We start from the raw sequence: 72,089 nt of genomic DNA, 5'->3' as shown, positions 1-72,089 counted from the left end.
TACCTCTGACTGTACCCTGTCTCATATCTACAATACCCAGGAGTAGTCATGACCTCATCTGTATTCATCTGGTGCTGAAACCCAGGGGTGATATTTATGAATCACGCTTTCAAGGGACCCTGCCTCTCCAAACCATGCCACTGATTTGACTCGCCTACGGTGGAGGTTCCTATGTAACATTAACCAACACTCTATATGGGCAGCTTCTCTTACTTGCACTCTTGGTTTTGTTTTTATGGTATTTATTATTATATTATTTATCATTATTGTTTCATGAGACAGGATACCACTATGTAGGTCAAGCTAGACCTTCTGCCTGAGCCTCTCAAGAGCTTGGAATAAATAAATATTTTGAGTCACAACAGCTGGTTCATTCTCATACCAGGCAAAATCTTCTTCTTGTTACCTGACAGAAACATCATCATCATCATCATCAACAACAACAATAATATTAGTAACAAAAGTATATGGAATTCTAGAAGCTGGTACCCAGACAATCACAGTAATGATGACAGTAGTGCTGAATAGTTGCTGTATAAGACATTATATTGAGTCCTTTATATGTATTTTCTCTCTTTCTCTGTGTGTTTGTGTGTGTGTGTGTGTGTGCATACCAGAGGTCTTGCTCTATTGTTATTCCCCTTATTCGTTTGAGACAGGCTCTCTAACTGATCCCTTAGCTCACCATTCTGATTGGGAGATCTGGTGAGTCAGTGACCAGGATCTACCCATGTCTGTCTCTCAGTGTAACGGTTATAGGCACATGCAGCTATGCCCAAGTTTTAATTATCTTTAACCTGAAGATGTAGGCCCTTATGTTATTACAACAAGTGCTATTGCCCTCTTGGTTATTTTCCCAGACCCTGTATTATCTAATTTAATTGTCTTACAAATCTTATATGGTAGGTACTTTTAATAGCTTATGTTCACAGATGAGGAAATCAGATTTTCCCAATGTTGAAGCTGATATTCCAAGTAAGTCGGGCAATTCTAGATTGCAGAAGACTCCAGCACCTTTTAGTGCATTCCAGGATGGGGCTGTGTGTTGTTGGACAAGATTTTTCTTGGTAAGATGCAAAGCACATTCATCCCAGTTATGAAGCCAATAACAGATCAAAGTATGGATACCACCAGGATCCAACTTGGTGAACCAATGGGTTTTGTTGGGTTACTTACAGGGATATGGGTGAGGAGTTACTTACAGGAGAAGAAACGACCAAAGCTGTACCACCAAAGCCTGCACTTTCTGCTTTTTCTGCTTGCTTTGGTCACTTCTTATTACTACAGCTACATTTCTACCGGCCGTATATATTTAAAACCCTCAACTAATGCCCAAGATTCCATTCTTTTCAGACTTGCACCAGGAAGTAATTAAGTTTTCCATCTCTCTCATCCCAGACCCTCTTCCTTCCCAGTGTTACTTGAGGGGCACAGTCTTCCCGAGGTCAGCACCTCTGACCCTTCACAAAAGTTGGGGATCTGGAAGGAGCTCACTGCGTAGCCTATAGACAACTCAAAAGGCTAGAGTGTCCTCTCCATGTGACTCAGTTGACCTAAACATCTCCTAGGTAGCTTTGCTGGTTTCTACTATTTCCAAACAGCTTGTCTGTTCTCAGAGTCTTCTTTGCAAGTTGGCTTGTCTGGGAGTGACTTTCAGCAGGTTGGTTAATTTCTTGGGAACCCCATAACAGGACCTTTAGATAAGATGGTTCTAGGCACCACTGCTACCTTGACCCCTTGTGTGTCTCTTTGAAATTCAGTCTCCTCATTTCTAGAATAAGAATGACAGTAGAATGTGGGGTAGTTGTACTAGAGGTTGGGGAGATGGTACAGCAGGGAAAGCACTTGCTACATGTGATTGAGGACCTGAGTTCTAATTCCCACAGCATTTGTAAAGCAAGATATGGGGGCATGCACACTTCCGGTCACAGTGCTCCTGAGTGGGTTGGGGAGGTAGAAACGGGACAGTACCCTAAAGTTTATGGACCAGGTAGTCTGGTATATCCAGCAGGAAACAAACAAATAAACAAAACAAAAAACCTAAGAGAGATTCTGTGTATAGGTAACTGGAAGATGAAGCCCGAGATTGTCCTCTTCATGTACATCATGGTACACATGGGTCCAGATTCATGAACACAAATGCACATCCACACACATGGATGCATACATGTGCACATATATAAGCAGATAAAAACAAAAAAATAAGAGTTATGCTCAGCACAAAGGCTGGATAAATGCTTTGTAAAAACATTAATATACAGTTTGACTCTGTAGAAAGCTTTGTGGGAAGTGTCAGGCTGTGAGAAAGCCCCGGAAGTCTTCATGTGTCCCCTATCACACTCATCCTTGCTTCTCCCTTTCTGCTCGTGTTCTTTTTATAGTTTGTATTCACCAAGGTCCTACTTCTTGCCACATGCACTTGAGTTCAGGATCCTTGGCCTTGTTTTCCGACTCCCACTTGCCCTGAGCTCATTCTCTAAGGCCCTTCCTTTTGCTGAGTTGGAAAAATCTCTTTCTCCTCTTGCACAACTTCTCTGATTCCACAGCGGTGACAACCCACCTGGCAGGGAGCTCCACTGTGGGACACTGACTGAGCTCAGCCAGGAACACGGAGACCTTACTGCCTTGGCCCAGTGAAGAGCTCAGTCTTCTGATTATAGGCAATGCACAGGAGAGTGCAGGCCTCTGATTATAGGCAATACAAAGAACTGAACTCTCTCAAAGCCAACATTTTTCAGGCATTGGACAATTTGATGGTGGAGTTCATTTTCTCCTCCCATCTGGCCTTCCTTATTGTGATCTGTCAAGTAGCCTTGGGGCCAAAAGGACTGCCAGATTGGGTAATTTTCTCAGAGAAGAGCTATAAAGATGAGCGAGTCAAATGTGCTTTCAGCATGAATCATAAATCACAGGCACCAAGGCCAATGGGAAGCACATGTCCAGCAATGGGGGTGGGACACAACAAGCCAGAAGTAATGTGTGGTGTCCTGGGGCCGTCACATCTCAAGGGAGAATTCTATACCTGTGAAATTTTAGCATTTGTTTTAGGCATTTCAACTTGCCTTCCAGAATGAATTCACATCACTGATTAGTTTGACATGGCTTTATTTCTATGATGGTCCTGGCAGATTGGCTGGAAACACAGACATATTAAGTGACAATTGCTGTATCCTATGATAAGGGATCTGGTGAGGGAAGCACATGCTGTCTAAGAGGTCCTGATCCAGGCGGAGTGGGATTTGAGAAGGTGGAGGTAATTCACATCAGAGGGATGCAGTGTCACATGTATGAAAGAACGAGAAGAAACTTGCTAGTAAAATTAAGGAGAAAAATGGACTCCAGAGGAGGAAATGATACCTGCAGAAACCTGGGGCATACAAGGAATTGCCACCTCTTAGTGGGACTGAGATAGAGGCTAAGATTTTGAAGACAAATGGGAGATGAGCAATCTTAAGCTTTGCTTCCCATTGCCCATTACTCCAGTTCACTGCATGAACAGAATGTACCAGTCAACTGGGAATTAATTCCTTATAGAATTAATATTAATTCTATTATTAATTAATATTAGTTCCTTCTAGAGGAGAAAATTCCTCAAGTTCTGAGGAGACTAAGAAGTTCTCCCAGTGAAGATCATATTGCCCTGCTTTGTGCCTCATTCTCTGTGTGCCTGCTTAACCAGGTGGAACCGCTGTTCATCCATCCACCCTTCCATCTAGCCACACATCCACAGAATAGTTCTTGAGGACCATTGCAACATGACTTTGAATTTTAACCTCAAGCCAATAAACGGCATCGGAAGTAAGGAAGCACATAGTCAGCTGAGAAGAATAAGTTAATAACATTTAAGAATATAGATGGGCAGACATAGGCTCAGATGTAGAGAAACCACATGGAAAGCAATCTCACGGGGCCAAGGAAGAGACCATGGCCTTTGAGTTGGTTTATGGACAGATGAACAGGGAGAAAAAAAATTCTGGAGACGTTACTGAAGCTAAGCCTATACTCAGTGTCTGTGACTGACCTATTTTCTTGCTGCCTCCTTAATTAGGGCAACAGTCCAAATCAATCCCTGACCCTGACCCTGCAGAAGATACTCTTGGAGGAGACAGAGATTTGTTGAATTAAGATTGTTGCTAAAAAACTGGTGGTGCTGATATATGCTTTTAATTCCAACGCTCAGGAGGCAAAGGTAGATGGATCTCTGAGTTTGAGGATAGTCTGGTCTACATGGTGAGTTACACGACAGGCAGAGATACACAGAAAAACTCTCTTGAACTGCCCTCCCGCCAAAGATTGTTGGGGAACAAGGTTTGTGCTTTTAGGGGATTCTTCTGCACAGCCTGGTTGAGAATGATCATCCTAGTGTGAGCTCTCCAGGCTTTGGCTCTGGACTGGAAGAGATTTAACCATTTCCTACATTACAGCTTCTGTAGAGATTAGAACATTTCATCCTTAAACAGAGAGATAGCCCCTTAAACAGAGAGATAAAAAAATGAAATAGCTTCGAGGAAGTCCCTAAAACTGACCAGATTCGCTAGGACCCTCCCGGCTAGAGTAAACAATAAAAACCTACAAAACAAATAGGCAAACAAAACCATCCTACCAACTAATTGAAAAACAAAACCCACCACCCAAACGAAACGGAAACAACAAACAAGTAAACAAAACAAACAAATAAACAAAAACAAAAACTGGAGTTTGATTCTAAAGAAGATTCCCAGACAAACTAAGTTACAAAACAGGCCCTGAGACCAGACCAACTGGCTGAAAGAAACAAAAACCAGCCAAGCTGCCCAAAAGAGGTTTTAGGTCAAGTAAGTTTCTTTAAAAAGACACTTCCCCACCCATTGAGCTGCCCGTAGGCTGCAAAATGTGCTCCGGATGCTGGGACGCACTTTGGTGATACAGCTGTCTTTGAGCCTTTCTGCCCCTTTAAGTAACCCAACATCCACATTACTATTGAGTAGCCTCAATAAAACTCATCGGCTCACCAAGTTGGACTTTTGTGATATCTGTACTTTGCTCGATTGTGGGCTCCCTATCTGGGGATGTGTCTGCTTCTTCTCCCCAGGAAAGTTCTGTTGTGCACCAACATCTCTGACATGAAAAACGCTGCACAGGAGATGTGCACAGATCTGCGGATGAATGAGTGGGTGTAGTGAGCTAATAGATGCTTGGAACGGGTTGTCTGTGCTTAGAACTTTTAGGTAAGTTATTTGCCAAACTGGTGCCTTATAACTCTAGATTCTGAGTACAAATGGGGCTTGCCATGGGTGAACCAACAGCCCTATGTATACTTGGCCATCCATTCCACCCCTTTGGTTTTGTAAAAAATTCCTCCAGTCAGGCTCTCACTCCATTCTTTGAAAAGCTTTTTACCCCCACAGCCTGTGGATTTCTACATTGTTAAACTCAAGGTTAATGGTCTGTCTGCATTTCTTTGGCCCATGGGTTGACACAGTGGATCCTTTCTTTTGGCTATTCACCACCCTCCCTTGGCTTTCTTCCCAGTTCACTGGCTACTTTTCCTTTGTGTTAGTTGCTCACAAACTCTGATTTCTTAAAATTGAACCCGCCTGGGTCCAGCCCCAGTTCCCCATTGTCTTGGTTTCTCCCCTCTTTGATGTTGTCATCTAGTCTTATGGGTTGAAATGCTGTAGGTATGCGGACAAGTTCTCAATTTCTGTTCCTGCCTCTCCTGGATCTCTTTGGTGAACTTTGGTGTCTTCTTTCTAATTGCCAATGTCACGTCTCTCAGATACTCAAACAGCCTCCAACCTTACTTTTCCACAACACAATTCCCCTGATGCCAGACAAGATCTGTTTCTCTTAGTCTTCCCCACTTAAATCAACAATTCCTTTCATCAAATTACTCAGCCCCCCAAATGAGCTGCCCATCCTGCATCTTCTCTTTTTATTGCACTCAACATTTAGCCCATCGATTGATTTCAAATTCATCCCACAAGCACTGTGGCCCAGCCTAAGCTGTCCTGTGCTGTTGTCTGTATTGACGATTGATTTCTTGTTCCTCTCCACTTTCTCAGCACAGAACACTTTGAGATGTGTGTCACTGGATCTCACCTGATCAACTTTTCTAGTAGATTCTCATGTCATAAATCGAGGAGACCAGTCATCACAGTGACCTTCGACCTCATCTCCTGTTTCATCTGCTAACACTGCATCTTCACTTGTACTCCGACACTCGTCACAGACTTGATCCTAAAATGGACCGCTCTGAGCATCTTAGTCACTCAAGGCTGCTGCATCAAAGCATCACAAACTAGCTGGCTTCTGAAGAGTATACATTCACTGGTCAAAGTTTTGAACCTGGGTGACATACAGGTCTGGCAGCATGGCCTGATTCTTGTGGGAACCTTCTTCCAAGTTGTGGGGCAGCCAATTGCTCCTTGTAGTCCTATATGCGCTAAGAAAGCTCTCTGATGTGCCTTGTAGATGTTCACTGATTTGATCTGTGAGGACTCTACCCTCATGTCTTAACAGCCCTCCAAAGACTACACATCTTAATAATGGGGATGGGGGTAAGCTTTTTAACATGAGTTTGTAGTGAAAACATTCACGTCATTGTACTGGGTAGACAAGCATTATCTGTAAGTTGAATCACCACCATTGCTACCACAGCTGAGTCTTTTGCTTAGAAATGTATGTTCCTTAGGAATGCGTTTTATCCAGCCCGGTATGCATCTACTCATTTTCTTATTTCTCTTGAATGTTTGATCCTTTGATGATTTGTAATGCAGACCTCAGAAAAAGATATTTTAGGGTACCATCTAATTCCTCAGCATCTAATCACTTCTAGTTTTCTCCCACTGTATCTGTTTTGTGTTAAATTAACTTCCTTATTATTCATTTGCACCATCATGGATAGTTTTATTTTCTTCTGCATTCCTAGCCTTTAAGCCTTAACTGTGTCTAAAATATGATAGAGCTCAGAAAGAAGCAGGCAAATAAGTAGAAGGAGTTGTCAGAGTTGGGCATGGCATGGTTATTGTACAGTGATTTTCAGGAGGAATGCATCCTATGCTCTCCCAGTGGTCACCACAGGAAGCAGGGAAACAGAGGGAATATCATGAGCAATATATCACCGGGGACATTCTATTTGGCAAAAGTTTATCATGGCCTTTGTCTACATCATGTTGCTTCTGGCCTGGAAGAGTTAATGAGCTACAGAAAAACACAGAGAATAAGCCATGATGATTAGTAGAGTAACTTTTGGGTGTAAACACCATGTAAAAACATGTGGAGTGGGCCTAGAAAGGAAGGAGAGAAGCAAGGGCAGGTTACCAGGGAAATAGCCACAAAGCAGAAGCGCTTATACCCTGAGCTAGTAAGCAAAGCAAGGAAGACAGAAAGACCTGTTCTCACAATCCCTGTGGAGGGCATACCTCCAAAGGCCTAAAGACCTTCCCCACATCATCATTGCTTAAAGCTTCTCTCACACTCCAAGAGTACCATCCTGAGACCAGAGCTTTAAGGAGGGTTGGAAATACAATTCAAATTATAGCATCACCTTATTCTTGGCTTTGACTTGGTATCAAAGGGAAGATATATGGTGTGTGTGTGTGTGTGTGTGTGTGTGTGTGTGTGTGTGTGTGTGTGTTTGGTTGGGGATAATCCCACTGTCACTCATTTTTCATACTGGAATCAGAAATTTAGACGGTATCAGCGTAGGAAAGGTGTGAGGGAATTGGGTCTTTCTTCCAACCTTAAACTGGAACCTAAAATGATTCAGTATCTAGTCCATGTTTGGAAAACTGTTCATGCAAAAATGCTGGGAGAAGGACTAGTGGGCAAGGCCATTTTCAAAGCCTGGATAATAATTCCTCAATTCTCAAAAGGCAGAGAAATAACTCTGTAAGGTGGTGGCTGGGTGTGTGCGCCGGTGGTAAATGTTAAAACAACAACAAATTCTGGATTTGGGCCTGAAAGAAAAGGAAATAAAAAGTAACTGTTTATTCAGATAGGGCCTTTCCGGCTCCATGGAATAACAGAAAGCCCACATGAGCTTAGTTGACTTCAGAGAGCTGTAAAGACTTTTCATAGGAATTTTCATTAGTCTTGACTTTTTCTCCAAGGCCCAAGTGACTGCCTGCAATGACTTCACCAGCGAGTGGCTCCTGCAGTGAGCTGTTCACTGTGTCCACAACCCTTTCTGTGCTGCGGGACCCCAGAAGTCCCAGTTTGGTTCAAGTTTGCAAAGGTCTTTCCATCCATTCTCCTCTAGACAGTTTGAGTTTACATATAGGTTGATGGGCTATCTTGAGCTAACTCCAGTTCAGCATATGGACTGGAGTATTTTATACCTTTTTCCAGGTACATATCCAATCATGGAAAACCTCTTATGATTGTATAATTTTGCATCTTTATTTAAAAGAAAATATATGATTCATTGATTTATCTTACTGTCAATGTTACCCAATGGATCTGTATAGATTTATAAGAATCTTGGGTTTGGATAGCAGAAGTTATTCTCCAACTTCCCTTTCTTTTAAGTTTCCGTGTGTGTGTGTGTGTGTGTGTGTGTGTGTGTGTGTGTGTGTGTGTGTGTGTGTGTTCATGTGTGCTGGGGTCTGGGCATGCGTATGTGCTCCGATGGAGACCAGAGGAGGATGTCAGATGCCTCTCCAATCACTCTCCAATCCATCAGAGTAATGTGGAGACATTACTCTCTTGAGACAGAGTTTCTCTCTGAACCTGAAGCTCAGCTGGTGACCAGCAAGCCCCAGCCATCTCCTTTCACTAGAATTAAGTGGTACCCACCTGACCATGGCTGTTTTTTTAACACAGCTGCTGGGGATTTGAACTTGGATACTTATGCTTGAATAACAAGGTCTCTTATCCATGGGGCTATCTCTTCCATCTCTTATTTTTCTTAAAAACCTTATTTTGTTTTATCTGTCTAACCTAGATTGTCTTAGTTAGGGTTTTATTCATGAGAACCGATGTCATGACCAAGGCAACTCTTATAAGGACAGCATTTAATTGGGGCTGGCTTACAGGTTCAGAGATTCGGTCCAGTATCATCAAGGCAGGGGCATGGCAGCATCCAGGCAGGCATGGTGCAGGAGGAGCTGAAAGGTTTACATCTTCATCTGAAGGCTGCTAGGATAAGACCAGCTTTCAGGCAGCTAGGATGAGGGTCTTAAAGCCCACGCCCACAGTGACGCACTTACTTTAACAGGGCCATACCTTTTAACAGGGCTGAGCATATCTAGATCACACGAGATCTTTTAGGTTTCTATATATTATATAATCCCTTGCCAATTATGTAAAGTTTTCTGCTATAATCCCATTGAGATTGAATGTTGGAGGATTAACCTTGAACAATGTTGAGCCATCTATCTAAGGGTCATTGCGGCATCAGCAACATTCCTCAGCGAAGATTTGATGAGGCTGGTGTCTAAAAATCCTATACATTTAAATTTTATCCACAGTATTCTACATTTTGATGTTATGAGAGATGGTTTTTTAACTAACTTCTGATTTTTTTCCTTCGGTAGTGTATGGACAAGCAAATTGGTTTCCATGTTTCGATCATATTTCTTAAGCCTTGCCAAGCTCAGTCTAGTACCTTCCCCACTTTAGCATCTATAATTTTCTACCTGCATCCTATCATCCATGAAAAAAGTCAACTGAACACCCTCCTTCCCATTTTCATGTCTTTTATTTCCTTTTCTCATTTGGAAACTGTTTCAAGGCTGGCCCCTGTGAGGCATAGTCCCTGCTTTGATCCTCTTGGAAAGCCACTGCCATGTGCTGAGACCCACACTGGTTCCCGGAATATGAAAAAAGCCCTGTGCAGAGTGGCAAAGCTGGGAGTCCCATCCCTGCCCCTTAGCACGGCTCTCAGTGACCTGCTAGGTGAATGCTGCTCCGTGGAGGGGCTTGCCAGGTCCGAACGAAGCTTACATTGCAAAGGTCTGAGGAAATGATTTAAGGTATGTGAAAAATGAAAAAAATTCAGAGTGCTTTCCCTCCTGCTACGCTATGGCTGTATTAAGATGCCAGGAGTTCAGAGCTTTAACATATCCATCAGTGCAGTTCTGATAAGACATTACGCCGGCCCTGGTAAAGGCCTGGCTCTGCCCTTATCACAGTCACAGACACATTTTTAAATTTCCTCTGGACCTGCCATGACCCAGGCAGAAGAGCAGAGCCACTCAGCCAACCCCTAGAACTGTGACGTGAAAGCCTCTGGGATTTGAGGTGATTTGTTTACAGAAAAGTGTGAGGAGGGTGTACCCATTTCCCACAGGTTAAAAGCAGGAGACATCAGCTGAGAAACCTGCAGAACTAGCGGGACATTTAGGGCTTCGTTTATTTATTTATTTTAATTCGGCTCATCCTTTTGTTTTCAAAGATTTACTAGCCATCTTACTCTGACCCCCTTGTTATCCTAAAACAACCTCAGAGGGTTCCTGAAACCCCAAGACGCCCCAAGAACTGAGCTCTATCTAAGACTTCGGCAATTAGCCATGCCTGTAAAACTCCTTAACGAAACAGAAACCAAAAGCAGGACGGTTTCAGCTCGAGCTCTTTCACATCCCCATTGTCACTCAGGTTTTGAAACAAGAAACTTGAAAACTCTCAGTTGGGGAGAATATGGGGAAAAAAAAAAAAAGACTTGCAACATGTGTAGGGTTAAAGACTTAGAAAAAAAAATACCCCTAACAAGCGCTTTCTCTGTAAGTCAAGGAAGTGTTGACTGATTCTATCAATTTGTAAGTCCAAACAACTTCCAGATGGTTCTAATAACAGTAAAAGCATCTCATATTTGATTGGTGCCTTTCGTTTTCCAAAGCGCTGAGCATCTGTGTCCTCGTTTCAACTCCACAGTGCAGGCAGGCCAGAGGTTACCAGCTCCATTTCCTAGATGAGGAAACTGAAGCCCAGGAAAGAGAAGGGATTCACATAAAACCAATGAATGAGTAACTAGAAAAAGATAAAGGCAGACCTTCAGATCTCATGGTCAATAACCCAGTAACAAGTAACCAGAGACAGCAAGCTTACATCACATCTTCAGGTCATGGTCAATAATTTCTCTAAATTAATTCTCTTATTATTGTCTGTAGATTGAGGTTGCCTTCTATCCATTTCTGTTTTAATAACAATGAAAGGAGCAACAACTCTGACAAGCACAGATGAGAGGACAGGGGCGTGAAGGCCACTGAATGGCGGATGCAGAGGTGCGCCCTCACAGCAAGAGTGAAAGCAGGCTTTACTTGGGTCCTATGTGTTGAGCCTTATCCTGAACTCTTACATATCTTTCTAATACCCAACCCAATCCCATCAGGTCTGTGCAGCCGACACCTCAATATTAGAGGGTTGTCTGAAGCATAAAGGCATATAACTTCTTAAAGAAGCAGAATTTGTAAGTAGTGGAGTAGGGGTAGGAAGTCCCATAGTCCGTGAAGGGACACAGAGAAAAAAAACAAAAACCAGCAGCCACATGGCCACAGGGCAGGTGCAACCCAATTGCTTGCCAACAGTAACAGTGTGGGTGTTTCCCTGTCCTCTCCTCCTTAGCCCAGCAGGACGCTCATCAAGGGAGCAAGGCAAGCTGGTCTTGTTCAAGTGTGGTTGTCTTTATTAGCTTGGCCGTGTTTTCAGCCCACATCATTTGCGATGTTTACACTTACAGTTTCATGCCAGTCCACACCTGATGGGCCACAGCTCAGTATCAGTGCTAATTATCATTATTACCGAGAATCTTAATTGGTATAATTACCACTGGCATACATTTTGATTAATAGTCATTAACAGCAATTTCTGTTTCATTATTATGGCTGAGATTTAATTATTTAATGGGTAAAACAATTAATAATAACTTATATTTATATGAGACTTGATAATTTTGCAAAGTGGTTTCAATTATAAACTGTCATGCACTACGCCCCGAAACTCCAGGTAACAGCAGCGTGTGGGTTCTTGGCCCATTTTATAGGCCAGGAGGTTCAGATATAGAGGTGCTGGGATTCTTTTCATGTCCTGCCTCCCACTTTAGCTCATCTCTCCACCTGTAGTTACAGCCCATTATCATGCTAGTTAGAAGAAGTTCTAGTGGGACCAAAAGAAAAAGTACAGACCAGGTTCCTGCTTGAGTTTCACTTCTGCTGGGTAGGAACCCAGTGACCTTGAGCAAATCCCTTGACGTCTCTGAATCACTTCTGAAAAAGTGATGAATGCCATCTGCTTTGCACCAAGCAAGGAAACAGATACAATAGTAAAAACGATGCTAGATAAGTGACAACACGCATCGCTAGTCCCCCTTTCAGTCATGGCTGCTATCACTCACAAGGGGTGCCGCTCAAAATGCTCCCAGATCCAGTGGGAAAGCCTTCAGCAAAAAGCAGAGGCTGCCTTTCTAGGCTAAGAGCAACGTAGAACGAATCAGATATTTACATTACAATTCACAACAGGATCAAAATTGCAGTTTTGGAGTAGCAGCATAAATGGTTGAGGTCAATACAATATGAGGAATTTTTTTTTTTTTTTTTTTTTTTTTTTTTTAAGAAATGCAGCATTAGGAAGGGTGAGAACCTCTGGCCTGGAGCCTAGCCCTGATGTTCTGAAACCTGTGTGTCTACCATGTGACTGTTTTGTGTTTGACAGGCTACAGGTCTCAGTCACAGGCATCGCTGTGCTGAGAAGAAATGCTAAGGCCATAGTAATAGTCATGAACGAGTAAACTTCAGTGGGTAACTGGGCAGAAGGGATAATGGCACCATGCATTGATGACTTGGTATGTGGTCCAGGTATTTCACATATATTATTTAAATGACACAAATAATAGATTGCTTAACAGAAATCATGTGGAAAAGATACTGTTCTCCGAATTTGCAGACGGAGAGGCTAGTTAAGACTAAGTCATTGTCTCAACATTGCCTAAAAACTTTCAGTAACCCAGCTGTTGAGATCAATCTCTTCTGAACACAGCAGTTTCTCACACTTCATGCCTTTTCTCTAGGCATGGGTCCTCCTGCCATGCCTCTGTTATATGAGGTGGAGCCCTGAGGGACTTGAAGTAGAGTGTTGACCAGTGACCTCTTATCTCCTGGCTCCAGCCTGCCCTGTCTAACTTGGTCCAACCACCTCTCCTGGGTACTTTTCCCCCAGTTGAGTTTTTCCAGATGCCTATGAAAGCAGCTTAGTGTTGATACTGGTTTAAAACGGCTTAGTCTTGTCCTGTACGTGATAGACACTTCTGAGCTTTTGAAGTCACATTGAAGACGCTGATGACAGACATCTGACCCTTTGTTTTTCTTTTATCTTTGCTGAAATAGATGTGGCTGGTAACCCCATGCAATTAAACCCAGTGTTTCCAGCAGATAGCTTGGGACTGGTCATCAGAGGCCTGTCACCCTGGGCCTCCTTCAGTGACAAAAATATCAATGCTAATCATTATGGTGGCTACTGGCTAGGGATTCACCAATGCTAAGCAAAGATACAACATATCCCTAACCCTCACATCATGCAAGGCACTATTAGCGTCAGAATTTAATATGTGAAATATGAAGGTTTAGAGGAGGAAAAGAACTTCTTAGCATCATCCAGCATAAAGCAATATTAATTTAATCAATTAATGCTTCCTTTCTATATCCTTTCTTTTCTCTCTTTCTCTGGATCTTTTCTCCAAGTATAACTCAAAGAATCCAACCTTACCCCTGTCTGCCTTGGCCCTAAGAATTTCCCTCATCTTATCCTTCTGGCTTCTTATCTCACTCCCATGAAGACAGATCTTAAAGGATAGGCCCCAAAGTGGTATCTCTTTCTTGAGCCTTGAACATGTCAAAAATCTTAACCTTTGTCTCTGTCACTGAACCTTCTCAGTCGCCTTCGGGTAATAGCAACTCTACTCTCTGGAAAGCAGCCGTCTTTATTACATCACCACCACACGCCCTGCCACTCTCTGGATACTGCGTGATCGAGGTCTTGGTGCTCTCTTGGGCAGAGTCTTTATACTCAGTGACCCAGGAACTCAGCCACCAGATATGGCCTCTCACCTCCTGACAAGTCTGCTCAGTGTCCATCAATGCCTGCCACCAGGCTAATTGTAACAGCTTTCTTCAGATCTCTCTGCTGACATTATCCTATTTCTTCTCCTTCTGGTATTCTTCCCTGAGGGAGACATAAGCAAGGTCTCCCTCTCCCACAAAGATCTCAATGACAAAATTCAGGCACAATTCTGCCAAAGTTCTCTCTGGGGAACCAATGAGTTTATTGTGCTCTGGAAGGTAAGGGGTTAGTTGCAGGTGTGTGTGTGTGTGTGTGTGTGTGTGTGTGTGTGTGTGTGTGTGTGTGTGTGTGTGTAATAGATACCATTATCTAGATAGGATGAGGGTATCACCACAGCCTCACAGAGCACTCTATCCTTGTGTTCCCAGGTCTATACACTTAGTTTCTCCCTGAGGCCTTAACATGCAACTAAGGAAAAGCCGGATGTATAAACAGTCAACTAACCCAGATGGGATGACTTTTTTTGCAATGGGACCACATCTGAACTCTACAAGATGTCAGTATCTTACTCTGGAGGATTATCACACAGAACACTGGGGTAACATCATCTTTCTAAAGCATCTCTCACAATCTGGACCAAGTCACTTTTCTGGATTGATTTCCCACAACCACCTTGCAGTGTTGCACTTTTGTCAAACTCATTGGTTCACTATTCTGGAGTTTGAGCTCAAACCTATTCTGTGAAGATATATAGATAGGATGAGGCATGGCTTGGCTTACAGTGGATGCCACGGAAAGTTTGCAAAGTAAGCAGCATTTGGGCCAATCTTTGGGAATAGCAGTAAGTTATTTGTCAAAGGCAGGAAAAGGTCTTAAAAGTAGCAAGAAGGGCAATGACAAGACAGTGGCAGTGTTCCAGGAGGGTGGCCTATCTGGGAAACAGAATTTCACGGTGCCCATGTACCAAATTAGGAGAAGTTTGGGAGCCAGGATGACTTGAATTTGAGTCTTAGCTCTGTCACCTGTATGGCCCCTCCAGTTCCTTTAACAATTTGAATCTCACAACACTAATTGTATAGGACACTTCATAGGAGTTTTTATGAGAACGAGTTCTCCACACAAGGTGGCTCTTGCTAGCAGGTACCATTGGTAGGATAATGGGAGAGGATAGATGCTGTGATGCAGTAGACAGAGCTGGCCACGTGAGGATACCAGGAGGATTCATAGAAGCCAAATGATGGAGAGCAGCATCGAGGGAGTGAGACTTTATTTTTTTAGGGAAGAAAGAGACAGAGAGTTAATAAATGCTTTAGTCAGATCTATATATGCTTTAAAATGACGATCCTGGCACCAGTGTGGAAGTGAGGTCCTGATTGGAAGGTATTGAACAGGCCTGGACTGGAAATGTACAAGCTGATGCTCAGGTTAAGAAGCAGTCCCAGAGAAAAGAAGCAGGATGGAGAGTACGGGGAAATGGCACATGTGCTTTGGATGGTTCACGCTACAGTGGCTAATCTGGGCAAGTTTTGTAGCTGTTTGACCATAGACATGATCCGGACTGACAGAGGTTCCTCATAGCATCTTGTTTTTATTTCCTAAGAATGGGGATTATCCCACGGGCTTCATTCCTATGGAGTGGCACTTGAGACACTACGGCATAGCAGAACGCTATGGCCAAAACGAAAAGAAAGCTCTCTTTTCCCTATTCATTAGTACTTCGCAGCATAAGAATATCCAGCAGGAAGCATCATACCAAACAGTGGGTGAGAAAAATAGGCAGAAACAGGTGGTCCTCATACAGTGTATCCGGAGGATCGGTGTTTATATCTGTTTCAGGAAAACAAGACGTTTGGAGTCAGAAAAAGCAACTGTTCCTGTTTCCCCAGTTAAATCCTGCCAATTTAGAGTTCTAAACAAAATAGAGAGTCCCTAAATTTGGCTCTGTCTGCTAATTGGCTCTTCCCGAACATATTCTTATTTCCAAGGTCAGATCATGTTGTAGATGGACGTTTCAAAATTCTGGTGTTTCAGGTTCATGACGGCACACCTTTGCTTCGTCTTTTTTCCTAGGCAAATTTACCTGTCTCAGTCTCATTATCATAAAAGTTGACAAGGTAGGATTTATTTTTTTTTCCATTTGACACAGAATAAGGCAGAGGCACAGAGAGATTCGAGGCTGCAGGGAGAATCCCTTGTACTGTATGGAAGCATCAGCTGCCAATAAAATGCGGCTGGCCTGTTAGCTCAAGCAGGAAGTGGGGAGGTGACATGTGACATGGCTTTGGTGTTCATAGAAGCCAGTCCTTAGTTGGGGAGAGTAGGTAGTGTAGGGATGACGTTCCTAGCTGGGAAATCTGGGTTGAGGATTGTACTACTCACAAGCTGTATAACACCTTGGACAAACAAGTTAGCTTTTCTGGTTCTCAGTTTCCCATTTTTATTCTGAGAGTAACCCCTACCTCCCATTCATGGGACAGTGACATGAGGTAATGAAGAACCCTCCCCACACAGAGCCTGCTGCAGCCTCCTACCATGGCAACCACTGCTATGAGCAGATACCCTTAGAGTCTGATGTCTGATTCCCACGGTTTTGGAAGGTAATCCCTTGACATCAGAGATGGAGACGAACCCACGTAGAAACACCTGTGCGCCTGCTTATGACCAATGGCATGTGGATGCTTTGGCAGAGCAGAGCCTGTGAAATGTGAGGCTCCAGAAGCGCAGGTAACTAAGTCCCAGCGGAAGTTCCCTCCTGGAGGAAGAGGAACAGAGGGCACTGGCTGAGAGTCAGATACCATTCCTAGACTGAAGGTCTTAGTCCCATCCGAAGCCCAAGTGGACTTCCCATTGCTTCTGCTCCACTGCAATGTAACCTTTCCCTGGTTACATGGCCAATTCTGACTACCACATTTGAAGCCCACCTCTCGTCATTTATACCCGAGGGTACAAATGCAACTGGTGTATTAGTGTATTACTGTCTGTCGACATTGTTTATTATTATTATTATTATTATTATTATTATTATTATTATTATTATTTTAAATTTTGAGGCAGGGTCTCTCTATACTGTAGCCTTGTTTGGCCTGGAACTCATAAACCAGTCTAGTCTTGACCTCAGAGACGCACCTGCCTTTGCCTTGTAAGTCCTGGAATTGCAGGCACGGTGCCACCTGCCTTGCTATTGTCTGTTAGTCTTGATAACCACCTGGGTAAGTAGTCTCCTTGGACAAGAAACTCCTTGGATATTGAGGCCCACAATTATTCCAGAAGCCAGGAAGAACAAAATGAATGCTGACTCTTTGCCTATCACCGATGACTTTTCCACCTTGCCTCCTTTTCAAGGACTCCGGTTTCCTCCTCTGTAGAGTGGAGTTTGATCTGAGGTGCCTTGTTTCCACATTAGACCATAGCTACAGCTCTAACACCCCCAGGACAGTACTATTGCTATTTATCATGGGTTTTACCCGCTTCCACATCCATACCCCATTTCCAACCTTGCCTTCCTCTTTAGTCTCTAACACATGAATGCTTGCCGATCTGCTAAGGAGTGATGCCAGGCTCTCCCTTCTCTCTGGATATTTTGCTGTTCCTTTGTCCTGCACACTCTTTCAAGGTACTGTTGACCGGCAACACTCTTGTGAGTCCTTCAGTACTCAGCTTAAACAGCGCCCCTTCCAGGAGCTGTTTCCACCATGCTCCTCCTGTCAGTCTAACCTTGTCCTTGGTATCTTAGGCAGCAGCTTACTGGAACACATGGTGGAACTACACTCTGGTGTTAGCTTCCACTTTGATTCACTTGGCCTGTTATGTCATTACTATTTCCCCAGCTTACTCGCCCCCAATCTCCTGCACATCTGTTACCCACTCTTTCCTTTTTGACTAGTTCTCATTTCCAATTCTGGGACCCTTTCTCTGTCTTCAATGATGATATCATCTCCCTGCTCCCTGTCCACTAGTGTCTACTAATGGATCCCTTAGAGCATTTTCCTTTTCTTCCTTTTTAGCCTCAGTACCTGGCAGAGACTTGCCACTTGAACATAACCATTGACTGAATTGTAGAGCAAAGGAATCTTTGGAATACATACAACCTATAGCATGGAAGAAACTTTTCCCTACCAACCTTCCTCTTTTCCGAGTGAGCACTTGATACTGCTCACTCAATGTCTAGAGAATTCCTACTCACATGTAGGGCATTTGGCCTTGACCTCTGAATGATATTCACTTTTCTTTCATTTTGGCGTCTTCTACTGTAGCCTCCTTATGGGCAGGTTATTACGCCATCAGCTTCAACCACAGGTTTTCCATGGAGGACTGTTTATTAAACTGGAACGACTTTGGCTCTACACATGGAACGTCAGAGCGACCTCGTGGAAAAAGCTGAGGCAGAAATTCTTCATGTTTTGCATATTCAAAATAAGGGACACTCTGAATGAATAGAGAACCTAGAAGCCCATGGTCTGTTAAGAGACTAGCTCATTTACAACTTAACTGCTCTAGGATTTGAGAGGTTGAGGATATGAGGGATTTGATCACAGGGAAAATCTCATATTAACCCAACCAAGTCAGAGCCAAGTCCTTAGCACTCAGAAGCAGTGACAAAGTTTCTTTGGTCATAGATAAAGCTTGGGAAGACTGGTAGGTTCTCTATGAGTTGACGAACATCAGATGGAGACAGCACACAGTATGCCATCTGCCCTCTAGAGTACTAACCCAGAACATTGTCCACAAGCTCTTCATATGCCACTCTTATTTATTTGTGGAAGGCAGCATACCAGTTATTAATAAAGGCATTGCCTAGGGAGTCAACTGACCTGGGTTTGAATCCTGACCTGATCATCTAGTAACTGAGTGGAAAAGTCACTTCTCTGAGCCTGTTTCTCCATCTACCCTTCAGTGACTAGTACTGGCAGCCACCTAAGAGGCTGAATGTGAGGATGTAATGGACAATGCAGGAAGATATCCACCACAGCACAGTTTTAAAGAAATAGTGACACTTACTCACTCCCTAGTCTTGGCTAAGGCTCCATCTAGTCTTTCAGACTCGGGCTCTTTTATACCTCTGATTCCTCTTAGCTACACATCCTTGTTTTGCAAGCACCACAGTCACACAATTCAAACCTTTCCACCAGGAATATAGGTTACAGTTTGGTACCAAACACCTTCCTCTATGACTTTGTCCCCCACATCCCACTTTTCAGGTGGTAAAAGGAAGTCACTGGGTTTCTTTCCTACCACATCAGGCCTCATAAAAATTTGAAGCAAATCACACATGGGTTGTCAACCACTCCTCTCTTCCCAAATCTCTCTCTCTCTCTCTCTCTCTCTCTCTCTCTCTCTCTCACACACACACACACACACACACCACACACCCATGCACAAAACACACACACACACACACACACACACACACACAGACTCACATGCACATACACATTTCTTTCTGGAACACTTATTATTTACACACCACTGAGTCTCCATCAGCCATTTTTCAAGAGTGGCACAAAGTGAATTCTCCATGGAGAAGAACAGACGAGCAATTGAAAGGGATTTCACGCCTGAATGCACTCTTTCTACTCAAGGCTGGCCATCGAGACTGCTACCTCTCTGTTCATTATCAAGGGAGCTGGAGTTTGTCACTTGCACCAGATCCTGGCCTCTCCCAGAGACCCTCTGGAGAAGGCCTCCTTGGTTACCGTAGAAACGTCTTCCTTCCTGGATGCAGACCCACAAAGGCTCAGGCTTCGCGACCCAAGAGGGGCCTTGTTTAAACAGGAAAGAGCAGACAGTTTAATGAGTAGCTTTGCAGCTCAGATTCCTACACAGTTTACAGTAGTTGAAGTAATAAAATTCATAATGAATGTTTCTTTATTTTAGCTTTATGTTTGTTTTCTTCTCTTTTTTGCCCTTTTGTTTTGTTTTTCCTGAACACTCTCCAACTGATGGTAGGCATTTTTAATTACTAGGGAAATAACATTTGAAAAAAAACAACACAGTACGTATGTCCATGTGTCCCATTTATTCTTCATGATATTTTCACGACATACATAATTATTACATTGGGGAAATGGAGAGTCAAAGAGCTTAAATTACCAGCCTTGGACGCATAGCTATTTGTGAGAATGGACCTTTCAAATGAGCAGCCCCCCCTACAAAATCTGAATTCATTAATGAAGTGGGAGTTAAATGTGTGATTTTTCCACAGGTAAACCATTGTCAGTTTGATTCACAAAGAAGTGTGACATCAACTTGCAGGAATATTAATGATTGACTAGGAGGAGGACACAGTCAAAGAAGCCCATCAGTAAGCATTCTTTTAAGGGGAGATTTGTCCTTGGTTGCCGTTGATGACTTGGGACCACACAACTAGTCAGAGAGCTTACGCTACAGGGCTGAAGTCAAGAGGCCACCTAGGATGGTTATTTGGGCACGTGATAGCTATCAGGTGCATTCCTCATACTATCTACCCTGAGTGGTAGATTCTCCTCTCTCCATTTCATTGACATAATCAATAGAGCATTAGAAAGGGTAAAGAGCTACCCAAGACTCTCTAATTTCCAAACTTAGTGTTTTGCTAGTGTTTCATCTTCTGCTCCCCCAGAGCAGACTCCTGTGAGAAAACTGAAGGCCCTCTGTCTCAAGGTAGCTGGCATTACTTTCTATATCGGAGGCAGGCTGTCCAGGGAGAAATTGTACCTGAGCTAGGTAGGGAGAGAGTTTCTGTCTTTCTGGGAAGGAGCTGGGATACTGTGGTACCCAGTGGGTGCTCTAGATGGAGTTGGGATGCTTCCACAGTCATGAACAAGAAAAGAGAAACCAATTGAAAGGCAATTACTACTCTGTAAAGGCCTGGGAAGGAGCTGGCAGCTGTGGGGGAGTTCTGAACTCTGAGAACTGCCTGGAGCCAGAGGCAGGTGATTTTAAAGGCTAGTGGACAGTTTTATCAGGCCACAGAGGCTCTAACTTGTAAGGACTTTCTTACATGCAGGACAGTTACTGTTGTCTACTGTTCTCATTAAGCCAACAGCAAAACATGACCGGCGCTCTCTCTCTCTCTCTCTCTCTCTCTCTCTCTCTCTCTCTCTCTCTGTCTCTCCCTCTCTCTCTCTCTCTCCCCCCCCCCCCCCCCCCCCCCCTCTCTCTCTCTCCCCCTCTCTCTCTCTCTCTCTCTCTCTCTCTCTCTCTCTCTCTCTCTGAAAAAAGAGGAGTAGAGGTTTTGGGACAAGCTTCTTAGAAAGGACCCAATGCTTTATTCCACAATACAGAACCCACAGTAAATGCTAACTGACACTCATGAAATGAATGACAATGACAGACTTCAAGCCATAGGAGCCACCATAGATACCCTTCTGTACCCATTCACCACCAAGTGTGCCCCACTGGAAATTTCTCTCAATTTCACATTCTGTCCCATCTCTATGGCTGTGCGTAGCCCTGGCCAGTGCCCAGGTGTCCACTTCATTCCTTCTCAGATCTCACCCATGGTAGATACCTCCTTTTTTCAAGACCTCTCTTCTGAGGGATCCTTCTCAGCTCTACATTTTCTTACTTTGTTAAACCTACCTTTCTGAGAACAGAGCCAGGAAGTTCTATTGGACATTTTTCAGTCTTTCTTCACAGTAGAATATGAACTCCCGAGAGAACAGACCTCTCAGGCTTTTGTTCCTTAGTTTATTTGGCCACAAAAAGAACATGTATGGTATGGTGGGCATCTGTAAGTCAACAAATGTCTCAGTGAGTTCCAGGTCAATTCACAGAGTCTCTCCTGTAGCCTCTGCTGGAAATAGAAACTTCCCATGGTTGTACAGATGTGACTCAGAGGTCCGGGTCTCACACTCACTACCTACCACCTTACCTGTTGACCTCAGCATACCTTTACCGTCTGTAAGTCTCATATGACATAAGATCATATGACAGAGTTTTGTAGATTGTGATTTACAAAAGAATTTGGGTGGATTAAAAGCTTTTTCCACATGTGGGTTCTTCCTATTGAGGGAAAATGGTGTTTTGTAGCATAAGTATCCCATATCATGTTAGTAGGTCCTCCACAAAAAGGGAATTACACTCATACTTGGATGTAATGGAGAAAGCAGACAGGATGCAGCTGGATAGACCTTTAGTCTGCCTCATATTAACAGAGACTGGTTTTCTCAGAACTGACCGTGATGCTGGCTCGGCACTTGCTGCTTTTGTATCTACTATTTCATGGTCAAGGTGTAGAGGACTAAAAAATGCCCAAGGTCACTCAGGTCAGGGTGACAGTCCTACAATTCGAAATGGGTATTTAGGTTGCCAGCATGAATTCTTTACATTGAATACAGTGACCATACCAGGGTACTTTTCATTCATTTAGCCACCATTTACTGAATATTGCTTCTCTGTCATATTCTGTAGTCTATGACCCCCATTATTTCTCCCATGCAAAGTGGGGATCATAATTTTCACACTTTTTGAAAGTTGTCATGTGATAAAATGAACACATTTAAAAAGAATTTCATATTTGAATTTGTATCCAGTAAACGCTGCACTTTTTTTCCTGCAAATTTTAGCTAGTGTAGTACTTCAAAATGTTTGAAGTGAATTAGCTTATTTATGTTTTAATATTTTAATAATTAAAAGCAAATTCAATTAGGACATTATACATTTTCTCCTCGAATTAATTCTGTTCCTAAATTTAACAGAGTGAATGAAAAAAAATCAATATGTACAAAATACATTTTATGCTTCTAAGTAATTAAAATAATTTCCCTCTCTCATGAATGTCATATGACAGAACAAACACATTTTCTCCCTTCCTCCTTTTCTGTTCCCCATTCAAGTTTTTAAACCAAAATAACCCTCCAAAGTTGAATATGTCATTTGTTTTTATGCAATAGTTTCAATCCTAAGGAAGTTAATGTTTAGTGTAATTTACAGTTCCCACGATATCTTATGAACATTAGGAGAATATGCACACGTTGCCTGTTTTTATTAAAATACATAAGTCAAGTGGGTGGCAGTCAGGAGTAACAGTCACTCCACTGTCTTTCAGTGGATTAAAAGCACAAGTATCAGGCTTTGTCTCTTATATTATAAATGAAATGTATGTGGAAAGTCTCTCAGGACTAATACTGTCATATTCAGCCTTTTACCTGTCCCAGTTGGCAAAAAGGTGTGAATGGGAAAAACTCCTGTGATTTTTTTTTCAAGATGCAGAGAAGCCCTAGTAATTGGTTCCGGAAAATTGATTGTTGAGCTTCCTGTGTGAAAATCAGAAATAGCACAGCCCTATTTGACTTGGTGTGAGGAAAGCTTGGTAGAGCTTTACTAGGCTGTAGAGTGGATTCAACTCTTTGGCTGTTAGAGAACTGCTTTCAGTGAACATAGAAGCTAGCGAAAGGCTCCTCGATGCCCTTCCCGGGTGACTGTGAATTACCATTGCTGTTAATCATTGGTCAGGGTAGAAGATGAAGTAGGTTGTATGTATGCAAATATGATTTATTAGGTGGACTTCCAGGCTGCAGTCCAGCTAGTCCAACAAGGACTGTCTATCAAAGGAAAGGCCGAGAATCCAGTTGTTCAATGCATGAGGTTGGACGTCTCAGCTGGTCTTCAGTCCGTACTGAAGTCTTTAAGAAGTGGGTTCTAATGCCAGCATAGGAATGTCTCAACAACAGGAGAGATGACCTTGCCAGGGAAAGGGAGGGCAAGCAGGCAAAAAGCAAACCATTTCTTATTTCATATCCTTCTATGTGGGCTGCCACCAGAAGATATAGTCCAGATGTAGTGTGGGTCTTCCCACCTCAAGGAAATCCCTCACGGACGTGCCCAGATGCTTCGGGTTTTAGTTGGTTTTAAATGTAGTCAAGTTGACAACCAAGATTAGCTATCACATGACCTGACTGAAATCTCATGCTGTTAGCATTTGCACAAGCACCACCTACATTATGAAACAGTACCCGAGTGGCTCTCCCACTACTATCTCAGTGTCAGGTGGATTTTGCGGCTGCATCATAGATTCTTAGCTAGCAACTTTCTCCACAAATGTGTCTCTTTCTCATTGACTCACATCTGTCCCAGTGTTTATCGGAAGGTGAGAGATACACATGCTCTTCTCTGTATTCCCCATGGAGCACAGGTAACACTAACCATTGCCACCTCCCAAATGTTTGCTCTCTTCTAAGGGCTGGGCATGAATTACCTTTTTTCTTTTAAACCTTCACAGCAGTTCTAAGAGACAAAGACTGGTAACTGTTTCATTTCATAGAAAAAAGCAACCATAGGCCCATACAAAATGAACCCAGCAAGTAGAGGGAATAATTCAGACTTGGTTGCAAAACTATCACAGGCTGGGTTCTCTGGAGGCAGCTGTGGAAATAGAGTTTGAGGTGTGACGTGCTTATGTGCAATCAATATCTGTAAGGCACCAGGAGCAGAGGCTGTGCTGGTGTAGACATTGTCTGTTGGTGTTTAGTTAACTTGCTTAGTCTACAGATCAGAGCTGCCTTCTAGAAAGACTTGGCCAACAGTGTCTTTCCAGCTGATGCTGGTCCTAATGGTGTTAGCATTCGGAGCTGCTATTTATCATCCCTTTTTGCTGGCTGGACTGTCATGGATTTGGAACCAGGAGGGCCCCTATCCATGTTTGTCATATATTATAGAAAACCTCTGGAGAAAACACAATGACCATTTGCTAAATTAACATCATGATTAATAATGATAATAGCTATAACTTATTGAGCCATTAATCATCGCTAAAACACGCAGACAGTAACACCGTATCATATGACCTTATTTTACCAATAATGAGATAAAAACGAAGCTAAAAAACTTGTCCAGAGTTGATAATTAATAAGTGGGGGAGGTGTAATTCTCTCCCAGGACCTCCTGACACTGAGTCCACATGTCTAACCTCTGGGTTATTTATATCTTCTCTCAAATAGATTTCTGGGAACTTCTGTAGAACAGAGGCCGTGTCTTCATCAACTTTATGATACCTTACCCCATCCCCAATGCCTTAGAGTCCCTAATGCAGGGCATATGTTGAATGTGAACTAGTCAAATGGTTCGTTCATCTTCCTTGGAAACAGGCATTTAAAAATTAGAAACTATCAAAATAATTGAATACTTTAACAACTGGTTGGGAACACTGATGATTTAATGAGGCATTTCAAAGCTCTTAATCTTTCTTTGTCTAAAATCTTGGCAAAGCAGGAATTGTTGGTTAAAACAACAGGCAGAACAGAGATACACACAAGGAGAGATGTACAGAAGTGGCTAGCCGTGGAGTAGACATGTCAATCAGGACCGATGAGAAGCCGGATGCTATTCTAGAAAGAGTGCTGGCCTAGCACCTGGGAGGCTCTCATGGCAGGCGTTTTTCGAAGCTTTGCGTTTGTCACTGACAAATCACTAAATTTTTTCCCAAATAGTGGATTTGTAAGAAATGATCCTTGAGCTTCCTCCATTATAAACTTTAAGGGGAAGTGGGAGGTGACACTCTGAGGAAGAGCAGAGGGTAGAAGCAGAGAGCTGGGAAGCAGACATAGAGGAAGAACTCTGCTCAATAGTATGATGTAGAGATTGGCAGCTTGGCCAGTTGGTAAAGTGCTCACTGTGCAAGTAGGAAGACCTGAGTTCCAATCTCGGGCACCCACTTACAAAGTTATAAACCCAGTGCGGGGGAGGTGGAGATAGCAGGATTCTGAGGGTTTGCTGACTGAGCCCATCTTGCCAAAGCAGTGATCTCTAGGTTCATTTGGAGACCCTGCCTCATAAAGTGAGGTTGAGAGTGATAGAGGAAGACCTTTGATGTCAACTTCCGGCTGCTACACACAAGCACACATCTACGCACACACATGATAAAGTATATTCTTAAGAACATCCTTGAGAGACGTGATCTCCCCTTTACAGAAGTGTGCAAGCAGAGGCTGGCCCTGGTCGAGAGGCTTCCCCTGGGCTTACTTGCAGAAAAGTCTCGATGGGATTACTGGAAGGGTCAAAGAAGTCTAAAAGCCTGTGAGTAGGAAAGGCAAAGACCAAATCTCAGAGTTTACCCAAAGGCCAGAGAGTAGCCAGATAGCCTGGAACCTGGGATATAGTTACTGTTCAATCCATAGCCATCGAATTAATTGATAAAATGATTGAATAGTGAATTACTATTGAAAAAGAGGTTTGGGTATGACTGGTACAGTCAATCCCAGACAGTCTTAAGCAAAATGAGATTATCAATGTGAAGGCATCTTTCAAATTGTGTCACAGATTGAGTTCTCTAGAAAACTGAGTCTGAGACAAGGAGCTGTGAGAGAGTACTCTTGGTAATGAGAAGACAGTTGGCAAAGGTGGCTGAATATTTGTAGGTCTGAAATAGACGGTAGCTACAACCAGTATTTATATGCTGAAGAGAAGCAGTTTTCCTGAGGATAAGGGAGCTCTGGGCAGAGGAAAGCATATATTAAAACCAGAACAGGAATATTCTCTGGTAAGGGAAGCTATTTCCACTAGCAGGCTAGGAATAGGCAGCAAGGGTTGGGAGAAAGGTAGGCAAGTGCAGGCCCTAAAGCTTTATTAGCCACACCTGAGGAGGTTGGGCAATTGGAAATCCATTCAACAAAAACAAGCAGTTCTGGAAAAAATGCATAGAAAAGATGAAATCATCATCCAAAAAACATCAAAATCATTGACAAAAGAAAACATTGAACTGGAGAGATAGCTCAGTGGTTAACAGCACTGACTGCTCTTTTAGAGAACCTGGGTTCAATTTCCTACAACTCACAACTGTAACTCCTGTTCCAGGGGATCTGATACCCCCACACAACTATGCATGCAGTCAAAACACCAATGAAAATAAAATAAAAATAAATTATTTTAAAAAATCAACAAAGAACCCAGAGACTAAAATGAGTTAAATCCAATGGATAAACTGCTATAAAGAATAGTATCTTATACAAGCTCAACAGCCCCAATAATATGTTATACACTATGAAGGAAAAGGTAAACTTAAAGGCTTTCATTTTCTCTTTTCACCTCTTTTTTGAAAGGGATTATGTGGGATTGAGTATGCCTTTGTCTATTTGGAATTTCTTGCCAGGAAGCACATCAGAAACTCCTATGAAGATGGAATTGATGCTTAGGTACAAGACCTACTGATGCTTCTGTAGGGACTCACAAGAACAGGTCTTTGGACAGGCTTAGGAACTGAGTTTGAACAGCAAGGGCAGCTGACCATCCACATATCTTATTAATTAAGAATCTGCTGCTGATATGCTGAGCTGCTCTGTGTTTTGAAGATGCCTTGTGAGCTCATCTCTGTGTATTTGTGTAAACCCCCGTCTTTAAATTGAATGCCTAATATTTAATTGACACCAGCTGCTCTTCACGACCCACCAGGCCCATCCATCTAGATAATGTTTGCATTCTAACCATTCTGCAAGCACCCATACTTTCCAAAGCACTGCCTTAAGCCTCAGTCAATATTAATGCTCTGGGACCTTGTTGTGGGACACGAAGGTTTGGATTTAGTAGCTCTGTGATTCTGTATACTCAGCAAGCTCCTGGCTGCTGCTGCTATGGTCGCAGAGCACTCTTGGAGGGGAAAGGTCATTTCATAGCACTCATGGATTTGCTTTGTCAGTTCTGACCAGGGAATCTTTATACTTTCTGTTGCATAATGTAAATCTGGCGTGGAATAAGATACCCTCAAGCTTCCTGCGGAGAAATTCGTAAGCATTGTTGTCTCATTAGTTCATTGCCACAACCTAAATTATTAGCATCATCATTCTCTTAAGGGGAAGGGAAGTTAAATAGCCAGCTGGGAAATCGACAGATTCAGAAGTCCAACACGGCTCAGCTAACGGGAAGCTTGTGTGCTGTTTCGCCACCACTTGTTTTCCCAAGATAGGGTATGATGCAGACAAGGTTAGAGAAGTATAAAAAGAATTAATAAATGCAAGTGTTCCTGACACTGTGTCTAGGAGGCTAGAACTTTACAGTCTTCGCCTTAGAGGACTCAGCTGATCTAGAGTTGCAGGAAATCCTTGGTCTTGAGAGATTTGGACCACACTCCAAACTTCAACGTCTCATACCATTCCCACAGCTGAATAAATATGACACGTGTAATTGTTGAGCCCACCAGTGATTTCATGAATTAATTCTCTCTTGGTGCTTATGTTTTTTTGCACTCTCTTTTCAAAGCACCTTACAATAGCTAATTATTTAAGCTGCTTTACGTCTCTTAGAGGAAGGACGGGATATTATTCTCCCCTGAGCTGAGGGAGGTGGCAGCAGGAGAGAGGCAACATTCCAAGGACTGGAAGAGTTTGGGAGAGGAGAGAGCAGGTTACATCTTAGTGGACCCAGAAGGGTTTGTTACCAAGGAAACAGGAATCTTGTGTGCCGTCTCACCACCATTTGTTTTCCAAAGAAAGGGTATGATGCAGATGGGGTCTGAGAGCAGAGAAGTATAAGAAGAATTAATAAATGCAAGCATTCCTGACACAGTGACACTTGTCTATAGATGGGACAAGGGTATCTGGTGGCTTTATGAACAAGCAGATAAAGGTGCAAAGGTCATTTTTGATACTTAACTGTGAGATTAATAGCTATTGCTTTGAGTACGTACTAAGCTACACAGCTACCCAAGACAACTTGGATGGTGACGATAGCATCTAGTTCTTGCTCACTGAGGACAGACACTAGTGCCTGATGCTGCAAATGTCTGGCTTCTCTGAGCCCTCACAAAGGGTTTCATCATTGTCCCTATGTTGTACCGGGGATTGGATTGTCATGTCATTGATAGACCATAAGATGGGATTTGAATCATGGATATATCCACCTCCAGAGCTGGAATCTCTGCGTTCAGTTCTACCAGCTACATCGTTGACTCTCTAAACATCTTTCTCTTGTGAAAAATAGGAATAAAATTTGTACTCTGTATGGTGATATGAAGATTTGCTGTGATAATATCCTCCACACTGAGTAAGGAGGAACCATGACCTTGAAGGCAAGGAAGACCCTAGCGTGAGCCTTCTCTTAATACTTAACAATAGTGTCTGGCAATGGTTACTTGAATCTATGAGTCTTGATTTTCTCCTTCTTTTTCTTTAATAAGCTCATTTATTCTAATTTAGTTACAACGAAAACACCACACAACTGATTTAAAGAAGTCATTTGACTACTCCCAGACTCTATGTACAGATTCTATACTGTTGGATTGACCATCTGCAAGCAATGGAGCTTCAATTAGGGTTTTACCCTTTCACCCACAATCACATAATTTTTCTACTTCAATATATAGGAGGTTGAATTCACTCATCTACCATGGAAAAAGAATGGCAGAATTAAAACTAGACAAAAATTAGCTTTGTAACATATTTCATGACCTTTTTATCAAAATTTCCTCTTTCCGTCCTCATCACCTAATAGTACTTTCTCTTGGTCTCCTTTATAAATTTGATTATGCACCAACACTCACACCTGTTATACAAATTATAGGGTAGGATAAGGATATCCTAGAACATGTGTTCTTTTTTCTTCCCTTTATGATTTTGGACACCTTGATTAATATCATTATATTTTCCAACCTATCCATTTTTCCTGAAATATTGTGTTGTTCCATTATAGCTAAATAATATTCCATTTTGTTTCTGTTCAGCGATTTCATTATCTTTTTCATCTGTAGATGGACAGCTAGGTTGGTTCCCTGGCCTTGTTCCTTCACACATGAATATGCAAATTTCTCTAGGATGAGGGAGTAGTTATTTCTGTGTATGCCCAGGAGTCAAATAGCTGGGTCGGGTGGAAGCTCTAATGTTAATTTTTGAGGAACCTCTAAATTGATTTCCGTAATTTGCACTCCCACCAGCAGTGGAGAAGAGTTCCTCTTCCCCAGATCCTCTCCAACTTTTATTATCAGATTCTTTTAGAACAGACGTTCTCTCTGGGGTGGGGTGGCATCTGAAGTTGTTTTAATTTACATTTCCCTGGTGACTAGGGATGCTGACCAATTCTTATAGTGGTTATTGACTGCTCGAGTTTCTTCTTTTGAGAGGTGTCTGTTTGTTGACTGGCAGTTCCCTTCCCAAATGTTTAATTTTTGCAGTTCCCTGTAAATTGTGTATATTAACCCGTGTCTGAAGTAGAGCTGGGAAAGATTTTCTCCCATTCTGGAAGCAATTTGTTTGGTCTGCTGGATCTTTTTCATTCCAGCTTGTCATTAACTTGAGAGCAACAGGAAAAATTGTAGGCAGTTTTAATAAGCCAGTACTAGAATATCTGCGTTTGTAAGGCAACCAACCACTCTTCCTAGTAAAAAATGAGTTGGAGAATTATGAATGATCACTGATATATGATTTGTAGCCACAGGTAGTAGTCCACATGAGAGATTAAGTAGCCTCAGATTAGCTCTTCAGTGCGGAAAAAATGGATGAATTTGAGAGGCTGTTAGAAATGTAGGAAGAGGGTTGGGGATTTGGTTCAGTGGAAGAGCGCTTGCCTAGTAAGTGCAAGGCCCTGGGTTCCGTCCCCAGCTCAAAAAAAAAAAAAAAAAAAAAAAAAGAAATGTAGGAAGGATTCCATGACGGGTGTGAATTGGACTCTAATCAGGAGAGGAACATCAAGGAGCAAGCAGTTTGTGGAGCAAGTTTGTGGACTTTTCCAAAATTTAATGTCTTCATCTCAAAAACAAACAGAAAACCAAATAACACATGAAATGCTTTATAAGGTGCTGCTATATATTATCTGTGGAAATATTCACAAGTGAATTAATTAGAAACCCACAGGCCAATTATTACATGTCTTGTTGCCCAAAGTAGAAACTTGAGGACAGTAAATATGAAGAAATTCTTTTATGTATAATTCATATGATACTTTATCCATCCCATGATACCCGGCTGTGCCCTCTGTGTAGAGCCTTAACCTTCATACCTGCCTTTGCAGCTTATGATGCAGGAGACTGGGAACTTAGAGTCTGTTTCCTTGGTTTCTGTATCAATCAGCATCTAGTGAGGTGAGAGACTGGAGGCCAGATGAAAGGAGAAGCAAGGTCTTGAGTAGTAATCTAGGTTGAAGGATGATTCATTCTGTTTTCATCCTGTATGCCCAGTGACCATAGTTCCTGGGCAAGGCTCCACTCTCCTCTGTTGCTGCCTTCTGGCGTGCCTAATGGTCCACCACATGGCTTTCTAAGCATCCCTCACCTCCACCATCAATTCCTCATAGGACAGGTTCCTAGTTTTGATACTCAGAGACTTTTTTGTTTAACAGGTCACAATCTCACTAGATACACTCAACTAGATCAAATTTTGCCAATTTGTTAAATAGCCCTCTTTTCAGCAAGCGAATGACAAACACATTTTGAAATCTGAAAATATATATTAAGGAGCATAATGTTCTATAAATATAAACAGACTCAAAATTATAACCATGTTGCGATTGGGCAATAGAAAAATTTATTACTACTCCTTTCAACTTTATTTTTTCAGCTGACTGGAGATTCAAAGTTAAAATAAATGTTGTTGCTTGACTTTCTCAAATAGAGTTTAGCTAGTTTTAATTTGAAGAAGAAACATTCTCCAGTAGAGACAGAGACAAGAATAAGCAAAAATTAGAGTAACAAGTAACATATTTTGGAAAAATATGCCATTATGTCATAGTATTACATCCTATCTTGGCCATTTTATGGATAGTTTTAACTTTTTATTTCACTCTGTCATAGTTTTATAAAAAGCCGCGATGTCGCTGGCGATGAATCTACTCTGTTGTTCAAACATTTATGTGGCTTCATCTCCATGTCTCTTACAATAACATGTTTTTCCAAGATAAACTTACTAGTTATTAATTGATTAAGGCACTTACTAGCTTATTGAAAATACATAGGATCACTATTATATTTTTAAAATTTTATTTTATTTTTATTTATGTGTACTAGTGTATATATGCACAAGTGCAGGTGTCTGTGGAGGCCAGAAGAAGGTGTTCAATCCCTTGGAGCTGGAGTTACAGGCAGTTGTGAGCTGATCAGCATGGACACTGGGAACTGAACACAGGTCTTCTGGAAGAGCAGCAAGCATTCTTAACTACTGAACCATCACTTCCCCCTGCTACTGTGTGTTTTAAAACAAAATACAGGACAACTCTTTGATGATCTTGTTGGAGCAGACAGATAGCTATTTGAAAGCAATACATTTGGGTGAATGACATAGAACGAAGCTTATTATTCTACCATGGGTCTTCAGGGGGCATTTGATTTATCTACGTCACCCAACTGCAGCCCTCAAACAGTTCCCATCACTATAAATAAAATGCTTGACCTATTAAGCACCCTCTCCTCTTTCCCCTACCTGGCCTTGGTAACAGTGGCTCTTCTCTTCTCTGTGGATTTACCTATCATCTGAACAGAACCACACAGTCACAGTCTGAGGCACTTTCTTCCTGGCTTTGTAGCACGTTGAAGTTCCTTCAGCTGTGACAGGTATCAGCCCTTCATTTCTATTTACGGCTGAGGAACGACCGTTTGTACAGATACACTTCATTCTATTTATCCTTTCATCTGTTGATGGGTATTTGGAGTGCTTCCACTTTGGGGTGTTATGGAGGTGGGAGCCTCTACCTACATCCATCCAATCCTTCTGGGTAGAGCCTAAAGCCTAGCATGGTGGGGCTACGGTGGTAATTTTCTGTTCAACTTTTTGAGGAACTGCCAAACAATTTTCTGTAGTGGCGAACCATCTTATACTCCTAATAGCAGTGCACAAGAATTCCAACTTCCCACATCCTGACCAACACTTGTTCTTTTCTTCGTTTTCAAAATAAAATTATTATATTCTTCCCAGTGGGTGTGAAGTCGTACCTCATTGTGGTTTGGGTTTGTATTTCCCTAGTGACTAATGATATTAATCATTTTCTTACGTGTTTCATGGTTCATTCACATGACGATCTTTGATGACGTGTCTGTAGTATTATTTTCCCTTTTTTTAACATGAGCTGAGATATTGTGCATATTAAGCATTTATGAGACTTGTCTTTTACAAAGAATTTCCTCAGCATATAGGCAGCCTTTTCCCTTTCTTGTTTCCTGTTCTTAGCTATGGAGAGGTTTTAAATTTTGATGAAGTCCAATCCATTTTATGGTTTCATTGCTCCTGGTTTTGGTATGATATCTGTATATTGTGGAATTCAAGGGCATAAAGATCCATCAGTATTTACAACCTTTCAAAGCACTGGCAGTAGTGATGCCCACCTTTAATCCCAGAATCCAGGAGGCAAAGGCCAGTAAATCTCTGAGTTCTAGGCCAACTTGGTCTACAGAGTGAGTTTCAGGACAGCCAGGGCTACACAGAGAACACTGGTTCAAAAAACAAAAAGCAAAACAGAAAGAAAGAAAGGAAGAAAGAAAGAAAGACAGACAGAAAAAAGAATACTAAAGCAATATTTGTTAATTTGTGCGTGCGTGTGTGTGTGTGTGTGTGTGTGTGTGTGTGTGTGTGCATCATTTAAATGTGTGCTTATAGATCATGAAACCATGAGAGGAGGAAGAAACCTTAAGGAGATGCCAAGTAGACAGATAATAAAACACTAGGAAAGCAGACACTAAGTACGGAGAAGAAGGGAACCAAGTGGGGAGAGCACAGGATAGGATGGGGTGATGGAGGGGACAAAAGACAACATTCTAATGGCACATATGTATGAAGATGGTGAAACCCATTGCTTCATAAAGGAACCTACAGAAATTGTTCGATGCATTTGCTGAGCATTATTTCGTTTAGGTTATTATATTAAAATATAATGAATTAATACATTGAATGCTTTTAAAACAAATTAGTAGCTCATATATGCACATTCATATGTATATGTATTCAAATCCTGTGTGTATGATACATACATGTATAAACTTGTATATAACCAAAAAGACTTACTCTATGGTTTTCAGGACAAGCGAAAAGGCACTTTAGCTGCTTTACATGTGTATGTATGTGTGTGTCTGGCTTATTTTTTTTAACACAACAATTTCCACTTACAATCATTTCTCTACAAATGAGATTATTTTACCATTTTGTATAGTTGAACAAAATCATACATATCGTGTCTTTTTTGCTCTAGTCTTCTATTAATGGACATCTAGTGGTTTTGTGTCACATCAATGATGAATGGTACAACTATAAACCTAGATGCATAAGTGTCTCTGGCATGTTAAGCTCGAGTCCTATGGGTGCATCCCACAGTGGTATAGTTAGGTTATGTTGCAGTAACAATTTCAGTTTTTTGAGGAAACTCTATACCAACAGTTCTTAACCTGTGGGTTCAGACAATTTTGGAGTTGCATATCATATCCTGTATATCAGATAATTACATTATGATTCGTAACAGTAGTGAAATCCCAGTTATGAAGTAGCAACATAATGGTTGTATGATTGGAGGGGGCACCCCAACATGAGGAACTGTATTAAAGGGCCGTAGCATTAGGAGGTTGAGAACTACTGGTCTATACTGATCTCTACAGTAGCTACACCAGTTCATTCTTCCAGCAGTAGTGACAGGTTCTATTCTCTCTGCATTCCTTCCAGAACTTGTTATGATTATTTATTATATTCTTTTGACAATGGTGAAATGGAATACTGAAGCAGTTTTATTTGTATCTCCCCCCGGCCAAGGATGTTGGTCCCTTTTTCAAATGTTTTTTGGCCACTTTATTTCTTCTTCTGAGAGCTCTTCATTACACCAAGCACTGCTTGGACAATTTGATTTTGCTCTGGGTTTTCTTTTCATAGTTACTTGCAAACCCTGGGCAGCATTAACCCCTTGTTCAGGGTGTGGTTGTCAGAGACCTTCCCACATTCTGTAATCTGAGTCTCCACTTTGGTGATTGTTTCATTTGTTGTTCAGAAGCTTCTTAATTTCTTATAACCTTGTTAATTCTAAGGACTATTTCCTCTGCTTTTGACGTCCTGTTCAGAAAATCCTTGAAGTGTAAAACACATCCTGAAGTAAGTGTTTTACCTCTATTTTTGTGGCAATTTACATTTAGGGTATTGCATTAAGGTTTTTTGTTTTTTTTTTTTATTTATTTTTTTTATTAACTTGAGTATTTCTTATGTACATTTCGAGTGTTATTCCCTTTCCCCGTTTCCGGGCAAACATCCCCTCCCCCCCCCCCTTCCTTATGGGTGTTCCCCTCCCCCCCCTCCCCCCATTGCTGCCCTCCCCCCGACAGTCTAGTTCACTGGGGGTTCATTCTTAGCAGGACCCAGGGCTTCCCCTTCCACTGGTGCTCTTACTAGGATATTCATTGCTACCTATGAGGTCAGAGTCCAGGGTCAGTCCATGTATAGTCTTTAGGTAGTGGCTTAGTCCCTGGAAGCTCTGGTGGCTTGGCATTGTTGTACATATAGGGTCTCGAGCCCCTTCAAGCTCTTCCAGTTCTTTCTCTGATTCCTTCAACGGGGGTCCTATTCTCAGTTCAGAGGTTTGCTGCTGACATTCGCCTCTGTATTTGCTGTATTCTGGCTGTGTCTCTCAGGAGCGATCTACATTTCTGCACTTCTTTGCTTCATCCATCTTGTCTAATTGGGTGGCTGTATATATATGGGCCACATGTGGGGCAGGCTCTGAATGGATGTTCCTTCAGTCTCTGTTTTAATCTTTGCCTCTCTCTTCCCTGCCAAGGGTATTCTTGTTCCCCTTTTAAAGAAGGAGTGAAGCATTCACATTTTGATCATCCGTCTTGAGTTTCATTTGTTCTAGGCATCTAGGGTAATTCAAGCATTTGGGCTAATAGCCACTTATCAATGAGTGCATACCATGTATGCCTTTCTGTGATTGGGTTAGCTCACTCAGGATGATATTTTCCAGTTCCAACCATTTGCCTACAAATTTCATAAACTCGTTGTTTTTGATAGCTGAGTAATATTCCATTGTGTAGATATACCACATTTTCTGTATCCATTCCTCTGTTGAAGGGCATCTGGGTTCTTTCCAGCTTCTGGCTATTATAAATAAGGCTGCAATGAACATAGTGGAGCACGTGTCTTTTTTATATGTTGGGGCATCTTTTGGGTATATGCCCAAGAGAGGGATAGCTGGATCCTCAGGCAGTTTAATGTCCAATTTTCTGAGGAACCTCCAGACTGATTTCCAGAATGGTTGTACCAGTCTGCAATCCCACCAACAATGGAGGAGTGTTCCTCTTTCTCCACATCCTCGCCAGCATTTGCTGTCACCTGAGTTTTTGATCTTAGCCATTCTCACTGGTGTGAGGTGAAATCTCAGGGTTGTTTTGATTTGCATTTCCCTGATGACTAAAGATGTTGAACATTTCTTTAGGTGTTTCTCAGCCATTCGGCATTCCTCAGCTGTGAATTCTTTGTTTAGCTCTGAACCCCATTTTTAATAGGGTTATTTGTCTCCCTCTTGGTCTAACTTTTTGAGTTCTTTGTATATTTTGGATATAAGGCCTCTATCTGTTGTAGGATTGGTAAAGATCTTTTCCCAATCTGTTGGTTGCCCGTTTTTGTCCTAACCACAGTGTCCTTTGCCTTACAGAAGCTTTGCAGTTTTATGAGATCCCATTTGTCGATTCTTGATCTTAGAGCATAAGCCATTGGTGTTTTGTTCAGGAAATTTTTCCAGTGCCCATGTGTTCCAGATGCTTCCCTAGTTTTTTCTTCTATTAGTTTGAGTGTGTCTGGTTTGATGTGGAGGTCCTTGATCCACTTGGACTTAAGCTTTGTACAGGGTGATAAGCATGGATCGATCTGCATTCTTCTACATGTTGACCTCCAGTTGAACCAGCACCATTTGCTGAAAATGCTATCTTTTTTCCATTGGATGGATTTGGCTCCTTTGTCAAAAATCAAGTGACCATAGGTGTGTGGATTCATTTCTGGGTCTTCAATTCTGTTCCATTGGTCTATCTGTCTGTCTCTGTACCAATACCATGCAGTTTTTATCACTATTGCTCTGTAATACTGCTTGAGTTCAGGGATAGTGATTCCCCCTGAAGTCCTTTTATTGTTGAGGATAGTTTTAGCTATCCTGGGTTTTTTGTTATTCCAGATGAATTTGCAAATTGTTCTGTCTAATTCTTTGAAGAATTGGATTGGTATTTTGATGGGATTGCATTGAATCTGTAGATCGCTTTTTGGTAAAATGGCCATTTTACTATATTAATCCTGCCAATCCATGAGCATGGGAGATCTTTCCACCTTCTGAGGTCTTCTTCAATTTCTTTCTTCAGTGTCTTGAAGTTCTTATTGTACAGATCTTTTACTTGCTTGGTTAAAAGTCACACGAGGTATTTTTATATTATTTGGGTCTATTATGAAGGTGTCGTTTCCTAATTTCTTTCTCGGCTTGTTTCTCTTTTGTGTAGAAGGCTACTGATTTATTTGAGTTAATTTTATACCCAGCCACTTTGCTGAAGTTGTTTATCAGCTTTAGTAGTTCTCTGGTGGAACTTTTGGCATCACTTAAATATACTATCATATCATCTGCAAATAGTGATATTTTGACTTCTTCTTTTCCGATCTGTATCCCTTGATCTCCTTTTTTGTTGTCTGATTGCTCTGGCTAGAACTTCCAAGAACTATATTGAATAAGTAGGGGAGAGTGGGCAGCCTTGTCTAGTCCCTGATTTTAGTGGGATTGCTTCAAGTTTCTCTCCATTTAGTTTAATGTTAGCAACTGGTTTTGCTGTATATGGCTTTTACTATGTTTAGGTATGGGCCTTGTATTCCTATTCTTTCCAGGACTTTTATCATGAAGGGGTGTTGAATTTTGTCAAATGCTTTCTCAGCATCTAATGAAATGATCATGTGGTTTTGTTCTTTCAGTTTGTTTATATAATGGATCACGTTGATGGTTTTCCGTATATTAAACCATCCCTGCATGCCTGGGATGAAGCCTACTTGATCATGGTGGATGATTGTTTTGATGTGCTCTTGGATTCGGTTTGCCAGAATTTTGTTGAGTATTTTTGCGTCAATGATCATAAGGGAAATTGGTCTGAAGTTCTCTTTCTTTGTTGGGTCTTTGTGTGGTTTAGGTATAAGAGTAATTGTGGCTTCATAGAAGGAATTCGGTAGTGCTCCATCTGTTTCAATTTTGTGGAATAGTTTGGATAATATTGGTATGAGGTCTCCTATGAAGGTCTGATAGAATTCTGCACTAAACCCGTCTGGACCTGGGCTCTTTTTGGTTGGGAGACCTTTAATGACTGCTTCTATTTCCTTAGGAGTGATGGGGTTGTTTAACTGGTTTATCTGTTCCTGATTTAACTTCGGTACCTGGTATCTGTCTAGGAAATTGTCCATTTCCTGCAGATTTTCAAGTTTTGTTGAATATAGGCTTTTATAGAAAGATCTGATGATTTTTTGAATTTCCTCTGAATCTGTAGTTATGTCTCCCTTTTCATTTCTGATTTTGTTAATTTGGACACACTCTCTGTGTCCTCTCGTTAGTCTGGCTAGGGGTTTATCTATCTTGTTGATTTTCTCAAAGAACCAACTTTTGGTTCTGTTGATTCTTTCTATGGTCCTTTTTGTTTCTACTTGGTTGATTTCAGCTCTGAGTTTGATTATTTCCTGCCTTCTACTCCTCCTGGGTGTATTTGCTTCTTTTTGTTCTAGAGCTTTTAGGTGTGCTGTCAAGCTGCTGACATATGCTCTTTCCTGTTTCTTTCTGCAGGCACTCAGCGCTATGAGTTTTCCTCTTAGCACAGCTTTCATTGTGTCCCATAAGTTTGGGTATGTTGTACCTTCATTTTCATTAAATTCTAAAAAGTTTTTAATTTCTTTCTTTATTTCTTCCTTGACCAGGTTATCATTGAGTAGAGCATTGTTCAGTTTTCACGTATATGTGGGCATTCTTCCCTTATTGTTATTGAAGACCAGCTTTAGGCCGTGGTGGTCCGATAGCACGCATGGGATTATTTCTATCTTTCTGTACCTGTTGAGGCCCGTTTTTTGACCAATTATATGGTCAATTTTGGAGAAAGTACCATGAGGAGCTGAGAAGAAGGTATATCCTTTTGCTTTAGGGTAGAACGTTCTATAAATATCCGTTAAGTCCATTTGGCTCATGACTTCTCTTAGTCTGTCTACGTCTCTGTTTAATTTCTGTTTCCATGATCTGTCCATTGATGAGAGTGGGGTGTTGAAATCTCCCACTATTATTGTGTGAGGTGCAATGTGTGTTTTGAGCTTTAGTAAGGTTTCTTTTACGTATGTAGGTGCCCTTGTATTTGGGGCATAGATATTTAGGATTGAGAGTTCATCTTGGTGGATTTTTCCTTTGATGAATATAAAGTGTCCTTCCTTATCTTTTTTGATGACTTTTAGTTGGAAATTGATTTTATTTGATATTAGAATGGCTACTCCAGCTTGCTTCTTCTGACCATTTGCTTGGAAAGTTGTTTCCCAGCCTTTCACTCTGAGGTAGTGTCTGTCTTTGTCTCTGAGGTGTGTTTCCTGTAGGCAGCAGAATGCAGGGTCCTCGTTGCGTATCAGTTTGTTAATCTATGTCTTTTTATTGGGGAGTTGAGGCCATTGATGTTGAGAGATATTAAGGAATAGTGATTATTGCTTCCTGTTATATTCATATTTGGATGTGAGGTTGTGTTTGTGTGCTTTTCCTCTCTTTGTTTTGTTGCCAAGACGATTAGTTTCTTGCCTCTTCTTGGGTATAGCTTGCCTCCTTATGTTGGGCTTTACCATTTATTATCCTTTGTAGTGCTGGATTTGTAGAAAGATATTGTGTAAATTTGGTTTTGTCATGGAATATCTTGGTTTCTCCATCTATGTTAATTGAGAGTACAGTAGCCTGGGCTGGCATTTGTGTTCTCTTAGGGTCTGTATGACATCAGTCCAGGATCTTCTGGCCTTCATAGTTTCTGGCGAGAAGTCTGGTGTGATCCTGATAGGTCTGCCTTTATATGTTACTTGACCTTTTTCCCTTACTGCTTTTAATATTCTTTCTTTATTTTGAGCGTTTAGTGTTTTGACTATTATGTGACGGGAGGTGTTTCTTTTCTGGTCCAATCTATTTGGAGTTCTGTAGGCTTCTTGTATGCCTATGGGTATCTCTTTTTTTAGGTTAGGGAAGTTTTCTTCTATGATTTTGTTGAAGATATGTACTGGTCCTTTGAGCTGGGAGTCTTCACTCTCTTCTATACCTATTATCCTTAGGTTTGATCTTCTCATTGAGTCCTGGATTTCCTGTATGTTTTGGACCAGTAGCTTTTTCCGCTTTACATTATCTTTGACAGTTGAGTCAATGATTTCTATGGAATCTTCTGCTCCTGAGATTCTCTCCATCTCTTGTATTCTGTTGGTGAAGCTTGTATCTACAGCTCCTTGTCTCTTCTTTTGGTTTTTCTATATCAGGGTTATTTCCATGTGTTCTTTCTTGATTGCTTCTATTTCCATTTTTAATTCCTTCAACTGTTTGATTGTGTTTTCCTGGAATTCTTTCAGGGATTTTTGCGATTCCTCTCTGTAGGCTTCTACTTGTTTATTAATGTTTTCCTGTGTTTCTCTAAGGGAGTTCTTCACGTCTTTCTTGAAGTCCTCCAGCATCATGATCAAATATGATTTTGAAACTAGATCTTGCTTTTCTGGTGTGTTTGGATATTCCATGTTTGTTTTGGTGGGAGAATTGGGTTCCGATGATGTCATGTAGTCTTGGTTTCTGTTGCTTGGGTTCCTGCGCTTGCCTCTCGCCATCAGATTATCTCTAGTGTTACTTTGTTCTGCTATTTCTGACAGTGGCTAGACTGTCCTATAAGCCTGTGTGTCAGGAGTGCTGTAGACCTGTTTTACTGTTTTCTTTCTGCCAGTATTGGGGACAGAGTGTTCTGCTTTCGTGCGTGTAGTTTTTCCCCTCTACAGGTCTTCAGCTGTTCCTGTGGGCCTGTGTCTTGAGTTCACCAGGCAGGTCACTTGCAGCAGAAAAGTTGGTCTTACCTGTGGTCCCGAGGCTCAAGTTCGCTCGCGGGGTGCTGCCCACGGGCTCTCCGAGGTGGCAGCACCCAGGAAGATCTGCGCCGCCCCTTCCGGGAGCCTCTGTGCACCAGGGTTCCAGATGGCCTCCGGTGTTTTCCTCTGGAATCAGCAATGTGTGTAGAGAGCAGTCTCTTCTGGTTTCGCAGGCGTGTCTGCCTCTCTGAAGGTTTAGCTCTCCTTCCCACGGGATTTGGGTGCAGAGAACTGTTTATCCGGTCTGTTTCCTTCAGGTTCCGGCGGTGTCTCAGGCAGGGCTCCTGCCTCACCTGGGCCCTCTCCCACGGGAGCCCAGAGGCCTTATACAGTTTCCTCTTGGGCCAGGGATGTGGGCAGGGGTGGGCAGTGTTGGTGGTCTCTTCTGCTCTGCAGCCTCAGGAGTGCCCACCTGACCAGGTGGTAAGGTATCTCTCCCACGGGTTCTGGGAGCAGAGAGCTGCTGCGGGCCGGGATCCGCGGGTGTGGGACTTCCGGTAAACACAGGACGTGCCTGGTCCTAGAGGGATTCTGCCTCTGTTGTCCCGATTCCACCCGGCAAGTCACTTGCAGCAGATAAGTTAGTCTTACCTTTGGTCCCGAGGCTCAAGTTCGCTCGCGGGGTTCTGCCCACGGGCTCTCCGCGGTGGCAGCGACCAGGAAGATCTCGCATTAAGGTTTTTGATCCATTTTGTTTTAATTTTTTTCTGGAGAGACACAAGGTCCTAGTTTTATTCTTCTATACATTTTCTTAGCATTGTTTTGTAAAGTCTGTCTTTTCTCCCATACATGCTTTTAAAAGTGTACTATTACTCTTCCCTTAGCGTGGTCAAACATCCTGAGCAAGGCCACTTATAAAAGGAAGAGTTTACTTGGAGCTTACGGTTCTAGAGGAATGGCCTACCATGGTGGGGCAGGCAAGGACAATGGGCAGCTGGAGCAGGAACCTGGGAGATGCATCTTAACTACAAGCACTGTTGTTTAACTGGAAGATGGGCTCTCAACTCCCAAACCCATCCCTAGTGAAATACTTCCTCAAGCGAGGCTGCACCTCCCTGCAACCTTCCCAAACGGTGCTGCTAAGTGGGGACCAAGTGTTAAAATACACAAATAACAACATTGCTCATTCAAACAACTCACTCCAAACAGCTTTGTTGGACAACTAAGTGACTGTTACTGAGTTTATTTCTGGGTCCTTTATCCTGTTCCATTATTAATCTGTATGTATATTTTTGAAACAGCACCATGATATTTTTGTCAACATGGCTCCCTAATAGAATATAGGATGGAGAATACTGTTCCTCCAACATTGTTCTTTTCTGCTAAGGGCTACTCAAGCTATTTAGAGCTACATGACCACTGCTATAGTGGATTAAGCCTGCATCTTTGGAAGGATAGTGACATAAGAGTACAGCCGTCTGATGAGTTCTTGAGTTCTATTTATAAGAATTGGGCTGAAAACTTTTGAATCTATATTCATGAAGGGAATTGGTCTGTAGCTTTCTTTCTCTGTCTTGTCTTTGTCTGGTTGGCATCAGGCTAATGCTGGCTTCATAGAATGAGTTTGGTGTTCCTTCCCTTATTTTATGAAACTGGTTGAGGAGCACTGGTTGAGCTCTTTTTTTTTTTTTTTTTTTTTTTTATTGCTTGAATATTTCTTATATACATTTCGAGTGTTATTCCTTTCCCGGTTTCGGCAAACATCCCCTCCCCCTCCCCTTCCTTCGGTGTTCCCCTCCCCACCCTCCCCTCATTGCCGCCCTCCCCCCCAACAGTCTAGTTCACTGGGGTTCAGTCTTAGCAGGACCCAGGGCTTCCCCTTCCACTGGTGCTCTTACTAGGATATTCATTGCTACCTATGAGGTCAGAGTCCAGGGTCAGTCCATGTATAGTCTTTAGGTAGTGGCTTAGTCCCTGGAAGCTCTGGTTGCTTGGCATTGTTGTACATATGGGGTCTCAAGCCCCTTCAAGCTCTTCAGTTCTTTCTCTGATTCCTTCAGCAGGGGGTCCTATTCTCAGTTCAGTGGTTTGCTGCTGGCATTCGCCTCTGTATTTGCTGTATTCTGGCTGTGTCTCTCAGGATCGATCTGCATCCGGCTCCTGTCGGTCTGCACTTCTTTGCTTCATCCATCTTGTCTAATTGGGTGGCTGTATATGTATGGGCCACATGTGGGCAGGCTCTGAATGGGTGTTCCTTCAGTCTCTGTTTTAATCTTTGCCTCTCTCTTCCCTGCCAAGGGTATTCTTGTTCCCCTTTTAAAGAAGGGTGAAGCATTCACATTTTGATCATCCGTCTTGAGTTTCATTTGTTCTAGGCATCTAGGGTAATTCAAGCATTTGGGCTAATAGCCACTTATCAATGAGTGCATACCATGTATGTCTTTCTGTGATTGGGTTAGCTCACTCAGGATGATATTTTCCAGTTCAACCATTTGCCCTACTGAATTTCATAAAGTCGTTGTTTTTGATAGCTGAGTAATATTCCATTGTGCAGATGTACCACATTTTCTGTATCCATTCCTCTGTTGAAGGGCATCTGGGTTCTTTCCAGCTTCTGGCTATTATAAATAAGGCTGTGATGAACATAGTGGAGCACGTGTCTTTTTTATATGTTGGGGCATCTTTTGGGTATATGCCCAGGAGAGGTATAGCTGGATCCTCAGGCAGTTCAATGTCCAATTTTCTGAGGAACCTCCAGAATGGTTGTACCAGTCTGCAATCCCACCAACAATGGAAGAGTGTTCCTCTTTCTCCGCATCCTCGCCAGCATTTGCTGTCACCAGGGTTTTGATCTTAGCCATTCTCACTGGTGTGAGGTGAAATCTCAGGGTTGTTTTTGATTTGCATTTCCTGATGACTAAAGATGTTGAACATTTCTTTAGGTGTTTCTCAGCCATTCGGCATTCCTCAGCTGTGAATTCTTTGTTTAGCTCTGAACCCCATTTTTAATAGGGTTATTTGTCTCCCCTCTTGGTCTAACTTTTTGAGTTCTTCGTATATTTTGGATATAAGGCCTCTATCTGTTGTAGGATTGGTAAAGATCTTTTCCCAATCTGTTGGTTGCCGTTTTGTCCTAACCACAGTGTCCTTTGCCTTACAGAAGCTTTGTAGTTTTATGAGATCCCATTTGTCGATTCTTGATCGTAGAGCATAAGCCATTGGTGTTTTGTTCAGGAATTTTTTTCCAGTGCCCATGTGTTCCAGATGCTTCCCTAGTTTTTCTTCTATTAGTTTGAGTGTGTCTGGTTTGATGTGGAGGTCCTTGATCCACTTGGACTTAAGCTTTGTACAGGGTGATAAGCATGGATCGATCTGCATTCTTCTACATGTTGACCTCCAGTTGAACCAGCACCATTTGCTGAAAATGCTATCTTTTTTCCATTGGATGGTTTTGGCTCCTTTGTCAAAAATCAAGTGACCATAGGTGTGTGGGTTCATTTCTGGGTCTTCAATTCTATTCCATTGGTCTATCTGTCTGTCTCTGTACCAATACCATGCAGTTTTTATCACTATTGCTCTGTAATACTGCTTGAGTTCAGGGATAGTGATTCCCCCTGAAGTCCTTCTATTGTTGAGGATAGCTTTAGCTATCCTGGGTTTTTTGTTATTCCAGATGAATTTGCAAATTGTTCTGTCTAACTCTTTGAACTGGTTGAGCTCTTATTTAAAGGTTTGGTAGAATTATGCACCGAACCTGTTTGAGCCTTAACTTCTCTTTGCTTCTCTATGTGAGGAGCCTTCTTATTACTGCTTCAATTTTGGTGACCATGATGGACTTAAGTTATTTGTGCCTTCTTGACTTAATTTTGTATGTCATATATATGTAGGCATTTATTCATTTACTCCAGATTTTCCAGTTTTTAAATATGAGTTTCAAAGTACCCTTTAATGTTTCTTTGTATTTCACTGGAAACTGTAATAACACTCCTTTCATCTCCAATTTTGTCATTGGGGGTCTTTTATCATCTTTCTTTTGATTAGTTAGGCTAGATGTTTGGTAACCCATTTTTTCCTAAAACCAACTCTTTGTTGGTCTATGCATTGTTCTTGTAATCTCTGTTCCATTCATTTCTGCCCTAATCTTTATTTCTTGCCATCCACTGATTTTTGGGTTAAATTGTTTGTGCTTGTTTATTTGAGATAGTTCTGATTTTTAAAAATTTAAACATGCACAGCTATAAAGACTTTCCTGTAGAGTTTCCTTGGCTCTAGTCCACACACTCCGATGAGTTCAGCTGTCACTGTTCTTTGGTCCCAGACCATTCACTCTCCCTTTTGATTTCTTTAGTGCCACATTAGTCTCAAAAGAGTGTCATTCAGTTTCCATTTGTTCATATAGTTTCTATTGCTTTCCTGAAATCTAAGATTATTTTGATTCCTTTGAATTTGCTAAGACTTTATTCATGGTTTAGAATGTGTATCACACTAGGCTTCTGTCCTCTGAGAGGCTGAGAACCAAGCATTGGACAGAGGATGCGGATCCCTATGGAAGAGTTAGATGGAAGGATTGAAGGAGCTGAAGGGGGTGGCAACCCCATAGGAAGACCAACAGCTTCAACCATGAACCACTGGGAGCTCCCAGAGAATGAGTCACCAACCAAAAAGCATCCATGGGCTGGTCCAAGGCCCCTAGAAAGATGTAGCAGAGGGATGCCTTGTCTGACCTCAGTGGGAGAGAATGCGACTAATCCTGTAGAGTCTTGATATCCCAGGGTAAGGGAATGCTGGGGGTGGGACAACTTCCCAGAGTGAAAGTTGAGAGTGGATGGGGAAAGAACTCAGTGAGGGGGGACTGGAAGGGAGCTATGTTTGAGATGTAAATAAAAAATAATAAATTCTCCCCAAAGAACGTGTGCCTCTTTTTAGGGAAGAGTCTATGGGATGCTGAAGAGAGTGTGTATTCTGTTCTATTGGATAAAATATGTGTGGATTTCTGTTTTACCCTATGCTATAGTTTTGCTCAGGTTTCTTTGTTAATTTTAAATTTGTATCACCTAGCTACAAATGAAAATAGGGTGATGAAACCATCCACTGTTATTTTATCAAGACCCATTCAATCATCTTAGTCCATTAATGTTCATTTTACAAAATTGATAATCTCAACATTTGGTGCATATACATTCACAGTTGAGATATCCTCTTGATAAAGTACTCCTTTTATGAATCACGGTGTGGCATTTGGAATCTCTGCTGATCAGTTTTGTTGAAGTCTACTTCATCAAGTGTCAGAAGGTTACACCATCTTTTCTATGTCTATCTAGTCACTTGTCCTTCATCCTTTAGCTCTCAGTGTGTGGGTGTCCTTACCAGAAATGTGTGTTACATAAAGACAGCAGATTGGATCTCATTTTAAATACTTCTTTCAGCCAGCATGTGTCTCCTTTGGTGAGTTAGACCATTTATATTTAAGGTTACTGCTGAACAATATTTACGAATTCTTACAGTTTTGTTGTTTTGTTTTTTTATCTTTTGCTAGATGATTGGATCACTGTTGTTTTTGTTTGTCTTGGTTTTTTCTTTCTTCTATCCTTGTTAATATCTGTTGACTTGCTGTGTTTGACATGATAAATTCCTTTCAGGCTCTCCTTTGTTCAACAATAACTCTCGTAAACTTTCTTCTTTTGAAGACTCTTGCTATGTTTCCCTAGCTGACTTGGAACCTGCTATGTAAACCAGGATGGCCTTGAACTCACAGAATTCTGCCTCTAGCCTTCTACCCCTGGCATTAAAGGGATGTGATACCTTTATTCTTTTAAAAATGTTTATGTTATCATTTTTAAATTTATGTGTAAGGATATATCTCTCTGTTCATGTAGGTCATGTGTTTGTGGGTTCCCAGAGAAGCCAGTAGAGGGCATCTGACTATCTGGAGTTATAGATGACTGTGAACCACTTTGTGTAGGTGCTGGGAACCAAGCACAGGACATCTGAGAAGGTAGCACGTATTCTCAGCTGCTGAGCCATCACTTTTGTCCTGTGATGTTCTTGTGCTCTCATTATTCAGACTACATTTCTTCCTCCTCCTCTGTGCACATGGGTCTCTGAAATGTCTTTTGCAGTACAGTCTTGGTGGTCCTGAGTTGCTTGGGTTTCTATTTGTCCTCACATGTCCTAATTTTGAAAGATAGCTTTGCTCAATATAGCACTGCCATTTGGCAGTTACCCTTTGAGCCTCAAATCTATAGTTCCATGGCTTAGAGGATTTCTGATAAAGGACCTGATGTGGTTCTGGTGTTACTGCTTCTGTAGAAGAGTTCAGATATTTTTCCTTATAGCTTGTATCTGGTTTCTTTGTCCCTTCTGGGTTGTTGGGGTATTATATTCTCCAGTAGGTTGCTTTTGTAGGCTTTTCTCTCAACACCCTGTGGCAGGAAGAAAAGAACAGAAAAGGACAAAGGAGCTTTTCTCAGGATCCCACTAAAGAATGTGCTATGAAGTTAAAATTGTTTAAAGAGGAAAAGTGTCTTGAAGGTCTTACATACAATAAATGGCAGGTATAAGGCACTCATCTGAACTGACTTATCAGTGTGTCTGTCTCATTCCACCCTGCTGCACACTCTATCATCACTCAATCACAAGGAGCAGGGAAGAGAGAGGAAGAACGCCCACATTTGCTGTCTCCATGCAGCACGCTGGGCTCTTTTAAGGTACTTTAGTCTTCCTACAGTTCTCAAGCCATCCTCGAGTAAGATGCTGATGCTCTGGGTTCAACAAAGCAAAATGAGGCTCAGAGAATTGCAATTCACCGTACATCATATATAGCCTCACTTTCGCTTCATCTCACATTGGCTCGACTCCTGTGGGTCCTTAGGGGAGACTCCAGTGTGGTAAAGTAGTCCTTCGGAGACAGATAACAGAATAATTCTGTTCTGGTTTCATTCTGTTGCTGTGACAGATGCCACAATAAAAAGCAACTGGAGGAGGAAATGGTTTATTTTATTCTATATTCCTAGTCACAGTCTATCATTGAGGGAAGTTAGGATGAAAACTCAAGGTAGGAACCCTGGGCAGGAACCATAGAGGAATGCTGATTGCTTGGTTGCTCTCTGACTCATGCTCAACTAGCATTTTATACGGTCCAGATCTGCTGGCGTAGGAATGGTGCTGCCCGTAGTAGATGTGGCCCTTTCTCAATAACCAGTCAAGACAGTCTTTTTCAGACATGACTATAGTCCAATCTGATCTGGGCAATTTTTCAACTGAGTTTGCCTCAGATGACTCTTCACCAAGTTGACAGCTGAAACAAACTGTACCATCTGTTGTTTTGTTTTCTGTTGCTGGGATAGATACCATGACAGAAAAAATATAATAAAAACTCTTACAGGAACATCAGGTTTGTGCCAACTTATGCTTTTAGGTAACAGACCATCACCAAGGGAAGTCAGGGCAGGAACTTAAGGCAGGAACTGAAGCAAAGACCATGGAGGAATGCTGCTTCCTACATTGCTTTTCCTGCCTTGCTCAGCGAACCTTCTTATAGAGCTCAGACACACTGTCTAGAGATGGTAGCACCCACAGTGGGTGGGGTCCTCTCCTTGAGACAATGTCTTACAGATGGGGACACAGACCAATCTAACTTAAGCAATTCTTCAGTTGCGGTTCTATTTTCCCAGGTGACTCTAGACTTGTCAAGTTGACAGCCGATCCTAGCTATGACACCATCCAAAAGCTGTCATGTGTTATCAGAATTTTTGTTCAATGTACAGTATCTCTTATCCTTAATGAAACTTTAGCAATGTTTTTTCTTGACAAGCTTCTCTGACCATGAGAAGAAATCACTTCTCTCAGCATCAAGCTCCAGACCCAGCTAACAATGCTGTGGTACAACTCATCAGCTATCCCGGCCACCATAGATCCTCATCAGGTATCAGGAACATCTTGCCCTTCCTGCTTCTTCCCTTGACACAAACATGAGATTAAGAGAAATAAATGCACCCTTGACCTTTCAAAGTCACTCTGTGCTTTAGGCCAGACCCAAGGAGAGAAGCTTAGTGGTTCTTTGAAGGGAAACCCACTGTCCTGATACAAGGGTGTTGCTAAGAAATTCAGGCCTTCAGGATCAGTTGGTAGCCCAAAGCATATCTATGTCACAGCCCAGCAGGACCCAGCACTCATAAGTGCTCATAGATATTGACTCTAATCTCAGTTAATATGGTTGTTACTTCTGAAACATGTATGGAATTGTATGGCACCACAAAACAATACAAATCAATAATAGGACTTTTCCATTTAAATATTTTTCATCATTTTTATTAAATTTTTATGTGTTTTTGATGTTTTTCCTTGTTGACCCGAGTCTTAATTATTAGAAAGAGAAGTCCATTAAAACGGGCTTGTGAAAATGAAACCATGATTTTATGATTCATCTACCCCATGGCATCTTCATCTTCATTCACTTCCTGCCAGTCCTCCGACCCCAAGCCCAGGAACCGAAACTTCACATACCACTCTTCTGCGCAGCTGTAGGCTGTAGGCATCTTTATCCAAACAATAGTTTTAAATGAGAAGATTCTCTTCCAGTTTATCCAGCTCATCTGAGTATCGTTCAATGCTTTTCAAACTCTTTTCCATATGTGATATTAATTCCTCTTGCAGCTTCCCCCAGGGCTCCTTCAAAAGCCCAGATTCTACTTCTTTAGAACTTGTACCCTACTTTCCTTAGGCAGGCGATGCTGGGATGTCAAATGAGTAGGTTCCAATCTCTCCAGGAAGGCCAGTGCACTAATCCAATGTCCCCCTCATGGGATCCAAACTCTTCTACCCATCTCTTATCTTTTTTATTATACATATATTTCCCAACTTTCCCAGTAATATTTCTGAACCAAGCTTTTTATTATAGAGATGTCCCTTATGGGGGCTCTCACATTGCTCACTAATCCAGTAGACCCAGCTATTTCTTCCTCTGTCTTGTCCCTTGTACTCTCTATGGACATCCCTGTCCTTAGTGACCCAGGCCCAGTGTTCCTTTTTCTTGGAGTCTTCAATTCTCTTAACTACCAAAACTTTTTCTTGGAGTCTTCAATTCTCTTAACTACCAAAACTTCAGGTTTCTCAAAATGTTTCCTGCTTCAAATATTTCAACTTAATCATCATGAGTCAGCTAAAATTTCAAAGAGAACAATTAAGGCAGTCAGCCTCCATATCCAGAACCACTTGTCCCGTTATGCCTGAGTTGATTGCTTGAATGGCCAGGGCCAAAGCACTTTGTTCCTAATACACATCAGAGGCATTTCCTTCTCTAGTAATGCTCTCAATCTTTTTCCAAGACATTTTTACCAGAGATGTATTTGAGGACAAATATGATATAGAAAACAGACAAGCACACAAGAAAGAGCAGTGCCATCTGTATACTAGGAAGCCAGAGATGCATGATTCAGGTTGATGCTCCCGCAGCTGAAACTGTGTTGTGCAGCCATATTTGTACTCATGTTGTACCTGTCAGGAAGCTGATGGAGAGGTGCTGGCTTCAGAGCCTATGAGCAGGCTGTAGGTAAGGGATTGTTAGCTGGAAAGTTCATGAGGGAAGGGAGCAGTGCTACATGATGGGAAAAGCAATAGACCAAGTCCTCTGACCTGGGCTCCACCCTAGCTCTACGTTTCAGTCACTGAACAAGTTAGCTCATGTTTCTGTTACTAAAGTGGCATCTTTATACATCATGCCGCTGGGATGGTCTGTAGGGATCAAATACGACCAACTCTTGGGACATTGCTTTGAGTTCAGGAGAGCATTGTTCATTTGTTTTAGCTGCCACTGCTTACTAAGCTAGGCTTAGTTGTCCCCTGTCACACTTGCATGTGGTTTCCAGCCCTTCAAGAGTGATACAGCACATAAAATGTGCAAGTCTGTTTTTTTCTTATATTTCCTAGTCTTTTCTAGTCTTCCTTTAAAAAAAAAAACCATCTACTTCATGAGTTTCCCACATTGTAGATTCTGATCTATAGGCCAGAGATGAGCTAGGCTATATAATTTGGGGAGGGATGATGGGTTTAAGTTTACTTAATGTGAGATCCTGGCTATGCAGCTTTGGCACAAGTTCCTTTTTTTCTTCATCTGTGAAAGAAGAATATTTCCCATGATATACAGGAATGCTGCTAAGCGGTGGAGGGAACATGTACCCCAGTAAATCAGCATTATGTCCTTCCGATAGTCTCCTCCTATCTCAGAGCTCACAGTTCAGAAGAAGAGTGAAAACATTTTCCAAGAACATTCTAAATCAAAAAAAGAAATGTTAAGCGACGGGGAGGGGCTCATCTCAGGTTCTGAGCAAGGCGTAGCATAGTCAAACACACACAGCTGACACAACTAATAGACTACTAACTGTAGGATTTCCTGTGGCATCTCAAAGAAGGTGGAAATCCTTATGTGTTTCTCTTTTGTTGCTGGTTATAGAACCCAAACCTTCAAGAATGCTTAAGCAAGCATTCTTTCTCTACAAAAATCCTGGGACTGGTTTAGTAAACCTAAAGATTGCCATCTTTGGGCTCTATATTATTCCCTGTTTTTTGACTTTTAAGGATATGTATTGACAGCAGATTTTTTTTAAGTGACAGAGTTAATGTGGGGCAGTCCATGCTAGTATAATGAACACATTCATAATGTGCTGGGAATAAAATATCTTTTGTTTTCTTCAAATTAATAATGAAAAGTATTTTAGGAAATTAGATTGGTCATGGAAGAATAATTCCAGCATCAGGAGTTTTGTTTTTATGACCAATAGTCATAAAATGATCATCTGTTGGTCCAACTATGGTGGATTGGTGGTTTACATCTGGAGTGCAGTGGTGGGACTGTCCCTATGTATGGTGATGATCTTGAGTGACTACTTTGACCATTATCTCAAAGCAAGCACAGTGGTGATCCTTAGTAGTCTGAATAAGTCTTCCAAGACACTGGCATCTCATCTTCAGAGTCTCTAAATGCTACTGAATCTGGTTGAGGGCCACTGGAGATGTGAATCCATGTGGTAGGTTGGGATGGAAATTGTAGGCTGGGATGGAGATGGTAGGCTGGGATGGAGCTGTCATGGGTTATCTGTGTAAGCATTAAATATAATTTCAAAACTCCTTATAAAAGAGAAGCAGAAGACCTGTGAAGATGACTCACTGGGAAAGAATGTTTTCTACATAAGCACAGGAACCCTGCACACATAAAAGGTAGGCATGGCTATGTGTGCCTGGGAGGTTAAGATAGGAGGATCCTAGGAGCTCACTGGCCTCATTGAAGTGAGGAGCTTTAGGATCAATGAGCCTTACAAGAGAGCTATAAAGGAAGAAAACTGGCATCTTTCTGTGGATTCCATGTATGCATGCAACATATACATACCCACCCACCACACAGACACATAAACCATATACAAACACATTCGCACACACACCGTACACACATATACGAATGCACACATACAACCCTTCACACATATCACACATATACATATATTACATACACACATACACACCATATACACACACATATGTATTCCATACACACATACACACCCATACACACACATCCCATATAAACTCCATATACACATATACAACACACAACATGCACACACACGCGCACACACACACACCATACACACATACACACATACACAAATGAGCACACACACAACTATTCACTCATATCACACATATACACATACACAACCATATATACACATCTCATATACAGTCACATAAACTCCATATACACATATACAACATATGGACATATATATTACACAAACACACACACACAAACACACACACACACACAAACACACACACTATACACAATTAAACAAACAGGAAAGCCATAAATGGATATTGAGCCCAGAATAGGGGGAGGAGGAAACAACATGGCCACCAAAGACCCAAAGCTTATTGGAGTGACAAAGAGTCCAAGAATACCATTAACCACCCAGAGACAGAAAGAGGCAAGGACCAGTTCTCCTCCTTACTGGAAGCAGCACAGCCCTGCTGACATCTTGAATTCTCCTGTTTTGCTTACAGAGGACTTTGTTGTTCTAAGCCACAATGCTTGTGTTCACTTGCTAGGAACACTTTCTGGCCTTTCCCCTGAATGTCACTTGCCTGAGCAGGACTATGAATTCTTTAGCTTTATTTCTTACCAAATGATATTGCAAAATAAGTCCATCCACATTCTAGGATGTCAGGAGAGAGACAGTGTAGGTCAGAGCTGGAGGCCCCTCGGAGATTACCCAATGCTTAGAGGTCGGAGATGAGAAAACAGATACAGAAAGAGAGATGCTCACACAGGGGATGAGATGGCTGAGCAGTGCACCTAAGAGCAAGGTCTGACTTAAGATTCAGGTTTTCCAACTTTGGCCAAGTGCTTCCTGAGGACATCTAACTCAGCAAAGACACAGGAAAGAATCTCCTGAAATGTGCCCATGACATTGACTTTCTAAAATGAACTTCACGTTGGCCCTTTTGATCTTGTAATGAAGCCAAGGTAGAATTTGAGAACAGGAGATAACAAATGGCCTTGAAGAGTCAAAATTTCAACAGGCATTGGAAAGAGATCCCTGGTGCAGAGAGAGTGTGGCTAGATGCACTGGGCTTTGGAACTTAGGGCTTGGCCAGAATCCTTTCTTTGCCACTTCTGGTTCTGTGAACTTGGAATATTTCTCTCTAGAAGATTCTATTTCCTAAGCTTTACAGTGGAGGTAGTAACTACAATTGGCTGGGTTATTCTCAACATAAAACAAGGTGCTGTATAATGAGGGTATCTTGCATTAGGCCTGTCAATCAACAATCAATAGAGTCTATAGTTTATTTTATTTTGTGGAAAAAAAGTATCCTGTAGCAAAGTATAGGGGGGATTATCCTTTTAAGTATTTCCTATTTGGATGATTTTACAATGACTGTGGAATTTCTTTAGTAATCAGAGAAAATGGTAAATCCAACAAACATGTCTACCTTGTGGTGATGGAGTCAGCTGGGATGTGGCATCCTTGTGTGCAGTAGCTGGTAACACTATCAGACACCTGTTGCACATGGCAATGACCAGATCCCTCTTCTAGAAAATGCAAAACTATAGATGTTTGTTGGATGAATATATAAACAAGATCAAGGGCACCTTGGTCCTGGAAAAATCTAGGTGGGATCATCCTACTATCAAAAAATGCTTATTTGTAACAGCCCCATGCCCTGAGGGGAACTGGGAGCTACTGCTCAAGAAACACAAGCTTCGGATCCAGCCAGCTGCTCTGAGATATGTGACTAGGCAGGTAACTTATGAGTTTGCTTCCTAATCCACGTAGCCTTTTTATGAGACTCAAAGAAGTTCGAAGTTGTGAAAGTAGCTACTGACTAGGAAGCATGCTGAAGGGACCCTGACACAGCTGGGTTCTATCAACTAGTGAACTCTACAGAGTGAACCCCCCATACTCTATTTTGATTTTGTTCATTTGGTCCAACAGTCACATTTTAATCTATATTTTCATTTCTTCACTTTGGCCTATTCGCATCTTGGTTAGCCTTCTTGGCTCTGCTGTGGGTTTTCTAAAGTTCCAAGAGGGTGTCCATCTTCGCATACCCCCGGCCACATTCTCTCAGGGAATCCATTCACATAGACATGTTTGGTCTTGGAATTTTTTTCATACCCCTTAGCACTTTCCATCATCTCTCCATCTTCCTGATATGGAAGAAAGAAAGCATTTCTCGATTTTAGAGTCATCTTTTCTAATGCAAGCTCTGAAGAGAGCTGAAAGCTTTGTCTAGCTGGCCCAGTTGCTAAGATACCCCAGAGCAGTGCAACTCATCAAGATGGAGCAAAGGCTCCAGGCCCTCTCCTCCTGCTACCTCCTCCTTTCTGATTCCTGATCTCACTATCACTGAGAAGTAGCCAATGGAATCTGACCAACTGTTCTTCTCTTTTATGGGCATGTTCTGGCTAATTCTGGAACATTTCTCCCAGACTGACTGGCTCATACTCTCTAGAAACTTTCCCAAGAGACAGGTAATTGGTTCTTTCTTTCCAGTGCTAGAGACTGTACTGTCATCCTTACCTTTCAGGGGGCTTGGAGATCAGCTACAGGAAGAACAGTTAGGGAACCTTACTTTGAGTATGGTACTATAAAGTACAAAGAACAAGATACTGTGGTAACATGTAATATTGGGACCCTGTATCAAGGGTCTAAGGAAGGCTACCTTGAGACTGTGACATCCAAACCTGAGGGTGAACTGACCAGCTGGCATCTTCTGACCAGAAGGAAGTTCTACAGTCAAGTCTACACCTACAAGGGACGCCTCTACTCTTTTCTGTCACACGTGCCAGAAAGTCTCAAGCCATCCCCGGGAAGTCTACCATTATCAAATTGCAGACACATGTGGGATGGCTGGAGGCAGGCCAGTGTGGTGTCCTGAGCATGGGCAGTCTCCATGGCCTTTGCCACTGTGGGCTATGAGACATTTAGTGAGATCTGTATCATATTTGGGAAACAGAAGCGATGAGCTTCCAGGCCACTGTAAATGACTAATGAGATGATGAAGATGAGTGCAGATTAACTGCTAAGCACAAGAAATGAAGAGGGGAAGCTGCTGGGAGGTCATTTGATTCAGCACCAAGGTGGAACACGGGGTAGGAAATGCTGATTCCACCGGACGGTCCTTTCAAAGACTCATCCTGGCTTGGACTCTGGAGTCCTATTCTTGCCATTAATATACATGCTTCCTTATAACGTCTAAGGCACGAAGCACTGGATTTTAATTATTAGCTGTGCAACTCAGTCATGGCAAAAGAGACAGCTCTCCTTTTTAATGAAGTCACTGAAATTCTTGCTTGACATCATGGAGCTCATTGCCTCTTCACATCTCTGGGGCTGGGGGTGGCTATGTGCTACCCTGATGGTAAATAGCTCTGTAAGGGAATTGTTAGGTTGAATTCAATAAACAAACAACCAAACATAGGCTGGAAGGGAGCAGCTGGTTTGGTCTCTGTAGGAATCTATGTGCATTTTGAATAACAAAGCTATTACTGCACTGGTTTGGAGCCGAGACCTTAGACAGGCAGTAGGCTGCTGGAAGGTGTTCAACTTTAACAACACAGATAGTAGCCATATTTACAGGTGGGTGAAATGGAATACAGATCCATAACCCAGACCTATGGAGGCTCACCTGTTATTTTTTTGAGACCCTGTTGGTAAAGTACAGCAAAGTAGATATAAAGAAGGTTCCTTGGTTGGTCAGTGCCTGGTCAGTGTCAGCTTATAGCTAGTCTATTGCTATCGAGCAAAGCGGAAGTGGTGGCAGAGATCAGCTAGGATAAATGCTCAGTTGCCCCTGACTGCTTATCAGCTTCACGCCCAGAGGTCTGCTGGATGACCCAAATGCATCCTAAGCGTGTGCTTAATCACACCTGATCTTGAGGGAACGATCCAGGTATGTTGCTGCTGTCTGCTGTCAGCCAAGATTGAAAATGGGGTCTCAGCAAAGATCAAAAGCTTTAAAAGGACAGCACATCCCCTTTCTTTATGTTTCTTAAAGCATTTCCTCCCAAGCCCTTTGGACAGAGCACAGGAGCTGTTTCCTCTTTAGGATCACAACAAAGGGCAGTGGGGACAAGCCACCCTTGGAATTTTAATTGGCAAATGTCCAAAAACCTGCCACCCCTCCCCCACCCCTGTGTGTGTATGTTGAATTGAATTGTGTGTGTAGCATAGTATCTGTGAATCTGGTATGCATGTAGTATTTTGCATAGTATAATATGCATTTCTGGTATATATGCTATGCATATGCTATCCATATAATTTATGCGGCATATATATATACATATATATATATTTATTGTGTATGTTGTGTAGCGGGATAGTGCGTTGAGGTGGGCATGTGAAATGGAATTTCCTTTGGCAATCTCTCAAGGCCATCCCAGCTATAAACTCAGTACACATCGTCCTCCAGGAGCTCAGAGAAACTAAATATTGACAAGGAGGCATGGCACACGCTCCTACCATTGGCCAGGAACCTGTTCCCGTGGGGTATCTGGTATATTATGTAACATAAGTTCATAGTATCCTATGAAGAACATAAATAAGACACTGAAATCAAAAGGTAAAACAGTTGTCAAAAGTTATTTATCTTGTGCATGGTGGGAGCAGGTTTTGACTTGCTGATGCAGTCAGCCATCCTGAGACAGGAAAATGCCCAGGCAACAACGCAATCAGAGATGAGGGGCTATAGCCAGAGGAGGTGATAGAAGAAGATAGGGCCATTTAAATCCTATTGTTAGATCCTGACAAGCCTCCCACCGGAGGTCTTAAGGGAGTGGCATTCTTCAAAGTCATCTCCTTTTGGCTTTCTGGGAAGATTTAGAGCGAAGAATAGGGAAGTCAGTTCACATAAACCTTGTGTTCAACAGGAACAGCCTGGCCAAGTCCAGAGCGGCTATGATAGAATCCCCTGGGGTGTTGCTTTCCAAGGACAAGTTTCAGATTCTATATCGGTCAAGAGTTTGGGCTTTCTTTTTTATTGCGGCCGGACTGTGATCGCTATCTGCAAGGGAAACAGACAGTGGAAACTATTTCATTAGAACCGATGAGAAAAACACATTTGCACAGTGCCCTGAATGGCAAACTTGGCTTTTGAAGTCATTATTAAAATAATGGGTGAGGTGGGAAATGAGAACGATAAAGAGAGGAGATGGGAATTATGAAGGTCAAGCTGGTTGTTGATGGTTGGTGAGAATTTTTCACTCAACCATTAGGCTGCTCTCAAGGTTTCTTTTAGAGTCCCGCCTGGGTTGTGACATGGGGGGAGGGTATTTGTTTAGACTTCAACTGGAGGTGGCTTACTCAAGGCTTTCCAGGGCTGCCCAGTGGAAAGAACTCCATCGCTTCCTTTGTTTTTTTGGTTTTTTTTTTTTTTTTTGTTCTCCATTCATTAATTTACTGTGCCATTTTTTCATTCATTCATACTTTCTTGACACCTCTTATGTATCAGGCTGTGAGTAAGGTGCTAAGACAGCAAAGACAAACCAATGGCTGGTAGTCCAGCAAAGAAGTCTAAATGTGGTCAGTCATAGCTTATGTGACCATGCTCCAGTAAAAGCAGAAACATTGCAACTGAGTGCCATTTTGCTACACCTATTGAATACTAGAACTAGGATTACATTATATAGAGAATGTGTTCCCGCAGGCATCACAGTCTAAGAAAAATAAGTCTTTTAAAAGATCCTTGAATTTACAAGCCTGTGGAAGATACAGTCTGAATTATTGGCAGGGTCTATGATCAAGAGATATGTGTTAAGAAGATATTCAACCTGCAGGTTTGATGGGAGGGTTCAATAGGAAGCCAAGGAACCCACAATGGCTGAACTCACTGTCTCTAGACCCTACCATCTCCCAGTTCCATTGGTAGATGATGTCCTTCTGTGAGGTAGAGAATGCTGAAGTGGAACAATTTGTGAGAGAGTGCTATTAATCTTGCTTTTAAACACGTTTAACTTGAGATGGTTACAAGGTACATCAGGGACTCCTCTGACTGCTGTTGACAGTACACTAGCCAAGGTAATTTGAGTGATACAGTGTCTTGACCAGCAGTTTGTGAGTGCAGTCCATCATGGTGGGGAAGGCCTGGCGGCAGGGTGTGTTGACCATCTGGAAATAGAGATGTCCAGTCCACCTTTTCCTCTCTGTTCAAGCCTGGGACTGCAGTGAGTGAAAGGTAGGGCACCTGTGGGCATGATCCTCTTCAGGCCTTGTTGTTCCAGGACATTCTTGGCAAACAGTGAGGGCGGGGTAAACATAGCAACCATAAGGTATCGATTCTGGAGGAAAATCCAGGCATGGATATTTAATATGCATTTATTTTAGACTGTTACATTGTCTTAATTTTCAGATTCGACTCAGGTCTCTCAGGTCCTTGTGGGGAGAAAAGTTTGGAGCTGGCTGAAGTGGAAATATCTGGTCTCTTTGGAAACTCAGTTATGTCATATGTTTTGCTGGGGCAGACAAGTGAAAGAATGTTTTGCGGATGCAGACACAGGTGAGAGGAGGTTTTGCTGAAGCAGGCATGTGAGAGACATGCAATGTTTAGGAAGAATATAAATATGACCCCACAGACAGTGGGAGGAGGCTCTGGCCTTGGTCCACTTTGCTCTGCCTCTCTAGTCTTCACCAAGGACACTCTGTCATTGGTTCGCCTTTTCCCATGTCCCTGATCATTGTTTGGTGAGTAACTCTCCAAAGAATTTCTTGTGGTTTTCCAGTGTCTTCTTGTCACTTCTGCGGATTTTGGCTGATTGGTAGAGTCTCATAGCTTCTTCTGGATTGCAATGCTGTTACTGATTTGTGGTGGTGTTTTCCTAGAGGACTGGATTGCTGACAGTGAAGATTGGAATAGCCCAAAAGAACTATTTCTAAACAGGTCCATACCCCTCTTTGCCCTTAACCTTTCTTTTCTACTACCTCTGGTGGGTAGTGGGCTTGAAGGGAAGTTGAAGCATTTAAGAACCATTGTTAAAGTAGATTTGGAAAAATCAAAGCCAACACCTGGCGTTTACCAACTCGGTGCCACTCTCTCTGACTTTGCCAGTCCAATAAAGATGTGAGGTGGCAGGACAGTGTCTACTTTACAAATAGGGCTTGTATAGTCAGAGAGATGAAGCAGCTTGTGTAAGATTACTTGTCTAGGAATGGGTTAAAACTTTGATGTCTAACCCACCAGTGGGAATTTAGCTTGTTTAGTTCAAACTAAGTAAAATGAAACATTCAATTGCGTTAGCCATGTTCCACCTGCTCTACTGCATACAGTTTTTATAGTTGAAATTTTGTACAAGATAGAGAACATTTTCATCTGTGTGGAAAATTCTACTCTACTGTTTGTTAAATAGCCTACAGTTCAATGAAAATTATTATGACCAAGCTCTGTTCTCCATCATTAATTGTTGTCCCATGTCATACAAGCGTCCAAGGAGAATAGTTCATCCTGGGTATCACTAGCAATCTTCTCCCTTCATCCAAGATGATGACCATCTGGGAGCTTTATTAAATCTGCTTTGCCTTTTACAGGGCTCCACGAGATAGCTATGGACCAGGATTACATGAAAAGGGGAAAAGAAGGATGAATGGGCTGGCCTTTCTGTACTTACCTCCTACCTCTGATTTGGAGGCACTATGGGACAGCAGCAGAATCTCAATTCCTGACTCCACCAAGGGAAGAGAGGGGAAAAAAGAGCCTGAGATGAAGCAACATATATGTGAAGTGTTAGCACCATGGCAAGCAGAAAGTAAGTGCTTCGTGGAGGCAGTTTCAAGGATACAAGAAGAGGCAAAGAACCTAGATGGGGAGGAGAAGCCTAGAGAGCTTAATAGAGCACATTGGAAGGTCACCTATGGCTGGTCCACACTTCTGATACCTTTGTCCCCTTCCATCTGAGTTAGCATTCTTGCACCTAGCCCTTGAGGCAGTGAGGATGACCATAGTTTTCACTCCATGCACTAAAAGGATAGGTGGTCTTTTTGGGGCAAATGTTCTCACCAGGAGCTTTCTTACCACTCAATGGAGTTCTGAATGAGTATAAGGCAGATTGCCATGGGGGAAGACATTCAGAATCACTTGAGCTCAAATATCTAGTGACATGGGCACACAGACATTGTACAGAGGAATTGGGATCTCCTTAATAATAGCCACAGTGTCTGTGTGTGCATGCATGTGTGTGTGTGTGTGTGTGTGTGTGTGTGTGTGTGTGTGCGTGATATTTACCTGTTAACATTAACTATAATGTTCAGTATGTCTGCAAAGCTAAGTCCCTTGACCTTGACCATCTGAGTGCTCCTTTCTCTCTACTCATCCCCATGCTATTAGACTTTAAAACATATGTATATGTATTTGTGTGTGTGTGTGTGTGTGTGTGTGTGTGTGTGTGTGTATGGGTATGTGCTATTCAGAAACACAATGCCAGAAAAAGGTATCTGATCACCTATAGACAGAGTTACAAGCTCTATCTGTGCGCTACCTATTGCGGACTGTGGGAACTGAACTTTGATCCTCTATGAGAACAGCAAGTGCTCTTACCTACTGGGCCATCTTACTAGCTCCCATATTAGAGCTTTGATTTCAATATCGTCCTCTGATTTCAAAACCAGCCATCAAGGAAACAGCTGCTATCACTCTTGACAGTGTATGGGTTTCAGAAACCTTCCCAGAGTAATAGCATCTAATCTCACAAGGGCAGTTCTGTCCTTACTTAAACACTCACACTGAGAGAGGCTTGGGATAAGTGGGCAGAAAATAGCAACCAGATTCCTTGTGAAAACAAGTACATGTCAATCCTGGACCTTTCCCCTCTGCTCTAATGTTTTGTTATACATCGTTCTTGTATTCGGTCCCACAAATGATTAGAGTAGTTTGCTTCATATGTCTCTTCTAAAGCATGGAATTGGAAATTAGATAATATTCAGACAACATCAGGTGGGTTCAGGGTGGTATGGCCATAGACAATATTCAGAATCTAGAGAATACAAAGTTACTGTCTCCATTCATTAATACAGATTAGCAATGGACAGAAGGGAAGATTCTTTAGTCCAATGACAAAATTATATGATTTTTATAATCCACGATGTATTTAAGAATATAGTGTCAGCCCTTCTATTTGACTAAGGCATGATAGACACTTTGCATAAATATTTCTTGAAAGATATAAAGAGACCATTTCCAAAAGTGAAATCTGATGTGAGGTTACTAGTAGGTAGCAGAGGTGTAGTGTAGGCTCTGTGTCTCCTGCCACTCACTCATTATCCTTAAGAAGGACAGCAACTCATACTCATACCTATCCCCCCGCAAAAAAAACATGCAGTGGAAGAAGCTCTGTTGACTCTCCAAACCATGGCATGATGACCCATGCAAGAAATGACACCCACAAGGTGTTACAGTTCATAGAATCACAAGAAACATTTCCTTGAGTTTCATCTCAAGGTCTCTCTTCCTTTAAACACCTTGGTTTTTCTTGTTGTCCCAAAGAAAGAGGGTTTAAAATAGAAATGCATGGTTTTCAGGTCAGTAAGCATCTAGAGGACATCCAGCTCCTGATGATAGGAAAAGAAGCACAGTGGGCATCCCCAGGCAAGAGCCCTCATAGACCTGTGAACAAATGCCATGCGGTTCGCTTTAATTCAAGGTTATCTGGGTTCTGGGTCTCTATTCAGAGGACTGGCTTGCAGCTAAGTCTGGGCATCTGTGTCACAGCACGTGGAAAGAAGCCATGCAGTGACTGGTTAGGTCATCAAGGCTGCTCAATGACATCATCAGCCATACTCCTTAAGCAGTGATTTCATGAGCACGTAGGTAGACAGGCAGGAGTGTGTAGGTGTGCTACATATGTGCTCCGGTGCAAATCCCAGTTTGGGTGCAGGACGGAGTAGGCTTTTTCCAGTGTGCATTGCACATTTTATGATATTCACAGATGTGAAACTATGCTGTGAGGAAAGAAAGTGAGGGAGAGGCTATTAATTACACGAGGAAAAAAAGAGAAAGAGGTGAAATCGAAGGGGCAGGAAACAGAATTGTGTAGATTTAATTGGTCTTATTTCATTGGCTTAGCTCTGTTTTCACAGAGTAGCAATGAACTGGCCCATAAAGGTAACGCGCTTTTCACTGTGTTGTGGGGCCAGGAGATGAACGCTTCATTGTTATTCCTCCTTAGAGCTCACATGGACACTTCAAATTTTCACTCTTTTTGGCCTCAGGATCTCAACATTGTCAGTAGAATCTCTTGAACTTGTCTGGGCTCATCACAATGCTTCTTTATGTTTGTAAATCATCACTCCACACTATCTCAGCTGCTGTTTGACCTTTAGAAAATGGCTCGCGTGTCCAGCAAACATTCCTGTTCTCAAAGTGACACCCTTTGTAGTTACAAGTGACTCTGGAAATATAACCCCTAAGGAGGAGCAAGGCACAACCATTTGCTGATGATTGATTGTAACGTTCTGAGAGGATCTTGGAATCAGAGGGGTCACATCTGGCTTGATGTCAATCAGTGAGCTCTTCTAAAAGCTAAGGGAATCAGAACCAGGGGCCAAGCTTACCTGCCACTAAAACTAGTGCTCTCCTCTCCATATCATATATTCTTTGTGTAGCACAGCCATGCACCAACATTGAAGGAGAAATGACCTTTTCATCCATTATGTCAAACCACAGAGAAACCAAATATTATGTAAACTAGTATCTGCCACTTGACCCATTCAAAGGTACATTCTAGTTTAACATAAATCTTTGTAAACTAGACTACTGTTTTTATTTGCATCTGCAAAAAGATGTTGGGCCTCAGAATGGTGCAGACTTACCTAAGGGTATACAGCTGTTGGCAGAGCTGGAATTCCTACACAGGACTATCCCTTATCAACTCATGTTCCGCAGCTGCCAACTTCTCTCTTATTAGAATTATTTTGTCCCATATTTATTTAACTTACTTCATTCACCCTCATAACCCACAGCATAGAGTTCAAATCATTCAGTCTCACGTTCAAAGTTCTTCAGGTTTCTAGATCAATTTCTCTTCAGTCTCAAGTTCAAGGTCCTTCAGGTTTCTAGATCAATTTCTCTCTATCTCTTACGTCACATCTCAGGACCTTGCTGTGTTCCAGCAAATGCTATTGCTTCCGCACCCTCTGCTGCTTCCCAATCCTTTGATCTGTATCTACAACAGTATTTTCCTCTTTATCTGCTATGGAAAACTCTGTCTCCCCTTCTAGGATCACCACACATGGCATCAATTCCCAGAACTTCTCTTGAACCTCTTGAGTGCATCGGTCTGCCATGAACTCCTGGGCTACATCCCTTTTGATTTTGCCTATCCTTTCTGCCCCTGATCTCACTGTGGAGGGCAAGGCAGGGCCTTATGTTTTCATTCAGTGCTCCTTTCAGTGGCTTGATGTATTCTGGGCACATAGAAAACATGGGACAAGAGCTTTCTTTCAGTGTTTTATATACCCTTGTTTTTTGTTTTTTGTTTTTTGTTTTTTTTTTTGAGAAATTTTCCCTATGTAGGTCTAGTAAGCAGGGAGCTCAATGTTTAGAACAGACAGATTTCAAATTAAGAGATGTACCTCCCTTAGCTTCTCAGGTACAGGGATTAAAAAAATGAGCTACTGTTCCAGGCTTATATACTCTGTTGTGCATCATAATACATGCTTGGTGTCTGTAAATGTTGCTTTTATTTTCTCAGATGTTGGGATGAGATGGGAACTGTACCCAAGTTGTGCAAATACATGGCTTGGATTGAGTCCAGAGCATTTCCTTCTGTTTTAACTATCCCTAGGCCTAGGCCTAGAAGCTTCTACCCTCCATACAATCTAATCTTCCAAACCAACTGATTCAGCTTCTGACTGACCTGCTCTGCTTATGTGCAACTGGCAATATGTGCTAATCTTCTGTCTTCTTTTTATCCTCTGGCTCGTTCTGTCTTCACCTGTGGTCTCTCTGCACCCTATCTCTGTAAAACTGTCCTGGTAAAAATGTCACACACACACACACACACACACACACACACACACACACTCTCTCTCTCTCTCTCTCTCTCTCTCTCTCTCTCTCTCCCCCCTCTCTCTGCTTTTAAGTAGCCTCTCTTTCCTGTTCTCCTGTGGGTGTATCCTATCTCTGACTCAATTCTGTTAAATCATTCTCTGATTCAGAACCTTGTTTACCCCTCAATTAGATGTCACTTTTAAACATGGCTGCTTCCTTCTACAAACTAACCTTACCTTCATTGTTAGGGATTAAAGGTGTATGCTAAGGAAGCCAGAAGGATTAAAAGTTTCATTCTAGCCAGAACACACAGTTGTAAAAGGTCTTTGGATGTGATCCCTTGCTAGGCCATCATGTTGCTGGATTAAAATTCCTCTACAGGCTGCTAGCTGGGTTGTCCTTGAGTATGACTGAATAGCTCAAGGCTTTGGAATCAGAGATCTGGACTGGATCCCCAACATCTCTGCTTGTAAACTGTTGGACAGATACTGGCTTAGGGTACCTGCTCTCCATTCTTGCCATCTTTCCTGCAGGAACTCACTGAGAGCTTAAAGAAGACAGAGGACAGGAAACACTGGAATAGAGCTTGACTGGAGGCTTGCTGCTGGCTGGCATCAATACCTTTGCAGTTTCTAAGACCTCTCAGCAATATTAGATTTCCCCATGCATTGAAGGATGCCTCAGTACTCACTAGGCTTCAATGCTTTTCTTTAACCAATATTTATCCCCTCTGACTTTTCTGTATATGCAAATGCCCCAGGTTCATTTTATTGTTGCTGGAATTTACTATACAGAGTTCTGACCTCTTCAACCTTCCCTTATTGTGTCTATGTTTTAAGAAACAGTGCACTGGAGAGAAGGCAGGGAAGAAAGGACTAGGGGACTCAGGAGCAAGGAGGAGCTGACCCTCTTTGTCTCTTGTGCCCGTCACCTGCTGATTGAGGAGTGTTTGGCAAAATACAGCCTGAAATCCCTCAGGACTTAAGGGCATAGTGCATACTTTTATTTTAGTCTCCAGAAGTATTAAATGTTCATTGGCATAAAGATGACATATGCAAGTACATTTCTCCTATATTCCTTTAAGGATGGACACACACACCCACCCACCCACACACACACACACACACACACACACACACACACACACACACACACGCACACACACACACTCGCATAAACACATATGCAGACACCAAATGCCTGTTCCACCAACCCTGATGTTCTGCTGTTGGAACATGTTGTTTTCTTTAAGTGGTTGTTTGCAACTGTGTTCAGGTTGTAACTGAGTTCTTTTTCTTTGCAAAGAGCTGTTTGCTGAAATAAATTCCACCCCCCTTTTTTTGCTCTCCCCCGCCCCCTGGTAAGCAATCAAAACCAACTGGCAGAGTCTGGGAGCTGGTTTCATGCCCTTGTGTTTTCTGGCTTTGCTTCCCACCGTTTCCGCCTCTTCTGCTGAACTACAGACTGCCTTGTGAGCCTCAAATTTCTTTGCAGGAGTAGATGAATCCTGTATATTATTTATTAGTGGTCTACTAGGTTCCAACACGAGGTGGAAAGGGGAGAAAGGCTGTTGTGATGAGCTCAAGACTGAGGAGGGCTAAACACAGGGGTACCTGTCTGAGTCTTCTAATCATGTCCCCAGAACACTTGACAGGAAATTGCCTGGAGACACATGATTAAGAAGGATGGGTGCCACAACATGAATTTAATCTGTATTTAGTCCTTATAGACTTGGACTTAATAAATTGTTCTGAGTCTTCCAGTTTAAGACTTAGCATTTAATTTTATTTATGAATTTTCAGATGTATGTGATGTGAATACATGTATTGTGATCATATGTAACTGTGTGTGTGTGTGTGTGTGTGTGTGTGTGTGTGTGTGTATGTGTGTGTGTGTATTCATGATTGTGTTAGTTAATGGATTAGTGGATTTGTGGCTGGTATCTTGACCCCACAGGTATGCTTGCAAATTATACCTTCTAAGAGGGTAACCACTTCAAGTGGGAACCACTGGCTGTATGTTGTTCAGTCACATGTTGAGTCTGGCTTTTGTGCTGTTGGCTCAGGCTGGTTTACATTTTTGAGTTTCTGACATTTAAAAATTAAAAATTCTCTCTCTCTCTCTCTCTCTCTCTCTCTCTCTCTCCTCTCTCTCCTCTCCTTCCCCCTTCCTTCCTTCCTTCCTTCCTTTCTTTCTTCCTTCCTTCCTTCCTTCCTTCCTTCCTTCCTTCCTTCCTCCTTTCTTTTCTTTTTGTTTGTTTTCAAGACAGAGTTTCTCTGTGTAGCCCTGGCTGTCCTGGAGCTCACTCTGTAGACCAGGATGGTATCCCACTCTGAGATCCCCTGTCCTTTCTTCCCAAGTGCTGAGATTAAAGGCATGCACCACCACTACCCAACATAAATTTTCTTAAAAAGAGAGAAGACACTTGCTTTTCTTGAGAAGAAAGAAAGAAAGAAGGAAGGAAGGAAGGAAGGAAGGAAGGAAGGAAGGAAAGAAAGATTGATTGATTGATTGATTGATTGATTGATTGACTGATTGATTTGTTAGCATCAGGCTAGTTGCTACGACCTCGTCAGAAACATGGGTATACATCATAGACAGGAAACCTCACCATTCCATCTCAATGATTCCACCCACTGCTGTAGCTTTGCTCTCCCCAGTCCCTGAGCCTGTGAGCTCTGAGCGCACAGAACAAGCCTCTACCTTCGCCTTGTTCTTTAATTTTCCAGTCTCAACAGGTGATTGACATCTCCATCAGGCCATCCTTTGACAAGTGAAACTCCAGGGCTGCCTGGCATGGAAGGACCACTGTGCATAAACAGTAGAAGAGGGAAGTGATGGAGTGTGCATCCCATGTCAAGCTCTACTCTTACCTTTCTCAAGGCGTCCTTACTTAATCTTTGTAACTGTTTCACTCAGTAGGCATCATGGTGACACTCCCTTTCTTTTTTTTTTTTTCCTTTTCTTTTTTTCGGAGCTGGGGATCGAACCCAGGGCCTTGCACTTCCTAGGCAAGCGCTCTACTACTGAGCTAAATCCCCAACCCCGACGCTCCCTTTCAAAATAAGGAAATAGAGGTACAGAGTGATGAAGGCAGCTTGTTCCAAATTATGCAATGAATCAGTTACAGAGCTGGGGTCTGAATTTGGAGCACAGGCTCTTAGCTGCTGTACTGTCTCTCATAAACATTGTCTAATCAGCATGGCCACTTAGTTTTAAATGCTTCATTTTAGCTTATTTTAGACATAGAAGAATTAAAATAAAAACGAAGAATTCCTTCAATTCTCCTCATTCTGCTTCCACCGTTAACATCTTAACTGACATGGGGATGCTGCTATTGCTTCAATTAGTCCTTTTTCTGATCTGTGCGTTTTAAGCTATGTTTTTAGTGAGTGAGTGTGTGTGTGTGTGTGTGTGTGTGTGTGTGTGTGTGTGTGTGTGATCTTGCATTCATCTACTTGCCCCTTCACCTTTGACCCTCTCCAGACTGTGAAATTTTTACTTCTTCCTTTGATTTTCATGTCCTCGACTTTATTTTCTTGCATTGGCTTGTTTGCTTGTGTGTGCTTATGTATTTGTATGCACATATGTATGATGCATGTATGTGTAGTACATGTGGAGGCCATGTGGAGAGGCTGGTGCCTGGTTGTCTTTCCCAGTTGCACTCCACATTACTTTTTGAGACTTTTTGAGGGCAGCTCACTGAAACTGAAATTCAAAACTTGTTGATTCGACTGCTGTGGCTGGTCAGAAGTCCTAGGATCCTTCTCTCTCTGCCTCCACAGTAGGGGGATAGGGGTGTGTGTTGCTGTACCCAGCTTTTATACGGGTGCTGGAGATTGACTTCAGGTCCTCATGCCTGCTATGTTCTTGATACTTAACCATTCCCCCAGCTCTCCTTCTTTCTTTACAGGAAACATTAGCAAATACAATTCAAGACATTAAAATAGCATAATAAGTAAAGTTTGGTTGAGATACTTTTATATATACATATATAATATGCTTATATATGTTTGAATATATGCTTGGTGCATAGGTTGTCTGCAAGCTTAATGTAATATCATTAATAGTGTCCAGGATTGGTGCTGGTCTGAGTCTTAACTGCATTCTAGAGCGACCTGCTTCAGGGTCAATGTTCTTTTTCTGTCTTTATAGAGATTGTCTTTTCTATATACTTGTATAATCATTTGATGTTCTTCTTTAAAAGATGTTCAGGAATGGTCATGTATGAACATTCTGGGTTATCCTGGACTACATACAGGGTCCCAGGCCAATTGGGAGGAGAGAGTGAGACAGACCAACCAACCAACCAACAAATGAACAAACGAACACATAGCATCTCTTTGTAATCTCTGACTCAAGTCTTTCTCTGCTTGAGTGATTTGCCAACATGACTCTTAAGAGGCCTAGACTATTTTGAAAGACAAACAACCAACATATGTTAAAGAAAACTGCCTAGTCAGTGTTCTAGCTGGAAAGCAAACCAATATAATATGATAAAAGAATCACTCACAGTGTATATTTAAGACAAAAAAAAAAAAAAACCCACCAAAAACCAAAGTAACTGCTTGTGTATGGTAACCTTCCTCCCTTGTTGTTCTCCATGTACACAGTCTTGGTATCTCTTTGCATGTTCCCTCGTTCCATAAGAAAAGCCATCCAATTGTCCTGGGCCTGCTCTGTTGGTCTAATGACTCAATCGCCTCTTTGGGAATGTCCTCTTGAGGTAGTGGAATGTCCTCTAGTAGTGGAATGCTCAAACACAAGGCTTTGGATTTGATTTGCAGCACTCAGGGTGGGATGGGATGGGTGGGAGAAGATGCTCTCTCCAAGGTAGGCACCAATTCCAAATCATCTGGGGTTAAGAAGCCAACATATGAATTCTGAGGAGATAGAATTCAACCCCTCATGGATGCTCTCAGTACTGTGCTCTATTGAGGAATGCAAGTAAGTTTATCCTTTCTTTCACTACTGCCAAAAAATATTTGAGTTTCTGACTTTTGACAATCTCAAAAGGTTCTTGACAAGTCTCTCTAGACATATGGAAGGTAGTCCATTGCTGTTGGTGGCTGTGTTTTCATATGACGGATACCTAAACGTGGGTTATAAGAATAAAAGAATTTTCAACCTGACTTTGTATTGTCTAATCAGTCTCCAAGACGTTGGGATCAATTAATGATTCTACTTATTTTCTCTTTTTTTCTCAGTATATCATCTCCCAAATTAGGTGTTCCTAGAGTTATTAATGTTGGCGCAACTTAATTGTAAATTAGTATCTCAGTTTTAAGTCTTAAATGTTTGTGATTTAAAATTTGTTTTTATCAGTCTGAAATCTAGGAAATAATATTTGTTTCCTAATAAAATGTCAGTCATACCCATGAACCAAAACTACATATCATTTCCTATTTTTCGGTTGAATTATCTTTCACTGATAAATTCATAAAAGATATTTATAATTTCTGGGTAATAATCCTTGCTTACTTGTACTGACTATGAATATATTTTTCTAGTCTGTAACTTGAAGTCTTGTGTACTGATATATCTTATCAGACATTTTTTACTTAGTGAAATGTCCTTAATGTAATTAATTATGGTTATTAATTGTACTGTATAGAATTAGTTATTCTTTTTATGGTGTCAGGAGATTTCTACCACTGATCTTCATTTCAGTCCAGAATGTTTTAATCTTATTATTATGGTATCATAATTAAGAAAACTTTACCCTATATACTTCATGAAGACCATGTTCAATTTTGATAGTGCAGTAAATTATACTTTACTAATTTCTCCTTTGGTTTTTTGTTTTGGTTACTCAAGACCCTTTATCCTTTTATGTGGATTTTATAATCAACTTGTTCAGTTCTTTAGAATGTACTGCTTAAATTCTGATAGTAATAATGTGGTTTATGAATGAGTATAGATTAAATTGAAGGTTGAAATTTGTACTTAGACTTTCCTTAACAACATGTGTGAAATTCACCTCAGTCTTATGAGGAAACTATAATAAATCTTAGTGATTTTTTTTCAAAAGGTATCAACAATATCTTGCTACTTTATTTCTAGGTAATTTTGTTGCTTACTACTGCTGAGGTAGGATTTGTAAAGTATGTTTTCTAATTGTTTTGGCTAGAAGTCAGAAATAATAGTATCCTTATTGTGATTCAGTACTCGGGATACTTGCTGGGTCCTCTTAATAGCCATAGAGTGCATCTTTTCTGTTCTTTCATATATTCTTTTATATTTGCCATGTAGAAAAGTGTGTCTTCTTGTCCACTATCACTATTTTTCCCATCTTATTGCATCATCTGATTTCTTTGGTGAAAAGTTAAGGCGAGTAAGATTAGGAATTTATTTTTGTCTAGTACGTATTGGTTATAATACTTCCCAATGGAAAATAATATTTGTTTTATTTTTTATTTTCATCACATTCTTATTAATGTCTTATCTCTAAAGTGAGAACTGACGTCAACCCATGCACTATGCATGTATTCAAACATATATAAGCATATTATATATGGAAAGGCATCTCAACCAAAACTTACTTATTATGCTATTTTAATGTCTTAAATTTTATTTGCTAAAATTTCCCATATTTATGATTTTTAAGTCTGTGTCATAATGGAGAATGACTAAAATTTGCTTCTCTTGTGAGTTCCTCTTCAGATTTTGGAACAAGGTTTACATCTTCAAAAGTGAGTTGGGGTTACTTCCAAGTTTCATTGTATTCTCTGAAGCATCCTATGAAATATTTATCAAGTTTTTGAAACATGGACAGAAGTCTCCAGTAAACTAGATACAGCTGATTTTTAACTGTATTCATTTTCATCATAATAACTTTCAGGGATTTGTATTTGATCACATTAAATGAGGTTTAATTTTTTCAGGTCAGTTTTAAGTATATAATTTTCATAATGTCAGAATTCATTTGCATTTTAAAATTTATGACCATAAAGTTATTGATAGTGCTTTTTCTGATTTACAGAACTTACAGGTTTATTCAATTCCTAACACTGTAACTCTTTTTCTCTCTCCCTTCGTATTTTTAAATACAACTACAGATGTTTGTCTTTCCTGTCAGTTTTCTTTAGGACCTTTCTTCTTCTTTCACTAGGAACAGAGCTACATAACATTCTCTTACCACCACATCTCCCAACCTGCCATGCTCTACCTTTCTTCCTTAAGGTGACACCTGGATTTGTGCACACAGCCCCTGTCCTTCTACACTGGATCCTTACCTTGCATGAAGACTCACCCTTAGTAGCTGTGTCCCCTCTGTATCAATGATATGTCTCCTCCTTTCCACATGCACACATGGTGTTAAATATTTCATCTTCAAAACAAACCCTTCTTTCCTCTCATCCTCACCCCCTCCCTCTTTTATTTGCTCCCTACACAGCAACACTACATGTCTGTTCCTACCCTACTCCTTTTGGAAAAGCAATTTGAAAGTGAAACCAAGATATTCAGTTTTAGTGGATCTTGAGTGAAGTCAGGATATTGCATTATATGTTTATAAGACTCCCTTGGTGAATGGGTTCAACACTGAGGACTATTAATTTTAGATTTCAGGTTAAGCCTATTACTAGCTGAAGATGAAATGCCTTAATTTTCCTGGAAGCCAATATCTGAAAACATTTGTGGTAGAAGACGTATTTGGTTTACCAGGAACAGGGTAGTGATGGGAAAGCTCTCAAACCTTCC

The sequence above is a fragment of the Rattus rattus genome, chromosome 1 (assembly GCF_011064425.1).
Source record: "Rattus rattus isolate New Zealand chromosome 1, Rrattus_CSIRO_v1, whole genome shotgun sequence".
NCBI classification, from domain to species: domain Eukaryota; kingdom Metazoa; phylum Chordata; class Mammalia; order Rodentia; family Muridae; genus Rattus; species Rattus rattus.
This window is presented reverse-complemented; position numbering follows the sequence as displayed.